Source organism: Taudactylus pleione, unplaced genomic scaffold (assembly GCF_031769625.1).
Source record: "Taudactylus pleione unplaced genomic scaffold, aTauple2 ptg000225l, whole genome shotgun sequence".
Lineage (NCBI taxonomy): Eukaryota > Metazoa > Chordata > Amphibia > Anura > Myobatrachidae > Taudactylus > Taudactylus pleione.
This window is the reverse complement of record NW_028284627.1, coordinates 11,834,329-11,897,737: the sequence shown is the minus strand read 5'-3', so window position 1 is coordinate 11,897,737 and position 63,409 is coordinate 11,834,329. Positions and strand designations below refer to the sequence as shown.

The 63,409-nt window shown below is 43.1% G+C and overlaps 1 protein-coding gene across 3 annotated transcripts; it reads left to right on the top strand.

Moving 5' to 3' along the window:
• The first annotated feature begins 15,683 nt into the window (after positions 1-15,683).
• On the top strand, positions 15,684-58,876 carry RNF145 (ring finger protein 145). 3 transcript variants are annotated; one of them, XM_088478937.1, is made up of 12 exons: positions 15,684-15,964; positions 32,875-33,090; positions 38,417-38,525; positions 39,992-40,083; positions 40,666-40,901; positions 47,147-47,322; positions 52,520-52,660; positions 53,070-53,252; positions 53,336-53,483; positions 54,763-55,119; positions 55,910-55,948; positions 57,166-58,876. In XM_088478937.1, the coding sequence occupies exons 2-12, from the start codon at positions 32,907-32,909 to the stop codon at positions 57,628-57,630; spliced, it is 2,130 nt and encodes a 709-aa protein (XP_088335063.1). In that variant the 5' UTR covers positions 15,684-15,964; positions 32,875-32,906; the 3' UTR covers positions 57,631-58,876. The 3 variants fall into 3 exon arrangements, with proteins under 3 accessions (XP_088335063.1, XP_088335064.1, XP_088335065.1); XM_088478938.1 differs by having other exon boundaries at positions 15,684-15,968; XM_088478939.1 differs by lacking the exon at positions 55,910-55,948 and having other exon boundaries at positions 15,685-15,964.
• Positions 58,877-63,409: the final 4,533 nt, after the last annotated feature.

Below are 63,409 nucleotides of genomic sequence, written 5' to 3'. Positions count from 1 at the left end.
TGGGGCCGGCCCCAGACGGTAGGCGTTCCCATGGGCACGCCTCCGTCTGGGCAGCCATGCCCCCAGCACGTCCACCAAAGGGGGCGTGCTGTCAATCACCATCGACAGCACGCCCCCTTTGGTGCGAGACCCATAACGACGGCTTGGCCGTCGTTATTCGGGTCTTGCGCATGCGCACGACGGAGCCGGCTCTGTCGTGCGCATGCACACTTGAGCAAAATTTTCTCTTTTATATAGTAGATAGTAGAGATAGAAAAGAAAAAATAGCTAAATCCATTTCTAATTCCGTACCTGACCTGTAGAGGGCGAATGCTATGCAAACGTTGTGGTTTTTAATTAATTAAAAATGAACAGTAATTAATTTTGATTTCAAATTTTTTTAGTTGCCTCCGCCGTGTTTTAATACGCTCATATGTAAACTTTCACAATCTTGGCTTGTAAACTGTGGATTTGTATAGAAAGACAGAAGAACAAATTTTCGATTTTATATAGTTTATTTATTATTTATTTATTTCCAGTTATTTATATAGCGCACACATATTCCGCAGCGCTGTACAGAGAATATTCATCCATTCACATCCGTCCCTGCCCCAGTGGAGCTTACAATCTATATTCCCTATCACATGCTCACACACATACACACTAGAGGTAATTTTGCTAGGAGCCTACCAGTATATTTTTGGAGTGTGGGAGGAAACCGGAGCACCCGGGGGAAACCCACACAAGCACAGGGAGAATATGCAAACTCCACACAGTTAGGGCCGTAGTGGGTATCGAACCAATGACCTCAGTGCTGTGAGGCAGTAATGCTAACCATTACACCATCTGTGCTGCCCACATAGTAGAATATAGTATATATGCACACCAAACAAATGGGTTGTGTATCCAGAACTCACCTATATATTGTATGTTATTCTTAGGACATATGTATATAAAATGGAGCAAGAATCCAAAATGTTCTAAAACTGTTTTTATTTCACTGAATTGCACTAAGGAGACATAGCGCTCCAGTGCAACCACTATTTGTATCAATTTAGATATTGTCCTGAATCGTAGCTTGGGGTGGTTTTCGGGGAAGTCAGATGGCTCCTTTAGAGTGCCTCTTTCCGTATATAGCACAGTGTGCCTACTTCTCCCTAAAACCAAACCGTTCAGCAACCTGCGTGGTTGGGTGCTCTGTATAAAAGTCAGTGTCCTCCTTACACCTTGGTTGCAGGTTACATAAGTAGACTCCTTTAGGGTGTCTCTTTCCGAATAGCAATTAGTGCCTACGTCTTCCTTTTACCACTGATTATCAGAGATGTTCTTTATAAATTTGTGGTGGTATATCTCGATGATATATTGATTTTTTTCTGAAAATTTACAGTCTCATCGACTTCATGTCAAGGAAGTTCTGTCCTGTCTTCGAGATCACAGTCTGTATGGGAAAATAGCCAAGTGTTTTTTTGAGCAGTCCTCTTAGCCATTTCTGGGACACATCATCTCTGGAAGCTTTTTAAAGATGGATCCAGACAAGTTAAAAGCAATTCAAGAGTGGCCCTAGCCGACTTCTTTGAAGGTCATTCAGCGATTCGTAGGCTTCTCCAATTACTATAGAAGGTTTATTTTGGATTTATCTACGGTGGTAGCACCTATTACGGCTCTTACGAAAAAAGGCTCCAATCCTTCCCATTGGTCGCCCACAGCTATAGCAGCTTTCTAGAAACTTAAGACTGCCTTTTCCACAGCTCCAATTATACGATAACCACCACGCAAAAAAACTTTTACTCTTGAGGTGGATGCTTCCTCTGTGGGTGTAGGAGCAGTGCTCTCACAAAGTGGAGATGACGGGAAGAACTATCCCTGCGTTTTTTTCTCTCGTTAATTCTCTCCGACAGAGAAAAATTATGCTATTGGAGATCAGGAACTGTTGGCCTTGGAGGAATAGAGACATTTGCTGGAAGGTGCGAAGTTCCCAATCACTATCATCACCGACCACAAGAATCTTGTCTACCTTCAGATGGTTCATCGCCTTAATGCCAGACAGGCTCGCTGGTCTCTTTTCTTTGCCCGGTTTAACTTCAAACTCCAATTCCGCCATGGGATCTTGAATAAAAAGGCGGACGCCCTATCTCGATCCTTTCTGTCCCCTCTGGAAGAGGTTCAACCGCAGGCCCAGACAATACTGGATCCTCTTGTTTTGGCTTCCACTCAAGTTATATCCTCTCCTCCTGGCAAGATTTTCATAGGTCCTCAATTACGAGAAAAGTTGTTGACTTGGACCCATGCCTCTCTTTTTGCCGGTCACTCAGGGATCATCAAAATATTTAAATTCTTGCAATGGTCTTACTGGTGGTCCACTATGTGGGAAGATGTCCGTAACTTCATTGTATCTTGTGCCAAATGTGGCCAGCATAAGTCCAGTTGTAAAAAAGTTGTTGTTCCTCTATGGATTCCATTTCCGAGTTGCCACCTTCTAAGGGATATAATACTATTTCGGTAGTGGTCGACCGGTTTTCCAAAATGGCCACTCCGTTCCTTTAACCGGACTTCATGGTTTACCCAAATAAATCATATCTGACCGTGGGGTACAATTTGTGGAAAGATTTTGGTAAGTTCTCTGTGCCTCTTACGGGATTAAATTGAAATTTTCATCAGCCTACCACCCGCAGACCAATGGCCAGACCGAGAGGGTGAACCAGGAACTGGAGACTTTTGTTAGACTCTTCGTCTCCTCCTCTCAAGATGACTGGGTCGATTTATTGCCTTGGGCAGAGTTTGCCCACAATTTCACTTGCCTCCCGTGGAGTTTCCTGCCATTACCAACTTGGTTGATTCTTTTTCAGATTTATGGAAGAATGTTCATTGTTCTTTAAAGAAGGACTCCCACAACTACAAGAAGTTTGCAGGCAGAACGCGTCTCGTTGTTCCCCTTCTGAGAGTTGGGGACAGGTCATGACTATCTTCCAAGAATATTCGCCTGAAAGTACCGAGTATGAAGTTAGCACCACGCTTCATCGGACCGTATTCTTAAGGTAATCAATCTTGTGGTTTACAAATTAGAACTTCCTCCACAATTAAGGATTTCTAATACTTTCCATATTTCTTTGCTACGTTCGTTGGTACTTAATCAGTTTCAACAGTCTCCTCCTAAGACTCCTTAAGTTTAGACTCATCGGGGAGTTGAGTTCGATTTGGAGAACATCCTGGATTCTCGACATCGGTTTAATTAGCTTTAATACATTATTGATTGGAAGGGATATGGACCAGAAGAATGGGCGTGGATCAAGGCGTCTGACGTCCATGCTCCTCAACTTGTACAAGCCTTTCACCGAAGATTTCCTGAGAAGCCTTGTGGGTGTCCGGAGTCCACCCTGAAAGGGGGGTTGATGTAAGGTTGGGGCCTAGGATTGGCCTATACTCACCACAGCGCCGGCTTCCCCTGATCCCTCGGGTGGTCAGACGTCAGGTGCGGCGGCGGGTGATGCGCTAAGCATTATACTTAGAGCCATGTGGACACCGATGAGCTGCGCTGTGCCTTGGTTGCTGCGGTCGCCATCATGGACGCAGCCATGACAGTTCACAACACCTGGCTACCCTTTACCCGATGGTAGCATGGTGGTGGTCAGCTGATGCTGTCCACCAATGATCTGCTAGCAGAGGGTGTAAAGCCAGTCTCCGGACAGAAGGAAGTTGCCTGTGCCAAAGTACTTCTTTAGGAAGCATATCTCTTGGGCTATTGTTATATTGTCTCTATTCCCACGGTATCCGACTCCTGTCCAAAGGGCCGTGACCTGCCCGCTGGGTGCAGCTTAAACCCATATCCTGCTTGGAGGGGTCACTGGTGAACACCTCCCAGTTGGTTAGACTACGCACCTTTGGACAGGTCTCGCCAATGTTTGATATTTGTGGATGAGGAGATCATATATACAGGCCCCAAGCCTCCGACTTCTCTGTCCTCCAGGGACCTCCGCTTCCATCCCCTCAGTAGGGGATTTCACTAAGCCAAACGTGACAGTATGTTACCACTGTGTGAAGTTTCAATCCAAATCCATCCAGTGGAAGACTCAGAACAGGCTTCCCCGGTCAAAGTTCTGCCCAGCATACACCATTGGGAGGTCCGACCGGGACTCTAAACCCCCTAAAACCTGACCAGGATCCAACTGGACCACCTTGCATTGGTTTCATCCCAATTGATGCAGGGGTGTCCGACTGCATAACCGGACAGACAGACAAACAAATAAACAATCAGACCAATGAATTTTTTATATAAGATAACACTAATCAAAAATTCTAACAGATATTACAAAAGCAAACACAGATAATTAAGCATTAATAAGACAACAGACAGAATCAAACAAGGTGCTCTGAAGTCAATTATGGTGGATCAACCTAATCCGGGGCCCGCAGTTCAAACCAGGCAGTAACCTCTTGGTAAAAGTTGAAGAAACAATTACAGCCCCCCAAAACCACTTGTAGGTATAGGAAACAACATGGAGCAAGAGAGCTAGATTAGCATGAGGACGTTCCTGTACTTGTTTGTTCTGACCTGCCTCCCTCTGAGATTCCAAGGGGTCTGCCAAGCACTGACAAAAGCATCACATGCCGTAATGGTGGAAATATAATCCTCAGTCTCTGCAAAACGAACCTGTGGAAGCTGCATATCCTGGCGTATAAAGACAAGTCAGCAAGCAGTACCACCAAGAGAAGAGAACCAGAGTCAAGTATTGAAGCAAAAGTCCAGAGGGTAGCACTTAACTAGGGCTGCAAGGGAAGCACAGTACCTTTTACCTCCCAATAGTTCCAGTAGAGTCCACAAGGACCAAAGGCACGGAGGTAGGCAGAAGAGATAACAGTTCCAGCAGCAGCAGCATACTTGCCAACTCTCCCTGATTGTCAGGGAGACTCCTTGAAATAGTAGCAATCTCCCTGTCTCCCTAAAGAGTCTAGCAATCTCCCTGATTGCACATTACTCCCATTATGAAGCTGTTATATAAAAAAACAAACATCTATACATTCAAATGGGTTCATTAGTATCATTTGTCTGCATTGGTTATAAGGCACAATGATTCCGGGATGTAGTTCATTTACCGGCGTCCGGTATGCCGGCCGTCGGAATCCCGACGTCGAGATCCCGACGCCGAAATCCTGACTAGAGATTAAAGATAGGCATCAAAAGTCCGACGCCAATCTTTAGCCCGACGCCGAAATCCTGACAGCCGCCATCCCGAATGAAGGTAAACAGGGCATGTTAGTTGTTAGCCTCGGGGGGGAGGGTTAGCTTTAGGTACCCGCAGGGGGAGATTAAGGCTAGGCACCCCACCAGGAGGGTTAGGCTACAGGAAGGCGGGCTTAAGGTTAGGCACTACCGGTGGGAGTTTAGGGTTAGGAACCCCCCCCAGGAGGGTTAGTTTTAGGGTGCGGGAAGGTGGGGTTAGGTTTAGGCACCACAGGTGGGAGGTTAGGGTTAGGCACCACTGGATGGAGGTTAGGGGAGGGAGAGGGGGGGGGGTTAGGGTACTTATCCGCCCCTGTCGGGATCTTCATCCATCGGGATGCCACTGCTGGGATTTATTCAGCTGCCGGGATTTCATACCCAACCCAATGATCCCTATGGCTACAGGCATTTTCTGTAAAGTATTAGTGCTTTTTCATCAACAAATATATCTTACTAACTTCTTTGGGGCTCGTTTACATTTGGATATGTCAATTTTATGACACGCCTCTCAGATGTAGTAGTACACGTCCACTTTACCGCACGTTCATAGGTGCTGCTTTCACAATCTCCCTGAACTGCTTTTTCAAAAGTAGGCAAGTATGAGCAGCAGCAGGAACTGCACAGCAGTAAAGACCAGCTCCCAAGATGGCCACGGTGATGCAATGAGGTGGTGCAATGAGGCAATACCATAAGAGTACGGGAGATAAGCCCAGTAGCCCACTCAACAGCGGGAGCCAATGATCGCTGGGAGAAGCCTTAGCAACCAACAGAGGATCAGGCAGTGTGTGGCAAATGTGGCGGCACCACATTTGCCACAGCAGTACTAACCGCAGTTCCCCAAGATGCAGTGAGCAGGAGGACACAGCGGTAAGTCAGCGGTGTGGAGAAAGCAGGCATCGGGAAACAGTTAACAGGCAGCATCTGCCAAGCACAGAGGAATGACCCACAAATCAGCAGGGAGACTAGCAGGAAAGTGCGGTAATGGGACCCAGCGGTCAGAAGTGGTGAAGGCCCCAGAACTGCATGGAATGACAGGGAGGCAAAACTGAGGTCCAGAGCCCGGCAAACACACCCTAGGGCTGCATAAGTAGGTCAGATAAGGAAAGAAGATAGGAGTTTGAGATGGACCACTGGATAAATAAACAGGTGTAAAACTTAGGTATACACTGGAGCAATGTCGGGGCGATATGCCGTTTCGCAACGACACATCACCTACATCGCTCAGTGTGTACGCATGATTGCGCGCTCCCATGGTCACTAGCGACGGTCGCCAGGTTTCATGTGCTGCACATCAAAGCTAGCCATATCGCTATTGGCCAATGCATTGTTAATGAATGACGTAGCAGTGATCGTTACTTCATTCATTAAAGTCGTCCAGTGTGGACGGACAATTACTGTTGACGGGCATTCGTTCCGATGTCGAAATCGTAACTAATGCCCTTTTCTCCACTGTGTACCTAGCTTAAGGCCTTGGGATTTTGCTTCTATGGGGGAACACACCGAAAGTGGAATAGCTGTGATACTCTGATAGGGACAGGGTTTGATTTAGACTTGGGAATAGAGTAAGATAGTGCAAGTAACTGTGTATCTTGGTAAAACCATGCTGCACTGCAGGTGGGGCAGAGCTGTTGGCACTGTGGGAATAGCGCGTAGGGTGCAATGAGAGGTACGGATGTGTTGGCACTGTGAGAACAGTGCGTAGTGTGCAATAAGATACACGAATGTGCTGGCACTGTGGGAACAGCATGAAGCATGCAATGAGAAACACATAGTAGATACAATAACCCTGGACCTCAAAACCAGACAGTGAACATAGTTCATAAATGCAAATAAGTGAAATTGGCACAACCAAAGACACTGGCACAGAGTCTAAGACCCCCACCGGATTTTACCAGGGATCCACGCAAGAGTATATAGACTTTACTCAGTGAGGACCCATGTAGTTGGTTCCAACTGTGAAAGCAACAGAGTACTTAGCTGGTATGAGCAATCTGACTGGAAAAACCAGCGATGGAAATGTGGGTATGGATGCGCTGCTATCGAGGAGACCGAAAACAAGAGTTGAAACAACACTGGAAGCAAACTATACTACAAAGTATAGTTCTGAAGCAGGAGTATCTATGAAAACATAATTGATGATCAGAGACAGGAGAAATGCACTGAGCAGGCTTTTATAGTGGTTAGCTGATAGGTGATTCCATGATTCATTAGTGCGGTAGATTAGTGATAACGCCTGAGCAGTGGCTAATCTATAATGGGTGCAGGTGCGGGAGGAAGGGGCCCGTGTGCAGTCTCCATCCGGGGCCCTCTTCGATTTTTCAGATTTTTTTTTTACACATTATGTGACTGTGCTTGCTGCTGCACTCACTGTGTGGGGCTTTGGACTGCCACCTGGCTCTCTTAGGGCCTGATTCAGACCCGCTCGCAAGTGCTATGTGCTCGCAAACGGGTTGATGGCCGGGCAGTGCGCACACGGCGCGCGCACTGCGTGTGCGCAAGAGGCAGAGCGAGTGAGAAATTCACTCGCTCCGGGGCTCGCTACAAATGGGGCGGCTGTCGATGTTGATCGACAGCTCGCCCCGTTCTGTAGGCAGGGAGGGGGGGTGGCTGCACAAACGGAGGCGTTCCTGAAGGAATGCCTGCCGTTTGTGGGCGGCCCTACTGACATCACCAGTGAGCCCGAAGGTCACTGGGGCTTGCGGCAGACGACCTCAAGGGTCTTGTCGAAAGCCCGATGGTCGCGACCATCACCTGGCCGCTCGCAAAAGCTGTGGGTGGTCACCCACAGCTTAGCAAGCGGCTAGGAGGCTGGTTGTTTCAAAATAAGTGGCCGTCCTGATTCAGAGCGAGCGCTCGCTTTTTGCGAGCGGCTCTGAATCAGGGCCTTAATGTCTTGTACTCACAATTTAAGAGGCTGGGAATACACACTGGGCTGGCTGCAGCTGCTGCTGGGGGCGATGGCTGACAGAGTTAAAAGACACTCTAAAACAGGGATATACTGCAAAGGCGCTTATAACATCATGAACACTGTGTCACCAAAAAATGTAATGTAAATACATTTATTGAATAATACACATATATTAGGCCATAAGCTCCCGGGAGTAGATGAATACTGAATCAGCGTTGACAGCCCCCAAAAGATTCACTAACATTAGGGATCAATATAGATGTCCCCGAATAGCCCTACTGAAGCTTTTTGGGGTACTTAAGTCCTGTCAATTGCCTGTAATTAGCATATTTGCACAAGTGGTGAAGAATGGCATTAAGCATTTTTTTTTGCTGAAAATAAGAAGTCTTGTCAAATTTGTGGTAATTGAAAACGGGTGCAAGCATGGTTTAAAGTCGGTAAAGTTTTAAGTAACGTAAAAAACACACCTTCAGCGAGCACCTATAATCAAAAAAAGAATTGATAAGAAAAAGAAAGAAATGTCCATAGCAGTGCACTTCAGCAAAAAAAAAATTATACATAAAATATAACTTTTAATGGTTTAATACATAATATTTAGGAATTAAAAAGCGAAATATTAAAAGGGGGGGTTAGTGTATGTAATGTACGTGAATGTGTAAATAAAATGCGTGCGCTCCTGATCCACTGGATGTCCAGATGTAAGTATCAACAATTATTAGACATGTATATTGAACAGGTAAAGATCGTATCCCCTTAATGATATAATTCTCAAGTGAGATGGATGTATGATCTATAGCAGATATAAATTATATTTAAACAGTGTGAGGGACAGCATCTTTTTATAACTCTGTGGACATTAATATCTGGTCATTTTTATATATCAAAGCAAACGTTTGACAGTATCCACTGTTACAAAGTGGGTAGTTCTTCCTCTGATATCATATATCACACAATGTATCTAGATTGTATCATAAACAATGTGTAAAGAATATCTTTTCACTGTTCAAAAAAAGCACATATATTGGAGAGTAATTCTCCTATTGATATAATCATTAACCGGTTTTCACCGTATTCCTTCTCCAATCTAAATGAACAGTTCACTCTTTATAAAATAATATCATGCACAGCTAGTAGGATTCTTTGTGTGCACATATGGAGTTCCTTTACTTCTGTTATTAAACCTATTATTGTCCCCTCATACAGACTGTGTGGTTTTTCTTTATAATTATCACTCTTATAGTGATGAGATCTTATGCTTATATCATGGACATTTCAGCATCTTAAATATCCTATAGTTTTAATATGGTTATGTTCCTCTCACAGGGATTTCTGACCTTATTTCTTATATCATATATCACATATCCTCTCATCATTGTATGTGCAAATATTGCTGGGAAATACTTTATGCAGATGTTGGGTATCTTTATTTCCACTGCCCTATTCCAACCACAGATCTTAATAGTGTACAAACACTATTAACTATCACTAACACAGTTACTCAGTGCAACCATATATCAAGGAGGGGACCCCCCCCGGATATGTATTTTAGCACATAGAGATCTGTGGTTGGAATAGGGCAGTGGAAATAAAGATACCCAACATCTGCATAAAGTATTTCCCAGCAATATTTGCACATACAATGATGAGAGGATATGTGATATATGATATAAGAAATAAGGTCAGAAATCCCTGTGAGAGGAACATAACCATATTAAAACTATAGGATATTTAAGATGCTGAAATGTCCATGATATAAGCATAAGATCTCATCACTATAAGAGTGATAATTATAAAGAAAAACCACACAGTCTGTATGAGGGGACAATAATAGGTTTAATAACAGAAGTAAAGGAACTCCATATGTGCACACAAAGAATCCTACTAGCTGTGCATGATATTATTTTATAAAGAGTGAACTGTTCATTTAGATTGGAGAAGGAATACGGTGAAAACCGGTTAATGATTATATCAATAGGAGAATTACTTTCCAATATATGTGCTTTTTTTGAACAGTGAAAAGATATTCTTTACACATTGTTTATGATACAATCTAGATACATTGTGTGATATATGATATCAGAGGAAGAACTACCCACTTTGTAACAGTGGATACTGTCAAACGTTTGCTTTGATATATAAAAATGACCAGATATTAATGTCCACAGAGTTATAAAAAGACGCTGTCCCTCACACTGTTTAAATATAATTTATATCTGATATAGATCATACATCCATCACACTTGAGAATTATATCATTAAGGGGATACGATCTTTACCTGTTCAATATACATGTCTAATAATTGTTGATACTTACATCTGGACATCCAGTGGATCAGGAGCGCACGCATTTTATTTACACATTCACGTACATTACATACACTAACCCCCCCTTTTAATATTTCGCTTTTTAATTCCTAAATATTATGTATTAAACCATTAAAAGTTATATTTTATGTATCAGCCGCTCGCGAGTGGGTCTGAATCAGGCCCCATGTTTTTTCGCAGATTATTGGGTCTTTTTCAACAATTTTTTTTTCGTGCTATCCAATTAAACCCCGTTTTTTTACGTCCGAAAACTTTCTGTTTTTCTCCTGAAAACACATAGGATCCGCGAAAAGTCATGGACCTATGTATTTTCACTGCCGCGATCGGGAGAAATACAGCCTCTTATCATGGATTTGGTTACAAAATCCCTGATAAGTGTCGGCATTGGGGTTAATTGGATAGCCCCGGCTAAGATAATTAGCCGCGGTAATTTACCACGGCTAATTAGATACTGGCCTAAGTGTCTATCCCTATACTTTATTTATTGTCATGCCAAAGCAAACTCTTACAATGAATTAAAAATCGTTTTTCACATAAATTAACTAGAGACGCTAAAAAAGGGAAAAACTGATGTTTTGTATCAGTAAACTTGGCTTACATCAAACCGGATAATATGTTTCATTCTCTACATGGTATAAAATAAAGTCCGTCTTTGTAATGAATCATTAACGTTTTATGCAGCATAAGCCAAGAAAGCTCTCGGACATCCATTATTTCCTTGACTTGCTTCATCATAAAGTAAATCATCACTGCTCGTCTCCCTTTTGTTATACATGTGTCATACACCTAAACCTTCCTCAACAAATGCTTTAAAGAATAGCGAAAACTGCATCAAAATCTGTCCAGTGGTTCTCGAGATTAGCCCGAACAAACAGACAGACGCCTACCAGGGACATTATTTTATACTATGGGCTCGATCCAATTAGGTGCGATGTACTCGCGTGTGGAAGTCATCGCGACAGTGGCCGTGCTTGACGGCCACCCGGATTCAGTGGTGAGTTGGGCTGCGAAGGGTGCGATGTGTCGAGCCGTTGCCGGCGTTTTAACGCCGTTGCCGCGGCACATCGCACCCATTGCAACTAATTGGATCGAGCCCTGTGTGTAGAATAGATATATATATTCTGTAAGTCTTTATCAAGATTAACATAAGTATGATTTCAGAAGTTTATTAATGCAGTGTTTATCAGTGTATTATATGTTTAAGTAGCTAGTATACTTAAAAAAATAGAAACAATGGTTAATATTGGTTCCAGAACCAATGTGTAGTACTAAACAATGTTTGGTAACCAATTTAACATTGAGATCTGAGGAGTCTATGTACCAAGCCTTGGAGAGAGATAAAGTGGACGGAGATAAAGTACCAGCCAATCAGCTCCTGTCATTATTCAAATACAGCCAGTAAAGAGACAGTTAGAAACTGATTGGTTGGTACTTTATCTCTCTGATAGACCCTCATAAGTACTATCCACTGTTTTCTTTCCATGTCCCATCCCTAGTTCTGGGTGTCTGGAAGTCAAGGCTAGCGCTGTATCAGTGTGTAGGTTCCAGGTCTGTGCAAGTGTAGCCAGCTCACAGGCCTGAGTTCCTCATTTCTGGTTTCAATTCTGAGTTCTTAATTCCAGTTTTAGCTTATTTCAGCTCTGAGCAGGGCCGAAACTAGGATTTATGTCACCAGGGGCAAGACAGTAATTTGGCGCCCCCCCTGGTAATTCCCCACTGCATCAGTGCCCCTATAGTAATGCCCATATAGTAATGCCCCCATAGCAATGCCCCTGTAGTAGTGCCCATATTGTAATGCCCCCATAGTAATGCCCATATGTTAATACCCTCATAGTATTGCCCCTGTAGCCCCTGCCCACCATACAGTAATGCCCCTGTAGTGGAGCCTCTCTGCAGCGCCGGGCTGGAGGACACTTGCGCAGGGTGCAGCGGTGCACCCGGTGCACGTGCACCTCCAGCCCCCCCCTAGTTGCGGCCATGCTCTGAGTCTCTGCTGGTTGTATTTCTCTGAGTTCCCAGTAGTGGGTTCCAGGTTCCTATAGCTGTGGGTTCTAGTTCCATAATTGCTCCTGTTCCAGGTCTTGGATTCTGTCCCTCCGGCCAGTGCTAATTTGGCTCCGGTATTTCATAAATGAGCAGAGGTCTTATCGAAGCCCCTAGATTCAGGTTAATTCCTGCTTCAGCTAGACCAAAGGGTCCCGATACAGATCAACAAATACAGATGACTGTGACATAGAGATTATGGTCCGAACTCAATTAGCCATGAAAAATGCCGTTTGGAGAAAAGTTTTTGCCGATTTGCACTTTTCGCCTGTTTTCAAAGTATCTCTATATTCAATTCCACGGAGTTTTCGCCTACAAAAGGCAGGAGAAAGGAAGAGCAAAATCCATATTTTGGGGTACAAATATGGGGACTTAGGTCAGAACCCTTTGGACACCCCCCCGCCCAATGACTAATTAGGCAAAAAAATTTAAAAATTAACTTCACCCCAAAAAAGACATGGCATTTTTGGGCGAAAATGAAAAAAATTTTGGAAAATGGGAAAAAAAAGTGGGGGCCTGGTACTTTGGGGGGCTATATAGTTGGGACAGGTGTTTTTGGGATTGCAGGAGGGTGCAGCCGATGTATTTTTGAGATTGTTTAAATCTTCATTTTAGAGACATCAAAATATACTAGTACCCATTTTCATGTACCCCAAATTTAACCTCGGTAGTTATTTTTCTAAAAAACATTGTTTTCTATCATTTTTCCACACATATACAAATATGCATATAAGCCCTTTGCAACAAAATAAGTTCACTAAATACCGTTATTAGGGCTACTGCTACTATTCTATATTGATTCCCAGGGTCACTGAAGCTTTTGGTGGGGTACAGACTGATTTTCCCCAAAAAAAGTCCTTTTCGCTTTGTAAAACATTCTCTTATCTGCGTTTTCGCGTGTTTTACAATTGAATAGGGCGAAGAGCGGGGTAGTGCATGGAGAAAACACTGCGTCAAAACAGGCAAATGAGGTGAATTCTATCCGCTTTTCGCCAGATGGCACTTTTCACGGCTAATTGAATTCCGCCCTATACAGGATATATATTCCATTTGGTCTCAACAACAGGGCTAAAGGTATGAGGATCTGGTAGTTTCTAAGAAGAGGAAATCTTGCAACGAGTTGCATTCAAAATATGCCATCACACCAGCATAGAAAGGGGACCAGAATCTAAGAAGCATAGAATGGTCACCAGATACCATCAAAGGAATATTAGGAAAGTGATCCATCAACAGAAGACCATAGATGGAAAATAGTAGCTCCTTGGAAGGGGATTAGATCTAGCAAAACGACTCCCATGCTGTACAATGAGAGCAGACACAATGGCTAGATGTGGTATGGAACAGGTGAGGCTTGCCTGCCTTTCCGGGGGGCTGGGAGGTTCCCGGACGAATCGGGAGGGTAGGCAAGTATGCGATAAATCCACGTGAAGAATTGGACGTGTCCCGGTCGAAGCCTGGAGGGAATGCAGGGTTATCCCACAACAGTATCAGGGTCGGAGATGAGAGTACATTTCCTGGTGACCCACATTTCAAGTGGAAAGGTTACCTTGGGGACTCCTCATAATTCAGGGGACATGGTACATGGGGTATCCACATTGCAGTTGAGACAGACAGATTTAGTTAAAAAGGATTCAGTGGTGAGCAAGAATCTGATGTCGGGTAGGGTGTGCCAGGGCACACATTGAGTGAGGTGAGCGGCACCAGGACCTTTCTTCTCTCTTCCAGCTACTACTTTCTATTCAACGACCTGTCTTTCCACTGCTACATTAGGCATTGCCATCAATGGCAGAGATCCGATGGTTCTTCTCTGCCATCACTGATCAACTGCACATACAATTCATGATAATTATTAAAGAGGAATATTTACTAAGCACCAGTTCAGCAGGAATGTGTAACTGCAAACTATTTAATTTAGAACTTGGGCAACTATGGTTATGGTACATTTCCTAACATCAGTGAAGGTTTTCCTCATTCCTTAACTTTGCCCATAAAACCTTTGCCCTAGGGTCCGTGCAGGCTTTTTTATTTTTACGTTGAGAAAAACGGCAAAAATTTTAAAAAAACACAACAGTGAGGGGTCCCCACTAAAATGTTAATCAGCTCAAGACCTTTAAGCCTTGAATAGTGTGACTTTACCAGCCAGTACAGTGCTGTAGCAGAGGGGACACTGGGCACAAGGACTGTACAGGGCTGGTATTATCCCTACGGAAGTGGGGTCTGTAAGAACAAATGCTGCCCAGGAATAACCATCCCTTTGCTGATAGCACTAGGGCTATCCCCCCACAGCCAAGGGCTGGTGGATGTAGTTTTAATAAACATATGTAAAAACTAGAATACAGTATTTTCAACATATGTATTTATTAACCAGGGTTTTATAAACTGACAAGGATCAAAATCAGTGGGTTCAAAACAACCTTTAGAAAATGCTGTGCTTTTGCCATTAGAACCAGCTGTCAGCAAGCCTCTGCAATACCAGTAAATTCTTAAGGCACCCATACATCAGAGATTGATTGCAGCAATTGTGCAATTTGCAATCGATTGTGTATAAAAATCTTTCCCTTTTTCAATCGATTGTAGCAATTCTGCAATCGATTGAAAAAGGGAAAGATTTTTATACACAATCAATTGCTGCAATCTCTGATGTATGGGGTCCTTTAGTAAATGAAAAGTGCACAGCCCATTGTGCACAGGAAGCAATGACTCATCCCTCAGCTATATTTACTAAAGTGAGAGATTTTTGAAGTGGAGATGTTGCCCATAGCAACCAATCAGATTGTAGCTATTATCTTCTAGATTAGAAGGTGCTAGTTAAATGTAAAGTAGAATCCGATTGGTTGCTATGTCCAAAATCTCCACTTCTATAATCTCTCACTTTAGTAAATATACCCCGCTTCTGTCTGCATACATGTACACAACATGCATTTATAGTACTATAGAGAGAACTAATCTCTGAAACCACTCAGACTCAGATATTAATTAGAATTAATACAGTGTGTGACGTGTATGCCTGCCGTCTGTGGTTGCTCGGCTGTCAGCTCTCCTAAGCATGCGCCATGAACCGGGCCCCCCGAGTCAATATGTAGGGCGGAGTCGGGATGCGCACGCGCGGCTTTGTTTTGACACATGCGTCCTGCCCTCAGCCAAAGCGCCAGTATATGGGCGGAGTAAGACTGTGCACGGTCGGCTTGGTGCTGACGCATGCGTCCTGCTCCCGATAGGGCGCCAGTCTGTGGGCGGGGTCGGGCCGCACATGCGCGGTGCGGCTGCTGTTTGTTTGGGCGGTCTGTGTGGATTGTGTGTTGCGTGAGAGGCCGGTGGGTCTGTGTGGGCCGGAAATCCGTGAGAGGCGCTGGAAGAGGAACCTCACCGGAGTGACGGGAGCTTGGTGTGGGGGCAGCGGTGAGCCTCCGGAGGGGGCCGCAGCTTGGCCGCGATCGGAGAGTGGGCCGGAGGCCCTGATATGGATCCTGAGAGTCAGTGAGGAGACGCAGGCAGGTAGAGGTTGGCGACTGGGGATGAGGGTGATAGGTTGAGGTTGGCTAGGACGGCGCTCAGTGTGTCCCGTTACTCTTCACTGTTAGGTGTCACTGCTACAGAGGTCTGCGGCCTACACAGCGTAGGGGGTCAGACGTACGGTGTGTGGAGGCTGTGCTGGGTATCATTGGCTGCCAATCCTGACATATGTGCCTTCCCGCTATGTGTCATATGGAAGGGTGCCCCTTCCCCCCTCCTCCCCGCTGGGTGTCATATGGAAGGGTGCCCCTTCCCCCCTGCTGTGTGCCAAATGGGTGGGCCCCCCCCTCTGTGTGTCATATGGAAGTGTGCCCCGCCCACTGCTTGTCATATGGAAGTGTGCCCTGCCCACTGCTTGTCATATGAAAGGTGCCCCCCTCTGTGCTGGGTCATATGGAAGGGTGCCCCCTCTCTGCGTGTCATATGGAAGGGTGCCCCCTCTCTGCGTGTCATATGGAAGAGCGACCCCTCTCTGCGTGTCATATGGAAGGGTGCCCCCTCTCTGCGTGTCATATGGAAGGGTGCCCCCTCTCTGCGTGTCATATGGAAGGGTGCCCCCTCTCTGCGTGTCATATGGAAGGGTGCCCCCTCTCTGCGTGTCATATGGAAGGGTGCCCCCCTCTCTGCGCCGTGTCATGTGGAAGGGTGCCCCCCTCTCTGCGCCGTGTCATGTGGAAGGGTGCCCCCCTCTCTGCGCCGTGTCATGTGGAAGGGTGCCCCCCTCTCTGCGCCGTGTCATGTGGAAGGGTGCCCCCCTCTCTGCGCCGTGTCATGTGGAAGGGTGCCCCCCTCTCTGTGCCGTGTCATGTGGAAGGGTGCCCCCCTCTCTGTGCCGTGTCATGTGGAAGGGTGCCCCCCTCTCTGTGCCGTGTCATGTGGAAGGGTGCCCCCCTCTCTGTGCCGTGTCATGTGGAAGGGTGCCCCCCTCTCTGTGCCGTGTCATGTGGAAGGGTGCCCCCCTCTCTGTGCCGTGTCATGTGGAAGGGCGCCCCCCTCTCTGTGCCGTGTCATGTGGAAGGGCGCCCCCCTCTCTGTGCCGTGTCATGTGGAAGGGCGCCCCCCTCTCTGTGCCGTGTCATGTGGAAGGGCGCCCCCCTCTCTGTGCCGTGTCATGTGGAAGGGCGCCCCCCTCTCTGTGCCGTGTCATGTGGAAGGGCGCCCCCCCTCTCTGTGCCGTGTCATGTGGAAGGGCGCCCCCCCTGTGTCCTAAGGAAGGGCGCCCCCTCCCCTCTTTGCGTATCACATCGGAGAGCGCCCCCCTCCCCTATTTGCCTTACCTCTGCGTGTCATATGGAAGGGTGCCAGCCATCTGCCCTGTTCCCCTCTGTCACATGGAAGCTTGTCCCTTGCTGACACATTATGTGAAACATAAAATAGTGGTATGGCTGCTTGTCCTGTGCAACAAAGAAAAATGATGAAGCATCTCCATCAGTCATTTGGAACAGATGGAGATGCTCCCACCTGATGCACCAAATAGGATGGTCGTCTACCTGTTAAACTGTTGTAGTGGTGGAACGTATTTGTATTGTTTTTTCGGTACTCATTGCAGAGAGAACCCAAGTGTCTTACACTCATTATTATTATTATTATTATTATTATTATTATTATTATTATTATTATTATCCATCATGGTAATGTCTAAATCCCCTTCACAGAGAGGACCCTGAAGTCCTCAGCCAGTGTCCAGCGTCATTCCCTACCATCCAAGTGGGCATAGAGGGGGAATATAACCTTGTAGTGAGCTACCAAGCCCGAAGCGTGGCGAGCCTGCTAGGGGACAACTTTCTTCTTTAAGTGCGGACAACTTTCGGTACTTCTGTACGTTAAAGTACACAAGTACCATTTAAAACATTCATCGGGTTCTCTCTACAATGAGTCTGTAAAGTACACAAGTACCTTTTTTTTTTTGTTTCTTTTTTACATAGTATATTTAGGCACTTAACAAGACATTAGTTATTTTCCTTTTATGACCATAAGGCAGGGGTTCTCAAACTCAGGGCCTGATTCAGAGCCGGACGCTCTGAACGAGCGCCCGCTCTGAATCAGGGCGTTTTCTTTCTTTTTTTGTAGCGGCCTCTTGGACGCTCGCATAGCTGTGGGTTACCACCCACAGCTTATGCGAGCGTCCATGATGATGGTCGCGATGGTCAAGACCATCGCGACCATCGGGCTTGCGACGAGACCCTTGCAGTAGGGTCTTTTTGCCGCAGGCCCTGGAGTGATTTTGGCTCTATCAGAGCCAAAATCACTCCCACTGACATCACTAGTGATGTCAGTGGGGCCGGACCCAGACTCCGTCTGGGCAGCCACGCCTCAGGCATGCCCACCAAAAGGGGCGTGCTGTCACTCACCATCGACAGCACGCCCCCTTTGGTGCGAGACCTGGAGCGACGGCTTCCCCGTCGCTCACCGGGGCTCGCACATGTGCACGACAAAGCTCACTCCGTCATGCGCATGCGCACTTGGGCACCATCGACCCGCTTGCGAGCGTACAGCGCTCTCGAGCGGGTCTGAATGAGACCCTCAGGACCCCATACAGGTCATGTTTTCCAGGTAACCCAGTTGGTGCACAGGTGTAATTTTAAAAGATCCACAGTTGGCGCTAATTATTTAACTTGTGATTCTGTGAGGAGACCTGGAAAAAAATGCACTGTGTGGAGTCTTGAGGTCCGAGTTTGAAAACCTGTGACATAAGGTATTTGTGTGTATTTCATAAAATGTGGTTTTGACTTAAGTCTGTATCTTATGGATTGTGAAGGAAAATGATTTATGACCTCTTTCTAAACCAGAATGCATTCCAGTATGGTGCGTTCCGCTACCTGGTAAAATTGTAAAATGCATCTTTTTTTTTTATTTTTGAAGCTTCGTATTTTAGGAATGCAGTCAATATCCCGGCGTGCGGGATTCCGGTGCTTAGAATACCGGCACAGAATCCTGACCGCCGGCATCTCGAAGGTACATAGCGGGGTTAAGGGGATTGTTAGGGTTAGGTTTAGGAAGCTGGGAGGGGAGGCTAGATTTAGGCACCAGAAAGTTAAGGTTAGGGAGAAGGGGAGGGTTAGGATACAGTCCGACGGGGATTTTGACCGCAGGGACCCCGAGCGCCGGCATCCCATGCTCAACCTGCATTTTATGCCCTAAGAGACTTGGTGCCCCCCTTGCAATTGTTACACAATGGAGATCATTGTTATCTTAAAGGGACTTGAAGTGGGAGTGGGTGTCCAACACAGGCGCCATTATAAAGAAAGCACAGCAAAGATTGTATATCTTGAGGCAGCTCAGGAAGTATAACTTGCCGAAGGAATTGTTAGTTCTTTTCTACATGGCAATAATCCAGTCTGTCCTTTGTACATCGATCACTGTGTGGTTTGGAGAGATAACAAAACAGGAGAAGAACAGACTGGGAGAGAGTAATTAGGGCCGTAGAAAGGATTATTAGTGTCAATCTTCCACCTATTAAATAATTATATTTGACTAGGACTGGTAGGAGAGCAAAAATTATTGTGGAGGATAAAACTCATCCTGGTTATGACTTATTGAATTGCCTTCCGTCAGGTAGGCGTTAGATCGCGCTGGGCTAAAACTGCTAGGCACTTTAACAGCTTTTTTCCACAGGCAGTTATCCTGTTGAATAATCAAGGGATAGTTAAGCGAATAGGAGGTTATAGGCATCTGTGATGTATTGAATTATTATAATTATATGACTGCTGTTTTGTATGTGTATGTCATGGTGGTTGTTTTTTTTTTTTTATGAGGGGTAGTTGCCAAAATGAATTCCTTGTATCGTTCTACTGGGCTAGCGTTCACGCTAGGCTGTTTTGGCTGGGCGTGGCGCCTTGCCCTCCTTCCGGAGGGCAAAAAGCACCCTGCCCTCCAGAGGGAGGGCAATAAGCACCCTGCTCTCACAGCCTGCGGGTGCCGTCTTCACCAGCGGGTCCCAGTGTCTCGTTGGTGGGGAAATGTGCGGTTCACTGCCGGAGAGTAGACACCGGGTGCATGCGCCCGGCATCTATTCTCCCCGTCTGCAGCGCTTGGGGCTGCCCGGCGTGTCCGTAAGTGTTCGGGCATGCCACCAAGAGTGACGAGAAGGGGACGCGTCTTATAGACACGCCCCCTTTGCAATGGCCACTCCCCATTTTCGGGTGCTCGCGCCTTAGGCACGCACGGGAGGCCTGCCGCTGGAGCTAGAGTGAACACTATTGGCCAATAAAATCCGATTTCATTGTACAGAAAATGTATGCCACACATGCATGTTACAGTACATTCATGCAATAAGTTAAGTTTTGATAACATTTACATAATTCTTTGCATGCATGGGAGACGCACAAACCGATGTGACCTGAATGAAATGCTCAGCTTGCATAGAGTTACGGTTGGATGAATTGGCAATGGTTTCTTATGACCATAACATTCTAATGTGAGCTGTAATTACACAAATCTACACAACCAGTGACATTTTTGTGTGTGGTGATGGTAGTCCTACAATAGCTTTGCGTTGAAAATGTGTCCTGTGATTAGTGACATTAGACAATCCACGTGTTTAGCATTTAAATTAATAAAAAAATTAAAAAGTTACCATATAATCCACCCACAAATGTATCCAGCTCAATCACGCTTTTGCATATGTGCTCTTGACATAAAGTAACCTCTCTTTTAAGCTTTATTTTTAAATGAGGTTTCACACATCTTGTGGAAAGAGAGGAGGGGTTTCATGTCCCTCATTGATGTGCCAAATAATAATATACATTGGTGACTACAAGGAATTCTTAACAAATTATAGTTGATGATAAACGTTGCCTGACATTTTTTTCTTTCCCCATGTGCACATGTGTAAATTGTATTTTTAATTATTTATTTTTATTATTGTGACTATAATTATTATTTTTTTTTTACATTTCAGATTGTTTTGGGTAATGGTGGATCTAGTGGAAAAATCTCAAATTATTTTCAATTAAGATTTCTGTCTGGACAGTTTTTGAAGAGCAATTATAACTAGTATTTCACATTACTTAATATCAAAGGCTTTGCGTTGCATTTATATATGTATATACTGGCACATACATGATATAATGCATGCTTTTGTGTTTTCTTATGCAGCCATGTCACAGCAGCTTAATTTATGACCTATTCCCTGTACTGTATGTATTGGGCTTCATAATAAGACATGTTCCATGATACCGGAAGACTCTTTGGGGCAATTCAAGTGTTTTGTGAGTGCCCATCGGAGCAATTCAATTGTCCCGCCCATAGGGCGTGAGTTTACAGCCAGAAGCAGCTAAATCTGTCTAATGTACTGCTTTGAGCGCTCAAACGAGAGGTAGCGAGCAGAACTGTGTGCAGCTGAGGCTATTCACTCCCGAACCGAGCAAAAATTTAATTGCTCCCTTCCGTGCCAAAAGAACTAGCCGCGGGTGGAAATAATTAAATCGCCACCTTTTATAGGAATTCCAGGCAGGAGAAAATAATTTTAAGCAATAGATGTAAAAGCAGGAGGGTTGATATTTAGTTGAACTAAGTTAAAACAATAGGAGCGATTGAATTCAGTGTGAATTGAATAGCGCTGAGAGGAAGCTCCCGGAGCTATTCAATTCAGCGTGCTGTTTAGTCGAACCAATGATTTCTCCTCGCTCCCTCCTGGAGATGCGAGGAAGAACGTCGACTAAAGTGCCAGCCGCGAGGCTGATTCCGGCTCAGCGTGGTGCTAACAGCCTTGCGGCCAGCACTTTAGTCGGGAAAATGCTATTTCTCGCAACTAAACACCCAGGTTAATTCGCAAGAGCCGGCATTCTCCGACTTAACTACTTCCCGTCTGAGTAAACATTGCGCTGAATTGAATATCCTCAGGAGCTCCCTCCCAGCGCTATTCAATTTACCCTGAATTGAATCTCACCCTATGAAGGACATTTTGTTAAAACTGTTATGAGGCAAGGCTATGGAGATAGACAATTTTGGATGGAGTCAGTAGAAATGTATCGACTCCAGCTTCAAAATAAAACTTATAATATATTAATTCTCACGTTAGGGGTACTCTGCCTGTATTAATATCGGTGATAACACATGTACAGGCGTGTTGGTAGTGGTACAATGGATAGGCTGAGTACTAATGATGGCCCTGATCTAAATTTGGTGCAGTTTGCACATTTTGATCAAACCAGGGTTAAAAAACAAAACAAAATAAAACGGTTTATTTGTTTTAAACTATTATACATTTTTTTTTTTTTTTTGCTTTAATGTTGTAATAAAATTAAATTGAATCCTGCTTATTTAATTAATACATCGAAACATTGCTATGTATTAGAAACATTGATCAACCATGTTTTAATGCTTTCTAACATTAACAATCAAATCAAAGTTATAAGGCTTGCTTAGCTCATTAAAAGAGAGCCAGACTAAAGCCGGGTACACACTAGACGATGTGTCGTCTGATCCAGCGAATCGAACAATAAAACATCCACATCGGGCAATGTGTACCCGCTATGTTGTTGACTATTATTATTCTTAATTTGTATGGCGCCACAAGTCTTCCGCCTTGCCTTACATAGTACATAGAACTAATAAGTGAACAAGAAACAAGTAACTTACAGTACATTACAGTGCAGGACAAGGACACGATTTATATACATTACTGCAATAGCGATTAAAGCACTCACAATAAGCAGCAGGGAGTTGGCAGTCACGTGTTAGGTGCCCTTATGGGGAGTAAAGAGTAGAAGAAAATGTAAAGAGAAGCACATGAGGGAAGAGGTGCCTGCTCGTGAGAGCTTACATTTTATGCGCGCTTCCGCGTGACGTCGTCGCCAGTCGAACCTGAATGCAGGTCCGACGAGTTATAGTCAGCGGGGGCCATGCTGGCGAATGCATCATAGCCCCCGATGTCTTTCCCGGCATCGGCAAGTGTGTACGCACTTGCCGATGCCGGGACCCGCCACACGACACATCGCGCTGGGTACACATCATTTAGTGTGTACCGAGCATAAAACTGGCCACACATTAGACCAACTTTCATCCAACCAGCCAAGTAGTTGATTGGTTAGAATGAAAACCTGGTAAGGGATGAAAGCAAATGACAATCAGCAATTTGCTCCCAAATGCCGGAAAATGGACAAAAACTATTGTTTGAACAAATTTTATAGATCAAACATTTAACAAACTTGTCTGAACGACCGTTTTCATCTGTTTTCTGGCATTTAGGAGCAAATTGCTGATCATCAGTTACTCCCATACGTTACCAGATTTACATTCCAAACAATCAACTAGTTGGCTGGTTGGATGAAAGTTGGTCTAGTGTGTGGCCAGCTTAAGTCTTTCTTCCACTCATCTAAGTAGGAATGAAGGTTTTGAATTGAAATAAACATAAAGCAGATTAGACCACAGGTTCTCAAACTCGGTCCTCAGGACCCCAGGTCTCCTCACAGAATCACAAATGAAATAATTCTCTCAACCTGTGGATCTCTTAAAAAGTGTCAGTGAGTAATGAATACACATGTGCACCTGCTGAGTGACCTGGAAAACGTGACCTGTGTGAGGTCCTGAGGACTGAGTTTGAGAACCACTGGATTAGACCATGAGGTGTTTCTCTGTGTATTGCCTCTTTAAGTGTTGGCGTTGTTTACCCTTGAAAATGTTAGTTGTGGTTTTCTCCTGTCCTATAGGATTGTTATGAGAAGAGTTTGTGGAGTCTTAGCTGATGTAGTGTTCATTCTAGTGCCCTGCACCTGACATAACCCATGAAGTTCCTCTTTCCTGCTTGGGGTGTCGCTCTCTGCTCTAGTGCTTCTAGCACACTCTGGTTTGTGTCTCAGCAGTTTGTTGCATCAGCTGAGTGTTCTAGAAGTTCCAGAGCAAAGAGCGAGACTCCAAGCAGGAAAGAGGAACTTCATTCTAGCAAGCTGCACCTGTCACAACCCATGAACACTATGATGTTAGGCGAATTTAGTTCCTCTCTGATCTGGTTCACCCTCCCTATTTTTATGTTGTGTGTGAATTAAAGCTGCCCATACACCAGACCAACTTTCCTCCAACAATCCAACTAGTTGGTTGGACTTTTGTATGTTTTCAGGTGTTTGGGAGCAAATGGCTGATTGTCATTTGCTACCGTGCATTACTGGATTTTCATTCCAACCAATTAGTTGGATGGTTGGTGGAAAGTTGGCCTGGTGTATGGCCAGCTTTGCTGTAATGGTTCAGCTCACTCAAATGAAGACCACAAGAATGTGGAATAATTCCAGGGGGATTCCCTTATAATAGGCTTTTTTTTTTTTTAAAGAAATCACGGCGCCATGCCTCTAGTCACAGCATAATAAAAAAAATAAATAATTAATTGAATTGCATTGAAAATACTGCATGACTTTACATTCTGCATGCACAGTCAATCTAAGAAGCCTGATTTATGTGGTGGTGATAATGCCTTGTGCTACCATTTTACTACGGTGAATTTGTTACTTATAATTTACATTTGCCATTCAGGAAGGAGTCCAAGGTTTGGTGTACGGACTTCACCGCCCAAGTATAAGTGATAGTGATTTAAAGCAACTTTCCAAACTGGATGGTGCTGTTCCTTTAGGTCAGAGGTGGGGAACCTTTTTTCTGCCGAGGGCCATTTTGATATATATATAACATTATTTGCGGTCTTGGTGCCGGCCACGCCTCCTCCGTGTGACATCACACTGGGACAGGGCCACAATCGCCGGTGATTACAGCAATGCTCGGAGCATCCTGAGAATGCTCTGGGGAGCTGTTAGGGCAGCAGTGCGACAGTCTGAAGCGTCCTAAGAACGCTTCAGGAAGCATTGCTGCATAGATTCTGGCTGCAGGGTGCCATTCTAGGCACCCTGCTAGCCAGATGAGGCTAGCAGAAAAAAAGCTCAGAGGGCCACAGCAAATGATTCCGGGGGCCTTATACGGCCCCCGGGCCTGTGATTCCCCATCCCTGCTTTAGGTTAATGTCGCAAGAGGGATTGAAATGCCAGATTTTCAGCTTGGCATTTAATTGTTAGGCACTGATGCATAGTAATGAATGGAGATTTGGTAGTAGTGATTGCAACAAACATTTTTATGTGCTCAGGGTTTCGATTGAGTTTTATAGTGATGACATTCCAGATATAGAACCTACCATATTAATCACTACAGCTTTGATACATGGTAACGAATGGACACTCAGAACTTATCTTGCATTGAGAATCACAGAGCTGTTTATTCATTAAAAGCTTTACTTAAGGATATTTGGTCATCTTATTTAGATAGTTCCTACATATGAATATATAATCATTCATTATCACTACTTGCCCCAGTGGAGCTTACAGTCAACATCCCACAATACATGAAACACACGTTTATTTTGTTTAGTCAGAACCCAATTATCTTGCTATCATGTTATTTGGAATGTGGGCTGAAACTCATGCACCTGGATTAAACTCAAACTAACACTGGTATGACATACAAACTCCACACAGATAATTCCTGGGCATAATCAAACCCATGACCACAGAACTGTGAGGAAAATTTACTAATCACTAAGCTTATGTGCTGAAAATATGGCAGCATGCATCAAACAACTGATTTTCAGATTAACCACAATTTTTAAAGTGCAGCAAAGAGTGAAGAGCTCCTCCGCAGGATATCAAAATATTCTGTGTCAAATCAACACACTTTTTGTTAAAATTTTACCTCACCAGCTCAGATTTTGTTCTTTGGTATATGGAGAGTATATACCGGTATGTAGTCTAAGAAAAATACAACATTTATTTAATTATCTCAGGCCGTTTCTAAAATATGCTATGTAAAGTTTTAAAAAAAATCTGTAAATACTGCACAACCAGCATATTTTCAAATCGCCATAGCAGCTCTCCTAATTAAGCTAGAGAGGTGGGAGTGGTGTCATTTAATTGTGTTTGTTATGCCCTTTCCTATGATATACAACACAATAGGCTTTGTGAGGAAAAACTCCAAATTCAAACTGAAAATTTTGCTCATGAGTATCTCAAAAAGTGCATCGACAAAAAAGTTCAATACATTTCTGGAAATAGTCTATACTAATGTTAAATGTTTGTAAAAATTTAAAAGTGGGAGGATAATGGGTTCATAGTTAAAAATTATTTTAAACTGGAGTAGGCACTACATTTGAAAATATCAGGGCCTACTTATAAATCCAATTATATGAGGGAATAACTAAAATTAGCCCAACACTCAATATTTGAATTAAATGTAAATTCTCTTGATTACTTTGTCAATATCTACAATATAGATATAATATATTCTCACATGTAGAGATTGTCAAAAAGTAATTAAGAGAATTTACAAAAATTCTAATATTGTAGGCCTAATTATAAAAGTTCCTATATGACTTTATGAACTAAAAACAATGAATAATGCTTGCAATAAAATAATGATCTTCAATAATGTTAATGAATTGTTTATGATTCATGCTCATGAATCATTGTCTCATGAATCAATGGTCAGGAATCATGCTCAGTATTGCAGGCCACAGCGCATGGGAAAGGCCCCTGTGATGGAATTGGTGGCACAGTCAAGAGACTGGCAGCTAGAGCCAGCCTACAATGTCCATCCTCACACCTCTCCAACTTTATGAATTGGCAGTAGAAAATATCTGGAATTAATTTGACGTTCACAATGCAAGAAAACTATATTGAGTCTGAAACATTTTTGAACGTTTCAGTAACTATTCAAGGAACACAACAGTATCATGCTTTTATACCTGTTGATTCAAGTACATCAAAAATATTTGTGAAAACATTTTCTAAGCCTACAACATCACCTACAGTATTCATTACAAAATCTCTAGACAAACTTCAGTTGACACAAATAAATGGCTATATATCAGTTGTGTATAACAAGAAATGGTGCTTGTTTATGTGATGGACAAGAATGAAGATGAAGACTATTTATTTAAAAGTGACCTTCCTTCATCCAGCTGGACCTTCACCATCATTCTTCTATCCGAGGAAGCCTGCTAACTATTCGAGGTATCCATAGTACGTCTTTTATGTAAAGTCGACCCTATAACTTCACTGGAAGAATGTCATGTCTCCTGATGACACTTTAAAAACCACTGAGGCATTGTCAAACTATCTTCAGCTAACATTGTTGACTGACTAATACAATGTCAAGTATTTCTATAATTAAACTAATGAAGCCATCAAATCTATTATTACCTATTACTACTTGTAATACACCCTGCTTTTTTGAATAAACTACCTTGCTTTAATATTATTTTTAACTATGAACCCATTATCCTCCCACTTTTAAATTTTGTCAAACATTTAACATTAGTATAGACTTTACAGAATTTTTTTTTACTTTTTTTGTCGACGCACTTTTTGAGATAATCATGATCAAAAATTTCAGTTTGAACTTGGAAAGTGTTTCCTCACAAAGCCTATTGTGGTGTTTATCATAGGAAAGGGTATAACAAACACAGTAAAATGACACCACTCCCACCTCTCTAGCTTAATTAGGAGAGCTGCTATGGCGATTTGAAAATATGCTGGTTGTGTGTTTTTGACAGATTTTTGAAAGGATAAGAAGAATGTTGGTATTTTACCTTATTTTTTTTATTCAATTCAATTGTTGCTCTATTCAGGCGCGATAACCACCGGCGCCAACATTTCTGCTTGCAGCCTTCAAGGTGGCGTGCAAAAATGTGTGATAAATCAGTGTTTTGAGTGTCCAAACCAGGACTTTACAGCCATGGCCTAAAGTTTTGAGAATGACGCATGTATTGGTTTTCACAAAGTTTGCGGCTTCAGTGTTTTTAGACCTTTTTGTCAGATGTTACTATGGGTATACTGAAGTAAAATTACACGCATTTCATAAGTGTCAAAGGCTTTTATTGACAATTACATAAAATTTATGCAAAGAGTCAATATTTGCAGTGTTGACCCTTCTTTTTCAAGACCTCTGCAATTCGGCCTGGCATGCTGTCAACCAACTTCTGGGCCACATATTGGCTGATGGCCGCCCATTCTTGCCTAATTTGTCAGAATTTGTGGTTTTTTGTTTGTCCACCCGCATATTGAGGATTGACCACAAATTCTCAATGGGATTAAAGCCTGGGGAGTTTCATGGCCATGGACCCAAAATTTAGATGTTTTGCTGCCAAGCAGGAGTCTGTAGCTGAAGGCAAGTACCCTAACCCTCCCCCAGTTAGTGCCTACTAACCCTTAACCTGGTGGTGCCTAACCCTAAACCTAACTAACCCCCCCCCCCCCGTGGCTAGATGCTAAGACACCTGGCATACCTTCGTTTGGTATGCTGGGTGTCGGGATTCCATAGTGGGGCTAATGATAGGCATCGGGATTTCGACGCCTATCTTTAGTCCCATTATTATTATTATGATTATTATTTCTTTATATGGCGCCACAAGTGTTCCACAGCGGCTTACAAAGTACATAAACAAATTGCAGACAAGCGACTTACAGAACAATACAATACAGGACCGGGACATGGATAATATATATTGCTACATTAGCGACCATAACACCCAGATAAGCAACAGAGCATAAGCAACCAAGTGTTAGATGCCATAGTGGTGAGTAAGAAGTAGATGAAACTGAAGTAGAGAGAAGCACATGAGGGTAGAGGGCCCTGCTCGTAAGAGCTTACATTCTAAAAGGGAGGGAAAAACAAACAGGTTCGACACAGATGGGGTAGATGGGGAGGAAGGAGCATGTAGCAGGGTGTCTGAATGATAGCTGGAAGGCTTTGATGAAATAGTGGGTCTTGAGAGCCCGTTTGAAGGATTGCAAAGAGGTGGAGAGTCTGATGGGGAGTGGGAGAGAGTTCCAGAGGTAAGGAGCAGTGCGGGCAAAATCTTGGAGGCCGGAGTGGGAGGTAGTAATCAGCTGGCATAAAGGCGGCGTGCATTCGTTGAACGAAGAGTTGAGAGGAGAGTGAAGGGATATGAGATCATAGATGTATGTGGGAGAAGATTGGGTGAGGGCTTTGTAAGTGAGCGTGAGAACCTTAAATTGGGTTCTAAAAGGGAAGGGGAGACAGTGGAGGGCTTGTAAGAGAGGGGGGGCAGATGTAGAGCATTTGGAGAGGAAGATAAGCCATGCAGCAGCATTAAGGATAGACTGGAGAGGAGAGAGATGGGATTTGGGGAGGCCAGATAGGAGGAGGTTACAGTAGTTCATTCTGAAGATGACCAATGAGTGTATGCAGGTTTTAGTGGCATCCTGGGTGATAAAGGGTCTGATCCTGGAAACTTTTTTGAGATGGAAACGACAGGACTGTGGGAGGTTCTGGATATGTGGTTTTGAAGGAGAAGGAGGAGTCCAGGATAACTCCAAGACAGCACACTTTGGGGCTAGAGGAGATAGTTGTGCCATCAGTTGATAAATAAATGGTGGGAAGTTGGTTATGTTGGGGGGTGGAAAAATGATCAGCTGAGTCTTAGACATACTAAGTTTAAGAAATTGCTGGGACATCAAGGAAGAGATGGCAGAGAGACAGTTGGAGATACAAGTGAGTAGAGAGGGGGAGAGGTCAGGGGAGGAAAGGTAGATCTGAGAGCCTGATTCAGAGCCGCTCGTTCTGAATCAGGGCCGGGCTTTTTTTTTTTTTTTGGATCGGCCTCTTGGCTGCTCGCATAGCTGTCGGTGACCACCCACAGCTATTGCGAGCGGCCATGATGATGGTCGTGATGGTCAAGACCATCGGGCTTGCGACGAGACCCTTGTGGTAGGGTCTCTTGGCTGCAAGCCCCAGAGAGCTCTAACAGAGCCGGAATCTCTCCACTGACATCACTCGTGATGTCAGTGGGGCCTCCCCCAAATGGCAGGCGTTCTCATGGGAACGCCTCCCTTTGGGCAGCCACCCCCCGGCCCGCCCACCAAAGGGGGCGAGCTGTCACTCAACATCGACAGCTCGCCTACTTTGGTGCAAGACCCGGAGCGACGGATTGCGACGGGGGTGGTTGAGAGTCATGAGAGGAGACAGAGAAGGATCGGTCAGAGAGGTAGGCGGATAGCCAGAAGAGGGCAGTGTCACGTAGACCAAGGGAGTTGAAGGATTTGCAGGAGGGGAGGGTGATCCACAGTGTCGAAAGCAGCAGAGAGGCATTCATGATTATTTTATAGCACTTATTTTTATTTGTTACTTTTGGATTACTGGCTGGGATAAGTAAACTTTACTGTTCTATAATCGCTGAGCAGGCAGCTTGTGTTCTATTTATTGTTTGTTTTTATTTTGGTTGAATTCTGGAGCTTTTCTTTTTGAGCGATCAGTCAAACCTATGGGGGCGATTCAATTATTATTTTACGTTGCGGTAATTAATGGGTTCATAATGTTGCAATTGAGTTGTTTTGGGCGCCCATTAATTATTGCGCTCTTCGCGGGCAATTAGACCGGGTTTAGTCACGTAAAACGGCTAAACAAGTCTAAAGTCCAGGTAAGGACACCCAAACCCAGTTTAGGTGCCTAAAAGCAGGATATAGCACACATTTCTGCTCGCTTCCTTCACGCCCTAACGGAGCAACAATTGAATTGCTCCTTTGGGTGCCCGGCACTGCCAACCTCTGGCGAAAACAATTGAATCGCCCCATTATGTATTTAAAAAAATAAATAAATAAATAATGATTTATTATATAATCTTGCACAGATGTTCCGTTTACTACAAAGGCAAGTTTGGGCTCATTAAACTAAACTATAAATTGTGACTTATGTATGAAGGAGAAATAAAATGGTTCAGCCTTAACCTTTCAGTCCAGTGCACCTCTGTAAAGAGTTCAGTAGAGTTTTGGCTGCCCACTCCATTATACCACCAAATCCACATTCTCTATCATTAGGGCACTGCCCTAATTGCTTCTGAAATAGGTAATGATAATTTGACATTTCAGTAAGTTAAGCTGTTGTGACATCATTTGCACCTACCCCACTGTGTGTTTTTTTTTTTTTTTTTTTTTAATGTATTAAATCAGTATATTCCCACAGTGCAAGTCTGCAAGCCTGTCGCTCCCACTCTGCTGTTTCCTATTATAGTAATAATGGTACAAACAGAGCAGGATGGACGACTTTATAAACACTTTAGTTATTTTAGGTATGCTATTTAGCTTCGGAATACATATATTAGTAACACAGTGACTTTAATTGCCCTTAATAGACAGGGAATGCACTTTGGCTGATGTGATCTCTCCCCTGCACATCTATAGAGCAACTTCAGTCTTCCTTTGTCTGTCTGTGGCCGGTATATGGAGGAGCAGTTTTATTATCTTCAGAGTTCCTTGAACTTTCAACTGTGGTGTGTCTGCGTGTGATCGTGCCATCCCGGTGACACACTTCCCAAGACTGAGCTGCATTGTTCTTAGAAATGCCAGACTCCGTCTCCCTCAGCTTGCTCTCACGTCCATAATCTTCTGTCTGAATGAGAGGTAGATAAGTATAGGCTACTTTATATCGGTGTATCTTACTGATTTTGGCATTTATGTTCAGAGTGCGGTGCCCCAGACGTTGTGAATACTACGTTGTGTGTGTACTATATTGGTGGAGGTGTGTTTGCATTGGAATTAATAATCCTAGTGCTTATTCTGTTAGTGTGGTGTGCGTGAGACCTTATTATTTGAGATCTGCATCTCATGTTTATTGTGTATTAGGACATATGTATGAAAGGGAGTTCTTTAAACACAGTGGGGAGACTGTAATAGGCTACATGTTTGGAAAAGTTCTGTTTTTTTTTTTTGCTTAGAGTTTAACGCCCCCAGGTTTTGCTTTTAAAAAAACTTTCCTCTTTCATTTCTGTGACCAAATGCAGACTTTTACTGACTCGTACCTATTCTATTTTCCTGTATGTTATAAACAAGCTATGTGTTAGAAATAAGTAATTCTATAATGGCCCTTGTGTGTGGCCGGTCTTTACTGTTAGCTGTATGGCTTGATGTTCACAGATGGTGTTTTACCTTGCTTGAAAGATACTACTAATATAATAATATGCACTATTATTTGTCATTTGTTATGGGGCAAGTTTTCTGTTGCAGCCTCTTGAAGAAACTATTGATAACTTCTATCTAACATCTTAAAGGACCACTAAAGGCAAGAAATGAAACCTTTAGGGTTGAACAGTGCAGAATAAAACACATTATTCAGTGTTTACCAGAAATTCCACTGCAGCGTTCCCCACTCCATTCCAGACGGCTGCAGCCACTCCCTCATCTATAGGACAGTGACGGGCACTCATCAGGTCAAAAGCTGCCCGAGTTGTTTGTCACATGCAGCAGTTGTATATCCTACTTTGTAATGTACTCTGTGTGCTACTGACCCCTCCACCACTAGACCATACAGCACACCTAGCCAGTCTTGTGATGTAACAAGAAAAGAGGGGTAATTCATTTTTGTGTAATGTCCGATGCCCGGCTGACTCCCGATGCCCGGCTGACCCGGCTGCACACATAATCGTCACCACGGTAGTGTGATTTTCTCTCACACCTGTAATGGAAGTGAGGAAAAAGTTGCAATGTGCCTTTCCGGAACGGCATATCTTGTTGATGCTGAGGGATTGAAACCCCCCCCCCCCCCCCCTCCAAATGAAATTAAAAAGGCGATGATGGTTGGGGCCAGAGCCATGGCCCCTCGTTATTGAGCTGGGCCCAGTGCATGCACCCACCCCATCTGATCTGATCCAGTAATTGCTGTATCATTATTGTCCCTACACATGTGTATGAACTGGTCCATGCTGTGCACTTAAAAGCAAACCAGTCTGTCACAGGCTCACTATTTGTTATTTTAACACCACCAATGGCTTTCAAAAATAGCAGTGGGGAGTACAGGAAATATGGAGTGGGCTGGCAGTGGAAGGGGGCAAAACTAAACTACTCTCTGATTGGTTTGGAGCAGATGCATGTGATAACTGACCATTCCTTTTTTGTTTTCACAGTTTGATTATAATTCGTTCTAAAGGGAAGCAGTATGGGCGCGAAAGAGAAACTAGAGGCCATGTTGAATGTGGCCCTACGTGTACCCAGCATTATGCTGCTAGATGTCTTATACCGATGGGATGTCAGCTCCTTCTTCCAGCAGATCCAAAGAAGTAACCTCAACAACAACCCTCTCTTCCAGTACAAGTACCTGGCACTCAACATGCATTATGTTGGTATGTCACTCCTTCTCCAGCCCCCCCCGCTGTCCAATATCTTTTGTCTATAAAAGAACTGACTCTTCTCTCCCTGTTAAATGCTTATTTTCTTCCTCTTTGACTGTTGAGTTTTATAAACAATAAGAGAAGAATAAAGTGGGGGGAGGAGGGGAATACAGAAAATAAAACAAGTGAGCACGCAGATACCTGAGCTTACAGTATAAATTAGTTTCTAAACTTTTTTTATGTTACAAATTTCTCAACCCAAATTAAGTAAACTAGTTAGTTCATAGTATATACTATACAGGTTGTCTCCCAAATCTGAATTTACGGGACCAGGAGCATTTCGGATTTTGGATTATTTTGGTTTTTGGAATACCTGGAGGGGGGTTTCGGTGGGTGTCACGGGAGGCGTGGCGTGTGCTGCGGAGGAGGTCCAGCGGGTGCTTCAAGAAGGTGGAGGGGGTCAGGCAGGTATCACGGGGGCATCCGGCGTGTGGACCACGCCCACACCACTAGTCTTTGGCCATTGATCTAGTGACGTCATGACATCACGGCTGCCCCAAAATATTTCGGATTTTGAATATTTCGGTTTTTGGATATACGGGTTTGTAAGACTCAACCTGTACAGGTATCAGATGTATTAACTGCAATGCCTGGAACTTACAGCTTTCAAAAAAAGAGTAGTTTGCTTCCTCGCTGACAAGTACGAGAGGGACTCCTAAGCACTGTAAGGGTTCAAATAGGGGTGGTAATTTCCATTTAAGTGTTTGCTTTCACCCCCCTCTTCCCCTTTATAGTGGCTGTAGGGGGTGGGGCTTGATGTTGTCATTCCAGGAACATGTCATTAAGCCACACCCCAGGTGAACCAGTGCACATTTTTAGAAGGCAGGAAATAGCATTTTATTGAAACGCATTAAAAATAAAAATGCATTTTCAAGTGGGTAGAATTTAGCTTTTTATGGTTTTGGAAAGGTGGATTAATGCTGAAGTAAAAATCACAAAGTATTTCTTTGATGGTTAGACAATAAATAAACACTTTAAGTTCACTCCCTTGTGATTTCAGTTCAAAATCACTTTGGTTTTGCCATGTTATACAAATGAAAGCTCAGCTCCCACGGGTTTAAGAAATGTGGATCAACATACCAAATAATATTTCGAATAAATACTGTATTTAATAATGCATTGCCTCTGACACTCCCCTCATTAAATGGCCTAGTATCACTTATCACTGGCTATAGGAGGAGGCACCTGATAACTGACTGGTTTCAGTTTTTCGGTACAGAGTGCTAGAAAACTATTTTCTAGATAGCATTTCCTGTGCATGCATTGGTTATTCACATAACTACAAAGGCGTGCCCTCATAGTTGTCCTGACTATTGTTCAGTTTAAGCTGTTCACACTTTGGTCAAGCTGCTGGATTCATTCAAGTGTGGGCACACACATTACCTTCCCCTCCAGTCTTTCACTGACTTCTAGTGGGAGTCATCACCCTACATGAAATTCCTTTCTGTCCCATCAAATCCAATCTACCCTCTATTACTTGTAATTAACGGCTGAGTAGCTAATCATCCTTGGAACGCATAATGTTCTTAATACCAACAATTCTGGGAGTAAGAAGGGAATCAGTATGATGGACGGCGGTTCAAATCCCGACAGCGGAAGCCCGGCAGTGAGGATCCTAACAGGTAAGTATTTTTTGTATTTACTAACCTAACCCTCCCTTAGGGGTGCCTAACCCTAACCTCCTCCCCAAGTGCCTAAACCTAACCCCAAGTCTCCCGGGGGTGCCTATCTCCCCCTTCCCCTAGCCTAACCCTAAGTCCCCCCCCTGGGGACCCCTAACACTAACCCCCCCGCCCGGTCTGTCCGCGCCCAGTTTACCTTCGATCGTTAAGATGGGTGTTGGGCTCCCGGCGTAGGTCTAATGACGGGCGTTGGGATTTCGACGCAGGTCATTAGACACTTGCTGGGATTAGACAGTCGGGATGCCGATGTTCGGCATGTAGACAGTCGGCATCCCGACCGCATCCAGTAAGAAGAAATATGGCCTTATAATCACTGGTTGTGTTCTATCATTCACTGCTGCACTGGAAGAGTCAGTAGCTGGAGAGACCTTTTTATTATCCGCCCCTTTCCCTTTAACTAAAACCAAAGTCAGAGTACCCACGGCGCCTGCCGCACACTTACATATGTTTTCAAGAATGCTTATGTCAATTTTCCTGCCCTGAAAAGACCCCTTTCCACACCAGATGCCAAACCCGTTATTTCAGCCTATTGAATTACTTGGGAAAATTTCAACATTGAAAAATAGAATATTCCTGGCACCTGTACATGGTTCTTGTTAGAAAAGGACATATCCTTACATCAAGTCTAATACTAGTAATTGTCCACAAATCCCTGTCTAACTAATTGCGGTCAGCATTACACAGCCACAAGTTTACCATGGTCTGGTATATATAATATAGATAATCACTCTCTCGCTCGTGTTTATGCTGTGAAGATACAAGATCTTTATCATCTGCAACAATGAATTGTTGATGCTTGTGCTCAGATTCAGGCAGACATGTTGGTCAAGGTTCATCAGGAATGGGAATAGAGATTAGCCTTAACACTGCAACATGGTGGAAAACACTTCGAACATATTCTATAAACTTTGTTAAAACTCGAGAATAAATAAAGATTTGTTAAAAAGAACACCATTGTTTTTCTGCAATTCTGCATCTATTTCATGTCACATGACTACCTTTCCAATTAAAAATGAGTTGCATACAAGATGGCAGACTTCATGATTGCTACCATATCTGTGACATACCCTAAGCCCTGTTATAGATGGATGTTATTTGCCAGTTTATCTTCCCAATTGGTTGTCTTGAATGGTCTTGAATTTAAAGATTATAAATCTTCCACCATTACAGTATTAAAGGTGAGGGATGGGCACTGGTATAAAAAAAAACATAATTTGAAGCCACAACAGGTCAAATGCAAGACAGTTTGGATAAATAGATCATAAAAAGTATGTGCTTAGAAAAGTGCTAATGTTAGCAGACTGAGGGCCATATTCAATTTGAGGTGAAAAGATTTCTCCAGCCTTTTAGCTGGCAAAAAAAAGTGCAGAATTGGGGTTTAGGGGTGCAGGCTTAAAAAAAAGCCTGCACCCCTGGGAATGGCCCCTCAAATTAATATATGGGGGGGGGAAAAAAAGATACCCCAAAAAATGTACTTTAATTTTGGGGGTAAAAAATAAACTGAAGGCACACACTTCTAAAATAGCGATAATAAATCCAGAAGGGTTCCAAAGTATGCGGCTGGTGTTTTCCTCATTGCGGGTGGTAGTGGCAGGTGCATTTTTGAAGAATTTTTAAAAATCATTTTAGGGACTTGAAAATATGCTTGCACCCATTTTCATGTACCCCAAATTTGATGGGAACAGTTATATTTCCCCCCCAAAATTGCTAAATGCTCTTCTGCATCACCTTCTTCAAAACCGCATTTATGCACCTCCTGCAGCTATTTAAAAACCCGACTTCCCTTCAGCAGGCAAAAACGGGGGTACCCATAGTGAACCCCCATGACTGGACATCTTTAGGGGGGTCCAAGGATGTTTACCTTAAAATTCCCATTATTTTTTTCGCCGGGTCCCGTCTTCGCGTCCTTTGAAATTGAATACGGGGAATATCGGGCACGCGTGTGTAACATTTCTGCCTGGAAAACGGGCGAAGGAGGCAAGAAGTCCAGCAGGCGAAAAGTCTGGACATTTCGCCTCAAATTGAATACGGGCCTGAGTGATTTTGCAGTCCGCTTACCTCTTCAGTTAACTCTCACCTGTCCATCTGTCCTAGTTGCGGCATAGTAATGTGCTGATATTCGCAGACTCTGGGTAATTTGGCAATCTCTGCTTCTTTGAGTAACATGTCCACCTGTCCTGGGTGAAGGCTAAAAAAAAATTACCAGGACCAGCTACGATAGCAGCCGCTGCTTTTTCCCATGACAAGTTTTGTTTACAGTCTCAACCGCACACAGCTATAAAAGTGTCACATATCAAATCAATCAGAAGAGTCTCCTGGTGCTTCCCAGTCACATCACACTTTGTGACACACTTTCATAAAAAAAAAAAAGACGCCCGACGCTAGCAGGGTTGCATGGTACCTGGCAGCTCACTCATGCCAGGCAAGTTTGTCTGCGTGGTGTATGGAGGCTAGATGAACAAGGGCACATCTGTACTTTGAGGTGTCATGCATCCAGGGCAAAGGGACTGCTAACATTAGCACATTTGTACATGCAACACTCACTGATGCTGCAACGGTATCCGTTCAACATGGTTATTAGGCTGACCACTAATATGTAGACTTGTGTTTAGGTCGTCATTGTTAAATGGTACGAGCATACAAAAGTTTAACATTAAACATGCCGACACAAAAATGTTGACATAGGTTTTTTTGATTGTTAGGGTTTCGGGTTAAGCTAAAGATAAGAAAACTGGCAATTTTGTCGACCACTTAACCATGCTGATATAAATACATCTCTATATATTGGTGTAGTGTTCCCTCTAGCTCCGGCGGGAGGCAGGGAGCCGGAGCTAGAGAGGGCATGCCCGTGCGCGCGCCTTCAGCGGGGGCGTGGTCATCGGAAAAGGGGGCGTGTCTATAAGACGCGTCCCCTTTTCGTCACTCTTGGGGGCGTGCCCGGCACTTACGGACACGCCGGGCAGCCCCCAAGCCCTGCAGACAGGGAGACTAGATGCCGGGCGCATGCGCCCGGCGTCTATTCTCCGGCGGTGACAGGGTCACCGCATGTTTCTCCACCCGCGGGACACTGCGTCCCGCGGGTGAGAACGGCTCCCGCAGGCTGTGATGGCAGCGCGCTTTTTGCCCTCCTCCTGGAGGGCAGGGCGCCGCGCCCCGCCAAAACAGCCTAGCGGGAACGCTATTGGTGGGCGACCTAATGACCATGTCGACCTTCAGACTGTCGACCAGTCACGCCATACCCTCTACAACAAATTCTACCGCGTGGCTTTCACTTTTGTTCTCTTTGCAAAGCTGCAGCTGCAGTAAGGTTCTCACATTGGAATTATGGAACTATTCATTGAACTGTAATAGACTACTTCTTGTGGGTATTGCTGACTTTAACACCTTTGGTGTAACACAGAAATAGATTTGTACAGTTCATTTTTGTAAATGCGATGTGTTCTGTGCCATGAGTTAGCATCTTCCAAACAGTCTTTTATGGGTGGTGGATGGCTTGGATTTTACGTTTTTTCCCCACGCGCACACCCCCCTTCCTTCCAAATCGGTGTACCTATTTACATAGCATAATGTCTTTACATGCTTCTGTCTCCCTGCAGGTTACATCCTGAGTGTTGTACTTCTGACTTTACCTCGACAACACCTCGCTCAGCTGTACCTCTACCTTGTAACTGCTTTGCTGCTCTACACCGGCCACCAGATTTCCAGGTGAGGAGACACTTCCTAGCCCTTTTATAGCATGGATCACCTCCCTGACACGTACAGGTGCCCTAGAGAACTGGATTGTACGTTTACAGGGTTGATCAGCCCTAGTTACCGCGACCTCATGGGGTTTTACCTTAAGTGTGCAGAAGTCCATATTCACTGAACATAAGCCCTATGGGGTCTATGTTCTAAGCCTTGGATGGAGATAATGTACCAGCCAATCAGTGCCTAACAGCTATGTCACAGGCTGTTTTTAAAAAATGACAGCTAGGAGCTGTTTGCTTGGTACTTTATCTCCGTCCACTTTATCTTTATCCAAGGCTTAGTAAATATACCCCTATATCTCCTGATGTGCAGGAGAGACCACATATGCGTTAATGTAAATGCTTCACATTCTCGTAACTGTTCATATGACATGGAGTGTTACACAGCAGGACAGGACTGTAGAAATCCCAGGAGCCTGTTTGCTGTTGCGTCTAAAATAAATACTGGCACCTAGATTTTAAGTCTTTTTAATGGACGTCAATGGTTGCAGATCTTCCCTCGCTCATTACAAGGGTATATAGTGGTTGAGATAGCAAACAAACTGCTAAGGTCATAAATGAACTGCAACATTGGCATCCAGTTGATGGTTTTCTGTGACCAGGTCAGTATGTTGGTGGCATCTGGAACTTGGCATCAGTCTGCAGAGAGCTGGGAAAGTATGTTCTATATGGAGCCTTGGATTGTTAAGTATGCCCTTGCATTTTGTGTTATTTATTATCTCCTGGCACTGAAGTCCTTTTACAGAGATTAAAATCCAAAAGAGAATTTAATGTAGCATCTGCGATGAGAGCGAGAGTGTTGGTTCTGGCAACTTTATCCTAATTCTTCATGTGCTGACTTTGGGCCTGATTCAGAGTTGGGACTAGAGAGAGATCTCTCTCTCAACTGATCATCTTGGTGATACCGTGCTGCACTGCAGGTGGGCAGATTTTAAATGTACAGAGATATTTAGATTTGGGAGGGAGGTGTCCAAACTGACATCTAAAGTGCAGTGTAATAATAAAGTTGTACAGTATTTGTGAGCTACATGCAAAAGGAGCCAGTATTTACACTACATGCAAAAAAAATTATGTATTTACACCCCTTGCATTCAACATGGTTTGTCCAGGTACACAGTTAAGTGCTATCTCTCTCTCTATTCCCAACTCTGAATCAGGACCTTTGCTTCCACTATCCTGGGGTATATGAGTTCTTAAAAGGGAGAGAATTGGGGGGGCTTTCGGAGGAAGATGAACCATTTAATTAGTATTACAATGAGGCTTAGCATGGCATAGGCTGCCTTTAGTGGCTGCTAACATGACAAATTAACATTTGCACAAGTGAACATGATTTGATTTAAGGTTATAATGCAACATGTTTAATGAAAACCTAATTTGTGTAGCGTTAGTGAACTTGTAACAGAAGTTCCCCCTTTTGTGTGTCAGGGATTACGTTCGCAGTGAGCTGGAGTCTGGTTATGAGGGGCCTATGCATCTGGAACCATTGTCTATGAACAGGTTCATCACAGCACTAGTAGGTGAGTGATGTATAGCTGCTTACAAAACTCCACCAAGGCAAATAAAACCGTTTTATATGAATAAAGCTGCTGCTAATTTATATAGCACACCAGAGATCGGTATTCATCTTCTAGAAGATCACAGCTTTATAGATCATATTCTCTACAGATCTCCTGATACAGAGGTGGTGTGGATGGTACTGTAATGGTGATCGTGTATATCCGATCACATACTGGTGTAACAAATGCAAATATTGGCATGTTCTCTCTCCTCATCCCATATAATATATATTGCTAGTTTTGATGTTTTGTTTACTTTAGTGCGTTAAATTGATATTAAAGTCACCATACTGCTGCAGCCACACTGGAATAAAATGACCATGACTTGGGATATGTAAAGTAAGCCTGCACCATGCGGCTACAGACTGGAAGCTGGCATTGTGTGCCCTGAGTAGTGATCATGAGAATGCAGACTCTCTGGTTGCACTGTTACGAGTTATTAGTTCCGCTCACACAATTGCTGTCTCTGCAAAGTGTAGGCAGCGAGACCACTCTGATGCTGATGTCGTTTTAATGGTCATTCTTGGGGTCATTGTGTTGCAGGGCAGCTGGTCGTTTGCACTCTGTGCTCCTGTGTGATGAAGACGAAGCAGATCTGGCTCTTTTCAGCTCACATGCTGCCTCTGCTGGCTCGTCTCTGCCTCGTTCCAATTGAGACTATTGTCGTCATTAACAAGTTTGCTATGATTTTCACTGGACTGGAAGTGCTGTACTTTCTGGCTTCCAACCTGCTGGTGCCCTTTAATCTCGCCAAGTCGGCATACAGGGAGCTTGTCCAGGTAAAACTGCAATGTCCTATAGGAAAATGAAATATGTATCCAATGCGCTGTTATTTAAGCAGCCAGTAGGGGTTGTAAGTCCCAACACAGTATAAAATATATAGTAGATATATACCGGCGCTATATTAGTTGTTGTTTATATTTAAAACACGGATATGTGTGCAATTTTAAATCCCATTTAATTCATCACAATGGTTGACATACTGATAAAAATGACATATATAAATATGTATATATAGGAGATCCCTATATTTGTGGGAGCATAAAATATAAGCCAATGTATTCGCTATATGGGGACTGCTTGTCCAGTTGATGGAACACCGTTGATGGGACTAACGGGAATCCAAATAAATGGTCCAGCAAATATTTACCAAGTGGATAGTCCTGATTGATCAGTCCAGATGATGGTCCTGTATCCAATTTTATTGGTGGAAATGCAGGGTGTAGACTGGATAGGACCCACTTGTAGCTGTTTCCCGTAAGTATGACTGCTGTCCCAGTGACCAAATGTCAAGTGTCCAAGATGTAAATAGCGTTGTCCTTGAAGCGATATGCAATGGAGGTGAGGCTTTGAGGCTTAACGCGTTTCGCTGGTGAATATGTATCCAGAAGCATATCTCCAACATGTTACTAAAGCTCCTTAAATACCCTATTCATTAAGGATTAGGGCAAACAGCTGTGTGTCCATTAGAGCAATCAATTGCATACACATCCGTTTTTTAAAAAAAACATGATCAACAGTTAAAATTATATAAATATAAATGAAGGCAATCCTTAATATATTTAAAACCCAAAATTCATTTATTACCACAGTAAATCATTTAATCATTTAGATCGGGTGTACCTTATTATCATACACTTCCTGGTTTTGTCCGGTCACGCGACTACCACGTGAGCCGCAAACATGTCAGGTGGTATGTATACTGCTGCTAAGCAACACTCTGATATTATTAATATGTGCTGCGTATAATGACGTATAAATATACGTGGACTAGATAATAGTAGTTCCTTAAATGTAGTTAAATCCCAAAGTAATATATTACTACAATAGATAATTTAGATCGAGTGTATCTTATTTTCATACACTTCATAGTTTCATCCGGTCACGTGACTGCCACGTGATCCGCAAATGTGTCATGTGGTGTTTCTACCTCATCCGCGTAGTATACATATTCCCACTCCAGATTCACCCGATCATATGACTATCACATGGTACTAAGTGAGCCAGATGATATATTATGACCAATCAGCTATTTATATCCCTTGTTGCTAAGCAACCTTCCAGAATATTTGGTGATATTTATCACTCATAATCATTAGGTTAATCCTATTAACCATAACGAAAAACACAACCTATAGTTCACAAATAGCACATGTAACAAATTCCTAGATAGTATGTTACAAACATTATGTTTGCAGAATATATATGATATTCAAAAAATTATTACCAATGCATCACATTTAGTGAATGCAGTATAAACTCCATTCACACCTACTTTATACCCCTAATAGGACCTATAACATCTCTAAAAAATAAATATAAATACAATCATGCAAAAATGAGTATGTAGAAAAAACTGAAATACCCTATAGAAACCTATCAATTGAATAGGTATATATGGAGCAATAGACCTATAATAATAAATAACATGATATACCTTGTCTAACTGATATATAACTTGAGTGGATGACTGTTTAAATCTGGACTGGAGTGGCCTGGGGAGAGAGGGGAGGATTTGCTGGAGTAGCACATAAGGGTCTGCTGGTGTAACACATGGGGGGGGGGCTGCTGGAGTGACACATGTAGGGGCTGTTGGAGTGACATGTAGGGCTGCGCTAAAGTAATCAATGGGGGGCTGAAGTGACACATGAAGGACCTGGAGTGACACCTCCACGGTGATTGTGTGCATGAGCTTTTACATGCTCCCACAAATATCATACCAGGGACGTGACATAGCTGACCACGCCCTTTTTTGAACATGTGCGCACATGATCTCGGCTCTTTGACATGAATACGGATGTTTGGAGCTCTGTGCCTCTGACTGGTTGGCCTCCCCTGAACTAGTTGATTGGTTGGAATGAAAATCTGGTAAGGGATGAGAGCAAATGACAATCAGCAATTTGCTTCCAAATGCTGGAAAATGGGCAAAAACTGTTTTGAACAAATTGTTTAGATCAAACATTTAGCAAACGACCATTTTCATCTGTTTTCTGGCACTTAGGAGCAAATTGCTGATCATCAGTTACTCCCATACGTTACCAGATTTTCATTCCAACCAATCAACTAGTTGGATGGTTGGACAAAAAAACCTTTACGTGTGTATGCAGCTTTAGCTGTGGCTATATGTGTGAGCCTGCAACAAATGCCAGTTTGTCTGCCACAGATTCCACCCTGATGGTTGTTGTTTTTTTTTTAATCCTGGTCAAAGGGGCAATATGATGATCTTTGAGGAGCATATATGGAAGTAAATTTCTGCAAGTATTAGATCCTCCTCCATACCAAACTCTGCCATTACAGTCCAGGTTTTAAGGATATCCATGCTTGGGTCCAGATGGTTAAATCAAATCGTTTGAGGTACTACATAAGCCGTCTGTGCTCAAGCATGAATATCCTTAAAACCTGCACTGTAATGGCAGAGTTTGGGAACCTCTGCTCTATTCTTTATGCCCTCTGACAGTATAATCAACGCCCATGCCACCATCCGGAATCGGGAACCTTTCCTGTAAAAGCTTGTTCTCAGACAATGTACTGTGCTTATATGGGAAATGGGCCTCAGACTGGACACCTTGGACATATACAGTCAGGTGCATAAATATTGGGACATTGACAGAATTTTTATATTTTGGCCTATATTCACCACCACAATGGTTTTGAAATGAAACAAACAAGATGTGCTTTAACTGCAGACTCTCAGATTTAATTTGAGGGTAATTACATCCAAATCAGGTGAACGGTGTAGGAATTACAACGGTTTCTATATGTGCCTGCCACTTTTTAAGGGGCCAAAAGTAATGGGACTATCAACTCAAAAGCTATTTCATGGACAGGTGTGGGCTATTCCCTTGTTATTTCATTATCAATTAAGCAAGTAAAAGGTCTAGAGTTGATTCTAGGTGTGACATTTGCATTTGGAATCGGTTGCTGTCGACTTTCAATATGAGATCCAAAGAGCTGTCACTATCAGTGAAGAAAGCCATCATTAGGCTGAAAAATCAAAACAAACCCATCAGAGAGATAGGAAAAACATTGTGTGGCCAAATCAACTGTTTGGAAGATCCTTAAAAAGAAAGAACGCACCGGAGAGCTCAGCAACACCAAAAGACCCAGAAGACCACGGAAATCAACTGTGGTGGATGACAGAAGAATTATTTCCCTGGTGAAGAAAAACCCCATCACAACAGTTGGCCAAATCTAGAACACTCTTCAGGAGGTAGGTGTATATGTGTCAAAGTCAACAATCAAGAGAAGACTTCACAAGAGTGAATATAGAGGGTTTACCACAAGATGTAAACCATTGGTGAGCCACAAAAATAGGAAGACCAGATTAGAGTTTGCCAAACAACATCTAAAAAAGCCATTACAGTTCTGGAACAACATCCTATGGACAGATGAGACAAAGATCAACTTGTACCAGAGTGATGGGAAGAGAAGAGTATGGAGAAGGAAAGGAACTGCTCATGATCCAAAACATACCACCTCATCAGTGAAGCATGGTGGTGGTAGTGTCATGGCATGGGCATGTATGGCTGCCAATGGAACTGGTTCCCTTGTATTTATTGATGATGTGGCTGCTGGCAAAAGCAGCAGAATGAATTCTGAAGTGTTTTGGGCAATATTATATGCTCCTATTCAGTCAAATGCTTCAGAACTCATTGGACGGCGCTTCACAGTGCAGAAGGACAATGACCTGAAGCATACTGCAAAAGCAACCAAAGAGTTTTTTTAAGGCTAAAAAGTGGAATGTTATGCAATTGCCAAGTCAATCCCCTGACCTGAATCCGAGTGAGCGTGCATTTCACTTGATGAAGACAAAACTGAAGGGAAAATGCCCCAAGAACAAGCAGGAACTGAAGACATTTGCAGTAGAGGCCTGGCAGAGCATCACCAGGGATAAAACCCAGCGTCTGGTGATGTCTATGCGTTCCAGACTTCAGGCTGTAATTGCCTGCAAAGGATTTGCAACAAAGTATTAAAAAGTGAAAGTTACATTTAGGATTGTTTAGTTTGTCCCATTACTTTTGGCCCCTTAAAAAGTGGGAGGCACATATAGAAACCGTTGTAATTCCTACACCGTTCATCTGATCTGGATGTAATTACCCTCAAATTAAATCTGAAAGTCTGCAGTTAAAGCACATCTTGTTTGTTTACTTTCAAAGCCATTGTGGTGGTGAATAGAGGCCAAAATATGAAAATTCTGTCAATGTCCCAATATTTATGCACCTGACTGTATATATAATTGGAGGGGCTACCTGTGGAGACAATTGATATATGCACCAAAAAAAGAAGTACAGGTGCTCAACTCCAAATTAACTGTTTGTATATAAATACATTTTTGCAATGAATAGAGGTTTTTGGCATAATCTTGGATAAGGTTATGGGCCTACCCACCGCATCCGGGTAACCTCTGTCTGGTAGGTCCCTGACATACTAGGATTCAAATCCAGAGCGCAGGACACCCATAACCTGGCCCAGCTAAGTCACCCCAGGGCACCGCCATAATAAGAAAAGTGCAGTGTAAAAGAGATAGTTAAGAGCAGCCTAGGCTGCATATAATTAATGAAAATAAAAGTGAGGTACATATATAGTAAACAAACAGTGAAGGGTTAAAATGTGTTATAAAGGAAAAATGTGTTATAATGCGGTGCCCTGAGACAGATCAGCCAAAGCAATCCAGGGGGACCCACGCCCCAAAAATGAAGCAAAGCTGTACTACACAGTCTAAATATTTGCATGACTTACCTATATTGTGCCTCTGACTGGTGTGCATGCCAGACTCCATGCTCTAACCAATGTAGTAAGGGTGCTAGTCTGAGTGGAAAGTCTCAGGCTTTCCAGGTGTGCAAAGCAATGCACTGATTAAGTTTATATGGGAAATGGGCCCCCTGTATTGCTTTGGCTGATCTGTCTCAGGGCACCGCATTATAACACATTTTTCCTTTATAACACATTTTAACCCTTCACTGTTTGTTTACTATATATGTACCTCACTTTTTATTTTCATTCCTTATATGCAGCCTATGCTGCTCTTAACTATCTCTTTTACACTGCACTTTTCTTATTATGGCGGTGCCCTGGGGTGGCTTAGCTGGGCCAGTTTGGGGGTGTCCTGCGCTCTGGATTTGAATCCTAGTATGTTAGGGACCTACCAGACAGAGGTTACCCGGATGCGGTGAGTAGGCCCATAACCTTGGCCAAGATTATGCCAAAAACCTCTATTCATTGCAAACATTTATTTATTTATATACAAACAGTTAATTTGGAGTTCAGCACCTGTGTACTTCTTTTTTAATTTTTTTGTGAATGTACTGTGCTTATTTGTACTTGGTGCAGAAAATGTTTAAGCTTAACATAGTACAGTTATTGAGCAAACCTGTCCTTTCCTTGTGCTGTCATTTGTTGGTTCTTGGGAGCACACAGATTTCCCATCAGTGTCAGACCTCACTCTCCTATCTATCTATCCATCTATCTATCTCTATCTATCTATCGCTATCCTACCCATTAGCAGGTGTAGTGTGGGAGGCTTACAAGAAATGGGTAAGATTGGCAGGCTGGCTTTCCAAGCATTGTCGGACCACTAACCAGAGGCTTTCCATTGTAGGTCATTTAGAAAGGTTTGCACCTTCCTATAGCAGCTATTAAGTTCCTGCAACAAGAATGTTCTACAAAATCTCTTAAAGTTTCCATTCAACTTAAAAGAAACCATAAATATCTGGATTTGTGGGAATTAAACTCTTGGCAGCCATTAAGCTTACACTATACCCAGAGGCCTGTATACTATGTATAATATTCATTTTATAATATTCATTTTCAATAGAGTATTTGATCACTCAAATACTAATGCATGATATTCAAAGCTAGTGTTTGTATACTAGATAATGTATGTATAACTTTTGTACGTGCTTTATGTCTGATGTTACTTTTAAAATGTGAGTGCTCTGACTTGCCACTGTAATACTATGCCAGGTTGTAGTATTACTGTTTTGTGCTCCACTGGTGACCCATCGTGTTTCGTGTTACACTACAGGTGGTGGAAGTCTACGGTCTCCTCGCACTAGGAATGTCTCTCTGGAACCAGCTTGTGGTCCCTGTGTTGTTCATGGTGTTCTGGCTGGTCCTGTTTGCGCTCCAAATCTACACCTACTTCAGCACACGAGACCAGCCCACGTCCCGCGAGAGGCTGCTGTTCCTCTTTCTTACAAGGTATAGTCAGTTGTCTGAGTACATAGCAGAATAAATCTTTTGGGATGTTTGTTAGATTTCAGTAAAAATCACAAGGCTCTAAGTCTAGGTAGCACAGGGGAGTTATAAAGTGTGACATGTAAGTTTTCACAGAGTGAGTTGGATTAATTTACATTGTGCTCTTTTTCTGTCTATTTGCAATAGTCTAGTCTAAAACGCACAGATATATATTACACACGGTATATATGTACACACATATACAGGTATCTGTATGAATACATACATGTATTAAATTTTTCATGTTAGTCACTTACTGTTATAATGATATATGGACACTTTGGTTCAATAAATATTATAATATAGCATATACACACACATATCGCTATATGTGTATGTGTGTATATATATATATATATGTGTGTTTTCACAAATGGTGAGACATCAGCGCCAGCTAGTGTGTAATTCTCAAAGTGCTTGTACCTTATTCCAGAGTGAGTTTTCCTTTCAAACTCCAATGTTTTTTTTTTTTTTCAAATAACTAAAACAAATGTGATTTTTTTTTAGTAATAATACAATACTTATTGCAAAAACATGTTTTATATAACAAACATCACCTACTAATGGTGAAAGTAATTAATGAATAATATAATTGCACCCAAAAATAAAAAAAAGTGCAATAGTGCAAAATGCCAATAAAGTGCACTAGTGTATACGCACAGCAAAAAATATATAAAGTGCATCATGCCTGTGCAAATTTTCAATATAGGTACCCACCACCAATATAGGTAAAACCACAACCATAAATAATAAAGTGCATGTGCTCATACCCAAGGACTTTCACAGCTTTGTTCTGACGTCCACAATGTCACTCACATGGATTGTATGGTAGAAATAAATGAGCATAGGTACCAATGAGTTGTATAGTAAAAAAAAACAAATTTAATAAAAAATATCTAAAACCTACATCAAAGAACAGAGTATCAATCTTATCTGGTTGTAGTCATCGATAACAGGATATAGACCACCAACAGTATTGTATTATTAATACACTTTTTTTCACATCTGTTTTGGTTATTTATAAAATAACATTGGAGTTTGAAAGGAAAACTCACTCTGGACTAAGGCACAAGCACTGTGAGAATTACACAGTAGTTGGCGCTGATGTCTCACCATTTGTGAACATTTTATTTGCTGGACTTTTTGGGCAACGGTCCTCCTTTTGGAGACTTAAAAGCAGCGTCTCGCTGTACTTTTTCATTGGATAGTATCCGAATTAATGCCGCTTTACCATAATTGTATGTATGGATAAACTAAATTAAATTCTTCCATCTGGCAGATCTGTTAAGCAGTTAAAAATCTTTGTGGAATAAAAAAGGGGCTTTAGCGTTTACACCTTGATCTAGTCTTTTTTTTTTCTGCTATAATCTCTGCAAGACTTTGGACCATCCAAGCTTTTGACCTCCATCTGACCAAGAGAAGTCTCAATGGTCCCGAAGGTCCCAGCTTTGTAGGAATAGTTTTTACATCTCAATGCATCGGCAGAAAATATTTCAAAGTGATAATCCAACATTTTAATGAGTTTGGAGAGGCATCGGTTACCCAATTAAACAATGTTTTGCCAAGCCTTTAACACCTATGTTAAAATGTGTTATTTTAGGCAACGTACTGTTCTTTTCATCTGTGACCATAGACATTTTGTGGTTGATGCAAAGGCGCATCATCCCCCTTATCGTACTACTTAATCTAGAAAAACACTTTTAATGCAGCTGTTCTATCTCCGTTCAGAACACCTGGCAGGGAGAGCTGTCAGGGGAGCCTTGTCCACGAAACTACCGAGGCTGCTCGTGATCTCCTTATATCCATCAACCAAGATGATCGCTGACAACCTGCTTTGTATAATCAGTAGCTGAGGTGCGGCTGATGCAAAGCAGATAACACAAGCGACCTGTCAGGCACACACATCAAATACTAGGCTGGAATGTTATTTGGTCAAAGTGAGAGTTTAATATTCATTGGCTTGGAAAGCTTATCACATTCCAGAGATAGTCTGGAAATGAACGTACAGTAGATGTTTTTGTGAGCTGATGAGGAATCGAGAGTTCATTTTAACACTTGAATAGAATCTAACGTTTAATGGTAAATTTTATTAGTTTTTCATTTACGGGTCATTATCCCTTATACTTTATAACTGAATGGTTAGTAAATCATATGGGGCCGCAGTTGTTCTTGATACGGAACAGTTTATCTCTACATATTTGTATTTATTATTATAGTTAGCTATTAGTGTTCACTCTAGGATCTAGAAAGGGGCACTTCTGCGCTCGCCCGAAAAGGGGGCATGGCTACGAGAAAATCACTCTTGGGGGTGTGTCCGGCATCTATTCAGAGACCGGAGAACATGGGAAAAAAGTGTCCTGCGGGACGCTGCGGGTGGGGACGGCACCCGACAGGTTGCTTTAGCGGGGCGCCGCCAAAAGAGCAGGGAGCATTCTGCCCTTTTGAAATTGGGCAGGGCGAGGCACCCCGCTAAAACAGCCTAGCGGGAACTAAGCTATTAATGCAATTGGTTTATGGCGAGAACTATAAATATATTTAGACACCGCTAAAACAATGCCATCTAGTGCCTAAGCTATAATGAAAAATAAAGTGGTTACTAAACAGTCCAATTTGAATAGAGAATGTCTCTGGTCTCTCTTATACAAAAGACCTGTTTTTCCTACGCTTTGCTTCTCAGGCGGTATGCCCTGCAAAATTCCCCTGCCGCCCGGCACTGTGACACGATCAGTAAGTTGCGATGCATTGTCGTTTCTCTATGGAACGCCAGTACAGCGCGACTTTCGGCACAGTCAGAGTGCTGGGGTGCGTCAGACCTGAGGGCAGAGCAGATTCCTACCCCAGTATTAAAGGAAGGGCGCCGTGGTTCCCGGCAGGAACAGACGCCAGTGAAGAGAGTGGACTGGCTGTGTTCACTCTCTGCATTTTGTGTTTGTTATTGGTCCTTCTGTGTAGCCAGCAAGCAGTGCTTTATTATCAGGTGGCGCTGCCATTTCTGTCCAGACGGCAAGTGGGAGCAGGGTATGGGTCACTCTTATACATATTTGTTCCCAAAAAGCAAGCGTGCAGTATCTTAAATAAAATATCTTTGTTCAGCCAGCTATTCAGAAAACATTGTTATAAAAATGGAAGTTCTGCAATCTTAAACTATGAAAATTGTAAACTAGAATGAGCAGTTGCATGAAAATAGTTTGAATTATGGTCTTATAAAAATCTAGATACAAATGCATATATTTTCAACAACTGAGCTCTGAGTCTTCTCCAAACTTAGCGCATGTAGCTGCTATTGGACTATACCTGTAAGCACAGCTGAATGTGAAAGAGGATTTTCTACTTTAAACATATTAAAAAGGAAGCGCAGTAAATAATCTGATGCTGATTACACTAGAGGGACCAGACCCTAAAGAAAATGAAAGCAAATTGCATGTGAAATAACATGAAAACGCCATGTGTTCTCGCATATGTCTGTTAATTGCTTGAAGCAATTACGTGTTTGTAAATGCATTGAGCACAACCCGGGTAATGGATAATATTGAGTGGCATCTTTGCTACCTTGGTGGTCCCAATATGCTAAAGTAGTAGAAGAGCTATATGTATATAAAACAAACCTAAACGTCTATTGAAGTGAAAACTATGCACTGAAAAGACCTGGACTTACTTTAGCCAACCATAAGAGGTTTCCCATGCTGGTAGCAATACGATTGGCTGGCAGAGGAGAATCCTGTAGACTCCCCTGCTTTACGATCACGTTAGTAGACTGACTATCTCTATTGAAGTGGGTGAACAAATTAGCATTGCTGTGAAGTCTTGTTCATTTATATACCCCATTTATTTTGGTGGGACTTGTACATGTAGCACACAGCCCAATTGAAAAACACCAAATAATTCTGGTGTAAAGGCTTGTTTAAACCTTCGTGTTGACCTAGAGATGAATGGACTTATTAACGTGCAAGATTTGCTTTGAAATTACTGTAATAGAAATGGTCAAAATGACATTGAAATGTATTTATTAACCTGCTTTGAGGAGAGTGTAGTATGAAGTGGGATATAAATTGTGATAACATGAAAGAAGCTGGAGACGTTGAACATACATTTCAAAACATGATGGAGGTTCTCTTTACCAGAAATCGTGTTTTTGTTTTTTTTGGGATTTCTTGATGATTGATCCCCCTTGTAATTGATTTTCACTTTTTCCTATGCTGTATAACCCTGAAAAGCCCCATCAGAGGCCACTGAACACAATTTATTGCATCAATGGGATTCCCAGAAGCTTATCTTAGGACTCTCAATCAGGCAGCTTCTTCATAAATCCTTCTCAGTCTGTGGTGTGGTCCTGTCTCTTGGCAGTAAACAGTACAGGTTGCCATGTGCTTCGTGCGCTACGTGACCCAATTACTCTGTAGGGCCTGTAGATGTGCAAGCACTTAACAGGTTGTCGGATGCCAGAATTTCAAGCCCGCAGAAAAGTGGAACTGGTTAGACTTGTAATGCTGGTAGAGGGGGATTTGTATGAAGCAAACATTTTAAGGAAAGGTAGGATCATGACACTATTTGGCCATTACCAATGCTGTGAATAAAGGTGCTGAAATAATGGAAACTTTATTCAATAACATTTTCTGGTGGTATGATTTTAAATAGTTAAACTAATCCAGTTTTATACTTTACTTTGTTACTTTTCAAGTAGTTTTTCCTATAGTTTTAATTGTAGAGTCCTCTTAACTTTATTGTTAATACCTTGACTTGTTTCCCCATTCTTTGGGGTGGAAATCCATTGTTTTATCATGTCCTCTCACACCCAATCTCCCGTCCTAAGTGACAGGGGGATGTACAATTGTTTTAGGTACGCAGTACTTGTGGCGCCCAAATGCACAGTATTTAGAAGTGTAAAGTACTACCATCTAAAGTACTGAGCACGCTGCTTTTGGGCGCCCAAAAGCCGGACTTGTTGCGGATTTCTGCTTGCCGCCTAAGGAGGGTACAAGCAGAAATAATGGGCGCCCAAAAGCACTAAATTGAATAGTTCCCGAAAGTAATGGGCTCCCAAAAGACAATTGAACCCCCCCCCCCCTTCCCCAGTTTTGAATTGTAAAGTGTGCATAGAATGCTGATATTTTGTAAATATATGGTGGTAATGTTCTCTCTCTGTTGTTGTTTTACTTTCCAGCATTGCGGAGTGCTGTAGTACACCTTACTCTCTCCTGGGTTTGGTTTTCACGGTTTCCTTTGTGGCTCTCGGTGTGCTGACCCTCTGCAAGTTCTACCTCCAGGGGTATCGAGCGTTCATGAATGATCCAGCTATGAACAGGTGCGCGCCATATTTATTTTCTCCAAAAGGGTTCCGTGCTTCAGTCTCTTTATCTGAGATATGAATTGAACTATTGGAGCCACTTGACCACAATACCATTATTGTAGACTAGTTTTCCAGTCCTGCTGGTTTACTCCGTATCTGTTTATGACCGCGAGCTCACTTCATGATGGTCTTCTACTTTATTGGCATTTAGCTCCTCGGCTGTGTAATCAGATTGACTTTGTGACTAAACTAGGCAGCAGATCTAAACAGTTGACAGACTGAGCAACCATTTGTCAAAATAAAGAGTACAGTTAGCTGGTTTATCTGTTTTGTGAAAGGGGTTTCAAGATCGTGGGATTTGTTCTCCTAGTGTCAACAGTATCTGTGAAAGGTTTGTCATTTGCTGTCTTTTTTTTTTCTCCAGGGGTATGACGGAAGGGGTGACTTTGCTGATCCTTGCTGTGCAGACAGGACTAATAGAGTTACAGGTGGTCCATCGAGCTTTTCTTCTCAGCATTATTCTGTTTATAGTGGTGGCTTCCATCCTACAGTCAATGTTGGAGATCGCAGACCCCATCGTCCTCGCTCTGGGAGCTTCACGAGACAAGTGAGTAACGTTAGGACAATGTAGGGCCTGGAGTATTACAAAGCACGCAGTATTATATTACATCTCTTCCTTTTATTCTGTAGGAGCCTGTGGAAGCATTTCCGTGCTGTCAGCCTGTGCTTGTTTCTCCTGGTTTTCCCTTCCTATATGGCCTATATGATCTGTCAGTTCTTCCACATGGACTTCTGGCTCCTGATCATCATATCCAGCAGTATTCTCACTTCTCTGCAGGTACAGGAGGGTCTCTGTCTAACTAGTCTGCTGCGGGTAATGCCTGCCCAGTGATCTCGTGCAGTTGGGAGGCCCAACCCCTGATCAGCACATAAGGCCACTTACCCTGGCACTGTTCTGCTTTCTGCAAGATGGACTAGCTATATGGCTGACGGGCAAGGGGATTATTCAAACAGAAATAATTATATCCGAGGTTCTCAAACTCCGTCCTCAGTATCCCACACACTTCACGTTTTACACGTCGCCCCACAGGTGCACTTACTCACTGACACATTTTAAAAGACCCATAGGTGGAGCTAATTATTTCACTTGCGAATATATGAGGAGTTCTGGAAAACATGCACTGTTTGGGGTCCTGAGGACAGAGTTTGAGAACTTGTGGATTAGATGATCCACATTGTATATTGCTGTTCTCAAATCAATAAGCAGAATCCATGTATTGTAGAAGTATGTGTCTCTTCACACCACATAGGGGCTGATGCAGAATTCAACAGTTTTGTGGAGCGTATGTTGCGTATTTTCGCACTTCGCATCCACCAGAGCACGCAAGTACAGGGGATGTAGGAGACGTATCTCCACTTGCAGGTGAAGAGGTGTAAATGGGTGATGAGGCATCAATTCACACTTAGGCAAAGTTCAGGAAGTAAATTGCCAACTACACTGCTGGCTATGCAAAGTGGTGCGTAAGCATAATTACACCTGTTTTCATCTCTGCATTCGCACCATAATGTCTACCTCTGGCATTTATAGACAGCAGAGGCGCTTTAACAACTAGGTTTGAACCCGCAACACATCCACCATCACATTTAGCGCCGGTCCCCATGATTCTCCTTGAGCTACCAACAAATGACTTATTAATCATGCCTTGTGTTATTTCGTACATGTTCCCATGAATGCGTATTCATGAATATACATGATATTAAATCCTTAATAGCAGTGAATTCACTAAAGGAAACAGATTATTTTGAGTCTTTATGCTGTCATAGATGTCATTTTAGGGAACCTGTAAATTAGATATATTGTTATTTGTTGCAGTAATGTTGTATTGTTGATCTAGTAAGTAAAGTCACCTGGAAACATTGACATACATATATGTAAAAGGTTCCCTTACTATGATTAGTAGGATAATTGACTGGACATTATCTAGTGCTTTTCTCTACCCCTCCTTAAGGTTTCCTGCTGTGTCACCACTTATTTCCAGCTCTCCATATGGGGGTAACATCCAAATGGTAGGAGACCTGATGTAATCACACCCTAATGTTCCCCGCTCTCCCCGCAGGTACTGGGCACTCTCTTCATCTATGTTCTGTTTATGATTGAGGAGATTCGCAAGGAGCCTGTTGAAAACATGGACGATGTTATTTATTACGTGAATGGTACCTACCGCCTGCTAGAATTCCTAGTGGCGTTGTGCGTGGTGGCCTACGGCGTCTCGGAGACCGTCTTTGGTGAATGGACCGTAATGGGGTCCATGATCATCTTCATCCACTCGTACTATAATGTCTGGCTGCGGGCACAGCTTGGATGGAAGAGCTTTCTTCTGCGCAGGGACGCTGTAAATAAGATCAAGTCCTTACCTGTCGCCACCAAAGAGCAACTAGAGCAACACAACGACATCTGTTCCATATGCTACCAGGTGTGTAGCCCTTCAATAATCAATATTGTTCTAGCGCTGATCTTGATATAATAATAATAGTCTTATAGGCAGACTTTATATATAGCCCCTTTGTGTATAGTAAAATGGTATGTATTGCCTATTCTTTGTGAACGTTATGGTATGTTCATACAGTTAACCATATTGAGGACTTTTGACTTTGAAGACCCCACAATAGTAGCATTCTCTATAGAGTATAACAGTGGGAGCGTTTAACAGCCTGATGTTATGGGAACAAAGGTCTTGTAGCCCACAGCAGTCAATAAGATGTTATTTTTCATGTTCTAAACTCTCTTGGAAAATGAACTTTTTATTTTATTGGTACCTATGAGTTGGGGAACATTTATGCCGATTGCAGCTCTGTTCCCACACATTTACACACGTTCCTAAACATGCGTTGCCACATATTAAAACGATTTGACTACTGGGCAGCTCCCCCTAGCTGGAGTCTGGGGTGCTGCTGTATGCGGCAGTGTTTCCCAGGGCTCTGTGGTTTCTGTAAGTCAGTTTTGTTCACCAACTTTAAGTGGAGGGGGACTGGGTGTGAGGTGAGGGCCCAAGACCAGATGCCCATACTACTGTTACCAACCATAACACATCTCAAGCTATGCATATGGGCAGGAATACGTTACGTTTAAAGCCCATTTTTGTGGCCGTGATTGTATTTTTTGCCATAGTATTCCCCATAAACTAACAGTTTTCAGAATAACCCCATCTGATACCTGTACTTAACAAGTTACAGGTACCAATGCGAATTTCATGTTTCTTGCAGGTTGTCTCAGACAACCAGCAACATCCATATACCACAGAGGTAAGCGTGCTGCCCTGCACTCCAGAATACCTGGTGTCATGAATCTGTTTGCACTGTCAGGTGGATGACCCTGTGGGGGGAAAGGGGTGCTCAATCTGCCAACACCAGTAGTTGGGGAGGTAACGCTGGGATTACATAAATATTTCCAGGTGTCTTCCCATCAAAAAAAAAAAAAAATCACCAGTTAACTGATAGGAAATAGTAGAAGCTATATGTAAGAAGTCCTCCCAATATTAGCTTCCAACAGCTCCTAGGTGCCTGACTTATTTACAGCTGTGCTCTCACCAGCGAGGTCTCCTCCGCTCCTGTCAGGAAGAACATCCAGGCAAGAGTTCCCTGTAGCTTTGCAGTAGTGTCATGTGGCCACAGCAGCACGTCACCCTATTGTCAGCGACAGGCCACGCTGCATTTGCCAGGTTACAAAGGCACAACGATTTTTAATACCTGGAGGTCTTTCACCCCTTCATGATCATGTGAATTTTTACATTTTGGCAAATTTGCCAGTTTTAAAGGGAATAACTTTTATGTACCTTATGGTGCATACACACGATCAGATTTTTCCTTCAGATATGAACGATAACGATTTAAAAATCGTTCAGTCGTTCATATCTGAAGGAAAATCGTTCATATCTGACATGCCTGAACGATGGACGATCAACGATGCGCGTTCCCGATGGTCAGATAACGATTTCTGACATCTGATGGGTTTGCAGTCAGACTTGGACGATTCCATTCATTTTAATGCAGTCAAAAATCGTTCAATCGTTCAAATCGTTCAAAACTTTGGTAAAATCGTTCAAATCGTTCAGATCGTTTAATCGTTCAATCGTTCATCTGACAAATCTGACAAGTCTGACAAATCTGACCGTGTGTACGCTCCATTAGTCAGTACAGTGGGGGTAAAATTGCTTTACATATTCACATACAAAGTTTTGGTATAAACATTTTGGTTAAAATCAACTGTAAATAGAAATGTGTTTTTTTTGTACTTATTCTTATGTTGCAATTGAAATTCACATGTTCACAACTTCTCTGTAAATGACAGCCCTGGTGTCTGAGTTTTCACCTGGTAATTTCAGTTAAACGTTCCGTTACAATATTCAACGGACATGGAGTAATTCTTGAAAGTTGTATTATTCAGCAGTAATGACTTGAAGGAATATTTTCAAAACTAGGATTTCTTTCTTAATTGTAAAAAAAATATTGTGTCTTTGCAGGATATGAATTCAGCGGTCATCACTCCCTGCAGTCACTTTTTCCACGCTGGATGCCTTAAAAAGTGGCTCTATGTGCAGGAGACCTGTCCTTTATGTCATTGCCAGCTAAAGTCTCTGTCTCAGCAGGCAGGTACAGAGCCTGTCACTGGTGCAAACCCTGCCCCGGAAATCAATACGATCCACCCACAGCCAGTGGACGTCACCAGGGGGCAGGAGGCAGAAGCTCCGGCGGAAAATGAGCGGCAGCCGAGCACTTTAGAATCAGGGCAGGCAAGAGACACTGACTCCCCCGAGTCTCCGGAGAGCGATCCACAACAGACAGTTGAGGTTCTGCATACAAACAATGAAGGGCTGGCTGACAGAGAGGGTCTAGGGAGGGCAGCAAACATTTTGGACACACCTCAGGTCGAGGACTTTAAAGAGAATTGTTTTTCCCAAGCGAGCGGAGTCTGCGCAGGGTTCTGATTGTAATCTTTGCCTCCCATTGGCACTTGTAATTTCAAAGCCAAACCCCCTGTCCTTACCACATGCAGCATTCTGCGATTCCACAAGAGGACTTCAGCACTGACACTCATCAAAGCGTATGCAAAATTTTCCCATGTGGATTTCAGTTTTTGTTTTTTTTTGTTTCAGTGCTGAAGAAGATAATTAAACAATTCTTTGGTCTAACCTCTGCCAACCACTGCCGATGAATACCGATTACTGCTTACTCTGGCGGGTGCTCTCGATGGAAAAAGTGTTGTTTTCTTTTGGGCTTGTATTTTGTTTTTGTTTTACCGTTAATTTTTCCCTCTCCCTTATTGCTTAATAATGTTCTGAGAATTATGGCAGATAATCTTTTTATTTCAAATCAGGAGGCCATTAACATCTACACGGAAGGCACCGATCATGTTTTATTTCCACAGAATGAACTGAGGCATGGGGGTGGGGGAAGGAGTTGACATCGCTGGTGAGATTCCTTGAAGATGATGCTGCACGCTTGCATGATCACTTGCTTGCACTTGAAGTATACACAATCGGGGGAAATTAAAGGGGTGGGGGACATCACTTGTTGAGGTTGATGGACCCTGCAAATATTTTTTGTTTTTCTTCCAGTAGTATTGCGTTGCAGTGCTATTCAGCCCTTGTATGAAGTATTTTTGGAGTTCAGGTGACCACTTTTTTTGTGGGATGAGCTTCATAGCACAGAAGGGGCAGATGAATTGCAACACTGAGGTCTTGTAATAAAATATAAAAGAAGAATACAGTGTTAAAAATATGGCAATATTTGCACTTTTTGGAAATGAGTACATATCTCTCTTGTATGATCAAATACAGCAAATGCCATATTGAGGCTGTCAGTAGAGCTAGCACTTTGAGATATATATGTATAATTTTGTTTTGGTTTCTTTTCATATTTTGGCCCTGACCAGAATGTTGTGTTAAATTTTTACATTGATCTTGGCTTTAGGTGGAAGAAGAAGCAAAAAAAACAAACAATTTTTTTATGTGAATTTTTTGATATAAAATAAAAAAAATAAAAAGAGAAAAACCATTAATTTATACTAGTACACATTGGCTGAAAATGGAAAAATGTTGAGGTCAATTTTTCTGATGTAAAATGTGACATTTTATTTTAGATAACAGTTTAATTTGCTCTTTTTTTAGTGGTACCTTTGGATGTAGACTGACAGACATGGCTGAATGTCTTAATAAATTATATTTAAACATGCATTGTCTTCTGGGGTTTTCAATCTGTTCAAAGAACCTTAATATATTTTCTGTGTGTAGACGGCCATTTTATTGGAGCCAAATCTACAAAGAGATGTCACTGAACTGGTTACAAATTCAGGTGCTTAATTGCGCACATTGGAGGCCATTCTCTCATTTGGGAATCCGCACCTAGCATGGGGCAGGTGCAAGTTTTGGTCGTGCGACCGATGGATGCCCATGAAGATGCACTAAGTGCTATTGCAGTATCTAAAGACGCACAAAGCGGGCGCCTCTGTCCCTGCACATGCAGACACCGTCTTGTACACCTAGGGAAGGGCTTCAGCATAAAGTCGCAGATGCAACTAGGGCAAAACAACGCTCAAGCTATCACAGCACTGTGCTACTCTGAACCAGACCCAAAGGGGGTTATATTATTTTTCTCAAAACTTCCTCTCTGTTTACATAGTGAAACTGTCCCCACCAAGTGACTCTTTCCTGTTGGAATTATGACGGCAATAACCATTTTGACATTGACTCTCGAATTCAACTGCAGTTTTAGAAACCATAAAGTGTAATAGAGTATTTACTTGATTTGCATTCACAAGCCAGAAGACACACCACTACTAGTCTGTCACCAGCAGGCTGCTGATCAGTGGTTCAGTGATTGGCTGAATCAACATCTATACAGACCATTGCAACGGTTTATGGGCAGCCATTCAGGTTTTGGAGGCGAGGCAGTCAGAGGAAAAAGCTTAAGTTGTGAGAAACCCTCAGATTGGGCATATATAAGGCAGAGTAGAGAGAAGCAGCAGTATTGAAACCTCGGAGTATATGAAGGTGCAGGTACCTATAATGAGATATCGGATAAGCTGAATGAATGGATTGTTTTAAAGGTATTCATTTTAGCATCCTGCACCTGTTACAACCCGTGCATTTCCTTTTTCCTGCCTGGGGTGTGTCACTCTGCTCTGGTGCTTCTAGTACACTCAGCTGATGCAACAAACTGAGATGCATACAATAGTGTGCTAGAAGCACCAGAGCAGAGAGCGACACCCCAGGCTGGAAAGAGGAACTGCAAGGGTCGTGAAAGGTGCAAGGTGCTAGAATGAACACTAGGTATGAAGGATTTCTAGTAGTGTGAGCTGGAAAAATAGAAATCATCAGAATGGAGATTTTATTGCAGTAGTTAAGATGCTTTAAAATTACTTTACTATATAATTAAGGGAAAATTATGTAATTCTTGAGGATATTAGTGGTGGTCTATGGAGAAGGGGACATGTGTTTGCTTGGTGAAAGCATCAGACTGTTACTGTAATGCTTAGGACTGTAACCAAGCGTGGTATTGCATTTATGGTCTGCTCCATGCACCATTCTACCTCTAGTAAACACAGTATATGGGAGGGAGGCAATGTAAAGGGGTGATCAGTGTAGAAATTATTAATAAAGCTAAACTTTAGGTTCCCCCATAGAGCTTCTAGAAGTGAGATGTGACACCCATAAACTCAGGGTTACATGAAAAGCACCCCTTGTGACGTACCACGCACTGCCTCACTGTTCACCAGAACTCACCTACAGTTTAGATACAGAGCCTACCCCAAGTCAGTCTAAGGACACTGGTGATGGTAAGCCCTGTTTGTTTTTTTTGGATGGGATGTGCAAGGAGCTAGAATAAATGAGTCAATTTAAATATTTCTTAGAGGGTGGGATGTTTTAAATAATTTATTTTCACTTTTACTTGGGCCGGTCAGGGTAACGGGAACAGCAAATCCAGGCATTTAGTCTGTGGTGCCAGTGACATGGACTTACTAGAGGAGCACAGGGTACAGTTATGCTCTGATTGTACACCTAGGAAATCATGTCAGGAGCAGCCTCTTGAGCAATTTTTTTTTGTAAGCATATAAACGGTACAGACCATTATTAGGCCTCAGATGCCGCAATAGCTTTATAAAGCCTCAACATTTCTAAATGGAAAGCAATAGAGGGGGGAGATTTCACGACGTGTGGATGTTCAAGATGCATATCTGCATGTACCTACCCCACAACAGTTTTTTTGTTTTCTGAAACAATCTCTCCAATTCACCTGCCTACCGTTTGGTGTTTCAGCTGCGCCAATAACTTTTATAACTGATGCCAGTCTTGATCGCAGAATTGGGGGAGTAAGGCATGGCAGTTTTGGTCTATTTGGCATACGCCTTTAGGTGACTCAAAATGCACCTCTCAAGTTGAGACTCAGCAGGTGTTTATCCACCCATGGTTTTGTAGAAAAGCAATCACAACAAAAGACCATTAGTTCTGTCCCAACAGCTTTAATTTTTAAGGATGTATGTAGGCACACAGGGACAAGGCATCCTTTTACTTAGACAAGATCCAAAACATTTAGAGTGTGGGTAACAATTGAATTCCTCCAAGTCTTCTGTGAGTGTATACTTAAAGCTGGGTACACACTTAACGATGTGTGTACACAGCAGATCGACAGACGACCGCACCGCCGGCGAAGGGACATATCGGGTGGCTGGTACACATTACACGATCTGGTGCCCGATATGTTGACACAAACTGCATGGGGTCGTCAGTCGGTTTGTCAGATTCAGCTGCAAGTAGGGCCGATGTGACAGACAACTAAACGGGAGCACACTTGGTCGTTAGTAGTGCGTAAACGCTGGCCGATGTCGATGTGTTGGTCAGATCCACCGAATCGGATGACATACCGTCTACATATTGACTGTGTACCAGCTTTAGAATCTTGGGTATGGTTTCTTCAGCCATTGGCATCCTTCCATGAGCAGCCTGGCCCCCGAGGAAATTACAGGGAGAAATGCTCAAACTTTGGTATCGCAATTCCGACAGCTTGGATCTTGTGATATGGCTATCACATGGAACACAGAAGCCCCTCACTTAGTGCAATGTATGGAAGTGCAGGAAGATTGATCTCAGAACCACACACTTTAGTACTGACTACCAATTGAGGGCTTAGCAGCTGGGGAGCCCACCTAGGCAATATCATAGCTCAAGGTCTAATATGCTCAAAACCAAATCAGTGTGAAGACCAATCCAGTACTTTCTCCATTGATAATGTACTTAATCGTCTTCAGACCATTGTACAGTGGTGGCTTTCTTGAACAAGCATGGAGGCACAAAGAGCCAAAAGATGAGAGGTGACATCAGTTCTCATAAAGGAAGAGAACCACTTAATGTCATTAAGCGCCCCTGCCTGTTGTGGACAAAAGAAAGACAGCTTAACAAAAGGATTCATCCAGGAGGAGAGTCAGAGCTGAACCCAAGAAGTCTTTCAGCAACTGACCCTAAGCTTCTGATACCGTCAGGTCATGCTCATAACACAAAGGTGTAAAGATGGGAAGCCGACTGCCTAAATACCGGCAGCCGGCTTCCCGACTGTCATATCCCGGCAAGGGTGAAATGCCGGGCGTCTAGATGTAGACGCCCGCATTTCCCCGACCCCGGGAGACCGGTGCCCAGCATCCCGATCGTAGTGATGCCGGGCGCCGCGAGCGGAAAGCCATGGGGGGGAGGGTTAGGTTTAGGGCTCCCAGGGGGGGACTTAGGGTTAGGCACCCCCCGGGAGGGATAGGGTTAGGCACCCTCGCGGGGGATTTAGGGTTAGGCACCCCCCCGGGGGACTTAGGTTTAGGCAGCGCAGAAGGGGGTGGTTAGGGTTAGGCCCTTGGAGTGGGGATTAGGGTTAGGCACTTGGGGGGGAAGTTAGGGTTAGGCACCCCTAAGGAGGGTTAGGGGGGTTAGGTTAGTAGATACTTACCTATCCACGATCGGGATTTCCAGCGCTGTCGGGCTTCCGCTGCTTCTAACTCTGCTCTTGTCGGGCTGCCGCTGACGGGAATCGAACCGCCGGCCATTCCGTAAAGATTCTATTCCCTTCCACAAGGACATGAGGGAAGAGGCGATGGATGCTCTGACAATTCCCTGGGCATTTGAACTCTGATACATGTTCCTTTCCCGCTGCTCACAAGAATCCAAAGTAAAAAAGATAAAGGAAGCAGCTCACATTATAGCAGTTCTGCCAATTTGGCCTAGAAGTAAATTTTTTCAAAACTGCAAAACTTATCTGTCAGTAAGAGCCATGGCTTGTCCTGATATGTTACACCAAGGACCGGTCTTATATCCATGTCCGGAAAAGCTTTTACTGATGGCATGGAATTTGAAAGAGTGCTCTTAAAGAAATAGAGATTATCCCATAAAGTTACTGATAGAATGATGAGGCTGCAGACAAGAAACAAAATAAAACATTGCTTGCTTGTTATAAGCTATGGAAAGCATTCACATGTTGGTGTGACCTAAAAGGGGTGACTGCTCCTGTTGCCAACATTTTTGTAGTCCTTTGCAGAGATGTGGGATCTCCACTTGGTCCTAGAGGTTCTGGCAGAAGAACCGTTTTGACCTATTGCAACAAATACCTTCTAAAGATAATTACACTGGAGGTCCTTTTTTTGGTTGCAATAACATCTGCTAGAAGAATTGGAGAATTATCAGCTCTATAGCATAAAAAAACATGTTCTTAATATTTATACAGGCAGTG

Coding starts and splice junctions, on each gene's coding strand:
- RNF145 (XM_088478937.1), top strand. CDS start 32,907: ATGGGCGCGAAAGAGAAACTAGAGGCCATGTTGAATGTGGCCCTACGT. Junction 40,084..40,665: donor GTTCATCACAGCACTAGTAG/GTGAGTGATGTA, acceptor ATTGTGTTGCAG/GGCAGCTGGTCGTTTGCACT. Junction 40,902..47,146: donor CATACAGGGAGCTTGTCCAG/GTAAAACTGCAA, acceptor GTTACACTACAG/GTGGTGGAAGTCTACGGTCT.